Genomic DNA, 72089 nt, shown 5'->3' on the forward strand with positions numbered 1-72089 from the left:
AATTGTTCACCGCTGTTGCTTTGTTCTTTCTGCCTCCCAAAATATCGCAGTAAAGAGCGGCTCACATTTATTCTGCATTGAGTGCTTACACCAGGGATCCAGTGGCGTCCATCTTATTAGACATGCATAAAAGCGTGGTCCGCCACAGTTTTGTGCTCTTCTGAAAAGAAGGAAACCGCTGAAGAGAGATCAGATGGAGTAAAGAGTAAGTCTGCTGCCTCATTACAGTGAGTGCCTCCCTCAGGGGTTTCATCTGAATCACATCACTCGGAGATTTAGATGTAAACCAAGTGCTCAGTATAGAGCGGCAGATAAATGCGATCCGAAATGTTATGTGAAATTTTCCTAACAAAATCTTCAAATCAATTAACAAAAAAAGCAAGTCCCTGCTCAGCTCTGTAGTCTATTAACAGAAATATAGGGGGCTTTCACGTTACTGGTAGTATAAAGGGTTTGGAAAAGAGCTCCTTGTCCCCCAAAATAAATTCAGCAAATTCTGCTCTCCCAATCTGAATGCCCTCTTCCTTTCTGAGCCCCAGTGTGCCTAAATCACATTTAGCATCCACGTTTGGCATTTCTGTAGCAATGACTGTCAGCCTAATTTACAGGTGCATGTCTCCAGAAGCATGGGCTGGGAACTATAACGTACTGGAAGCTACAATGTACTTGTACTAGTGACTACAACATACTGGGCACTAAAATGGCAGTTTGCAATTTTCATTCAGTAACATCCAGACTCAGAAAAACACCCAAGGAGTCAAAATTGTGCACCACACCTATAGATATATTCCCAAAGGGGTGCAATTTCCAAAATGGGGTCAATTGAGGTGGTTCTACTGTTCTAGCACTTAGCAATTGTGTATGGAGACCGCAACTATTCTAGCAAAATCTTCATTCCAGGAGGCAAATGGCACTCCTTCTCTCCCAAGTCTTGCCGTGTGGAAGCAGTACTGTACAGCCACATATGGGGTATTTCCACATTCAACAGAAATTGAGAGACAAATTTTTTTCTTAGTGTGAAAATGTGAAATCTGGGGCTCAAACTAAATTTTGGTGGTAAAAATGCAAATATTTTTTCTTCATTGCCCAGTGGTATAAAATTCAATTACACACATATGGTGTCAATATGATCACTGCACTCATAGATAAAATAATTGAAAGGTGTAGTTTGTAAAATGGGGTCAAATATGTTGTGTTCTGTTGTTCTGGCACCTCATGGGCTCTACCAATATGACATGGCAACCTCAAACCAGTCCAGGAAAATCTGAACTCCAATATGGTGTTTCTTCCCTTCTGAGCTTTGCACTATGCCTCAAAAGTAGTTTTCGACCACATATTGGATAACTATGTACTCAGGACAAATTTCACAACAAATTAGTTGGGGTCCATTGTCCTTTGTTAACCTTGTGAAAATAATAAATTTGGGACTAAAATATGATTTTTGTGGGAAAATGGGATTTTTTATTTTCATGGCTCAACATCATAAACTGTGAAGCACCTGGGGATTCAAGGTGAACACGTGTTCATATGTGGTGAACACATCTAGATAAATTCCTTGAGGGGTCTAGCTTGTAAAATAGGGTCAATTTGTTGGGGTTTCCACTGTTTAGGAACATCAGGGGCTCTCCAAACAGGACATGACGCCTGCAGAAAATTCCATCAAATTGTCACTCCATACTTTCTGAGCCCTCAGTAGAAACTGCACAACAACGTTTGGGGTCCATTTTCTCTTGTTACCCTTGTCAAAATAAAAAAAAGTGGCTAAAAAAAAATTTTTGTGTTTAAAATCAGATTTTTTATTTTAATGAATGTGAAGCACTTGTGACTTCAAGGTGCTCACCACACATCTAGATAAGTTCCCTGATGATTATTATTATTATTACACATTTATATAGCACCATATATTTCATGGCGCTTTACATGTGAAAAGGGGAAATATAGACAAGTACAATAAACGTAAAACACACAAGTACAGAAGGAGAGAGGACCCTGCCCGCGAGGGCTCACAGTCTATAGGGCTGATGGGTCTAGTTTCAAAAATGCTGTCACTTTTGAATGGTTTCCACTGTTTAGATACATCAGGGACTCTCAAAATGCGACATGGCATCCACTTATTATTCCAGCAAATTTTACGTTCAAAAAGTAAAATGGCGCTTCTTCCCTTCCAAGCCCTGCAGTGTGCTAAAACAGTAGTTTTCCCCCACATATGGGGTATCAGTGTACTCAGAAAAAATTGCACAACAAATTTTGGGGTTCATTTTTTCCTGTCACCCCTGCGAAAAGAAAAAAAATGGGGTCTGAACAAAATTTTTGTGAAAAAAAGTTAAATGTTCATTTTTTCCTTTCACATTCCATTAATTCCGGTGAAGCACCTGAAGGGTTAATAAATTTCTTGAGTGTGAGGGATGCGGTTTTTTGAATGGTGACACTTTGGGGTATTTCCTGTCATATACTGTAGGCTCCTCAAAGTGACTTCAAATGTGATGTGGTCCCTAAAATATGGTTTTGTAAATTTTGTTGCAAAAATGAGAAATTGCTGGTCAACTTTGAACCTTTACAACTTCCTAGTAAAATAATAATGTTTCAAAAATTGTGCTGATGTAAAGTAGATCTTTTGGAAATGTTATTTTTTTAACTATTTTGTATGACATAACTCTGACTTAAGGGAATAAAAATAAAAAGTTTGAAAATTGCTAAATTTTCCAAACTTTCTCCAAATTTCTGATATTTTCAAAAATAATAATGAGTATGAGGGGAGCATTATTAAATATTTATAAGTAAAATTCAACCTTTATTGAATCAAAAAACAAAACAAACACACAGAAATCCACAAACAACCGTGTCACCTATATAGGCCCTAAATTGGGACCCTGATAACAGCTACCTACCAGCGGAGGTTGGCACCCTAAACACAATCGAGATTGGTTCCCCCGCTCCACGATGGCTGACCCTGTTACTCCTAGATAACCCTGGACTGGTGCAACACACAATCACCATTTAACCAGGAAAGGAGTGTAAAGGTGTCGCCGGTAAGGGTAGGTTTAGGCAACAATCGAAAAGGTGCAAAAAAAGTGCTGTAAACACGAGACATAAAGTGACAAGTACAAACAAATGAGTACCTGACTATATTGTTCCCTGTGACTGAACACCTTCCTGTCAGCGGAGGTTGGCACCCTACTTGTCAACGGAATGGCGCCTCCGCTCCACGACGGCTATCCCTGAAGTCCCTGATATAACTGATAAATTAAACAAGGATAGCAAAAGCTAGATAGCCAGAAGGTGCATTTAACCCATAAGGCCAATATTGGCCCACAAGAGAGAAAGATACTAATGATAAATAATGAAATCATGTTGATAACAATAAAAGGGTACTCAAAGTTGGTGGTTTTCAAAAATAATAGCAACTCATAATGAACAAATGTGACCACTATTGTTAAGTACAGTATGTCACAAGAAAAGAATCACAGAGTTGGTGGGATCCATTTGTGTTCCAGAGTTATTACTGTGAAGACAAACAGCATTGTATCTTAATTAACCAGACTACTGTTTTTAGCAAACTTAGAATAATAAAATGTTATCTGTATGCTGGCTTTTTAATTTAACCCCTTAGTGACAGAGTCAATTTTGCACTTAATAACCAAGCCAATTTTTACAATTCTAACCACTGTAAGTTTATGAGGTTATAGCTCTGGAACGCTTCAACGGATCCCACTGATTCTGAGATTGTTTTTTGTGACATATTGTACTTCATGTTAGTCGTAAAATTTCTTTCTTGCGTTTATTGATTAAAAAAAATGGAAATTTGTCAAAAATTTTGTACATTATGCAATTTTCAAACTTTTAATTTTTGTGCCCTTAAATCACAGAATCATATTGCCCAAAATAGTTAATAAATAACATTTCCCACATGTCTACTTTACATCAGCACAATTATAAACATAATTTTTTTTATAAGGATTAAAAGTTGACCAGCGATTTCTCATTTTTCCAACAAAATTTACAGCACCATTTTTTTAGGAACCACCTCACATTTGAAATGAGTTTGAGGGGTCAATATGACAGAAAATACCCAAAAGTTACACCATTCTAAAAACTGCACCCCTCAAGGTGCGCACAACCACATTCAAGAAGTTTATTAACCCTTCAGGTGCTTCACGAGAACTAAAGCAATGTGGAAGGAAAAAATGAACATTTTACTTTTTTCACAAAAAAATTACTTTTGAACCAAACTTTTTTTATTTTCACAAGGGTAGCAGGAGAAAATGGACCACAAAATGTGTTGTGTTATTTCTCCTGAGTATGCCGGAAACCCCCCAATTCTAACTCCAACCCTAACACAGCTTGAACCCCAACACACCCCTAACCCTAATCCCAACACTAACCATAACCCTAACCACAACACCACCCTAACACCACAACTCTATCCCCAACCCTAACCCTAGCTCTAACACCAACCCTAATGGAAAAAAAATATTTTTTATTTTATTATTTTTACCTAAGGGAGTGATAAAGGGGGGTTTGATTTACTATTTTTTTCATTGAGATCACTGTGATAGGGCCTATTACAGTGATCAAAATGAACCAATAGATAAAATCTATGTTTACCGGGTGCCGGCCAGCAGATCTCGGCTGGCGCACTGCACATGCGCCCACCATTTTCTTCCTGGAAGAAGACAGGCGTGCACTGCACATGTGCCCGCCATTTTCTTCCTGGAAGAAGACACAGAGGACTGGGGAAACACTGGATGTACTGGGGGGGTTAGAGTACCCCATTTCTCTCTCCTCTGATGTGCTAGATCATATCAGAGGAGAGAGAAATAAATGGGAAACCAGATTTTTTTTTGCAGTTGCTGTTCTGTGAATAACGGCGATCACAACATTGGGGATGGTAAAAACCGAGCTGAATCTTGTTCTCTGGGGTCTCGGACCCCGGAAATTTTCCGATGCTGGGGAGCGCTGAGGAATAAGTACCCTGAAGTGCCGCCGTTAAAAGGCATATCAACGGTCCTTAAGGTGTTATGTGTTGTGAATTTGCTTTCTGGCCTACCTCTGATTACTAGTGAAGGTAGTGGAGCTGGCTATATTGACAGAGGGGTTGCGAGTTCTCTTTCTGGGCTCCCTCTGGTGGTTACTGGAGGTAATGGAGCTGATCTAATTAACAGAGGCCTGCCACCTGATAATGAGGAGAATGATTGGAGATCTGGGGTTTCTGACTGGATATAAGACAGCCGACTCCCTCTATCCCTGCTGGTGATTTTTTCCTGCCTCCTGAGGTCTTAGTTTCCATCTCAGTCCCTGCATGCTCAGCTAAGTCTTCTTTTGCTATTGTTCACATTTGATCTGGTTTTGTCTATTTCAGTTTTGTGTGGTCAGCCAGCCCCGGGTGGGGCTGTGCAGAATCTCCATCCATGTGTTACTGCTTGTGCCAGTTTTTGTCCCTTATTAGATTCGCCTCTTTTTGCTCTGCTTTCAGAATATACCAGAGTGCTGATATAGTGGGCGAAGTCGTGCGACTTCAGTATTTTTTTATCAGACGTGTTGGACATTTTTTGCAGGGTTTTTTGCGTGATTGCAGACAGTGTCTTTCCTTTCCTGTCCTGTCTAGTTGGTGTGGGCCCCATCGTTTGCTTAGTCTATTTTCCTACCTGCGTTTGTGTTTTCATCTTGTCTCACCGACAATATATGTTTGAGGGCTATCTATTCTTTTGGGGTCTGCGCTGGGGAAGTTTAGATTTCCCCTTTCTTGCTTTAGGCTTATTTAGCTCTCCAGCTGTGTTGAGGCGTCTAGGATCATCGTAGGTATGCTCCACGGCTACTGCCAGTTGTGTGGATAGGATCAGGGGTCTGCAATCCGCTTAGTTACCAACCTCTCTGGTTTGCTGTGGCTTAGCTTGGTCTTGCTTTCCTCCTCGGTGACCCAATCGTAACAGTTATGTGTTGATTTTTGGTTGGACAAGAAAACAGACTTTTGTTTGTGTAAGCCGGTAATATTGACTTGTATTGTGCGCTTATCCTTGATCACTAGTAATGTTTGCGGTTATGCTAATTGTGCAGTGAGTTATGGAGCCAGTTTGTTGAAAAACTATGCAAATAGTTTAAATAATCTCATCTCCATTCTTACCCTTTTATGTAAATACTGATTGAGGGACACTTGTTAAGTCTAAAAATAGGTTACATGACTCTGTATAAAGAGACAGAGAGAGAAACAGCCAGAGAGACTCTGCCAAGACATCCATACATCCAAAGTACCAGAGACGAGCCCTGGCTGGAAGAAGTGATGGTGATCTGTGCTGGATGAAGATTAAAAGCGAAGATGAAGGACTACACCTAGAGATGTCACTGGTGAGTCAGTTTGTTACCTGTACACTGACACTAAACACTGTATACTATATACAGCGGTCCTGTGTACAATGTCACCAGTGATCACTGTATTACCTTTACATTATACACTATATACAGAGCCCCTGTGTATAATGTCACTGTGATAACTGTATTACCTGTGCACAGACACTGCATACTAAGTAAAGATCTCCTGTGTATAATGGCACTTATGGTGACATTAGTAATGTGCTTTTTTATTACTGATCAGCATTGTAGTATTGTCACTATGTAGTGTTAATATATTGTAAGGCCATGGTGTGATGGTATTTGTCCTTGTATGTGATATTATTTGGTCACTATGTGGTGGTAATATGTGGTCTGGACATGGTGTGGTGGCATTTGTTCCTTGTATGTGCTATTATTTGGTCACTGTGTGGTCTGGACATGGTGTGGTGGTATTTGTTCCTTGTATGTGGTATTATTCGGTCACTGTGGTGGTAATATGTGGTCTGGACATGAAGTGGTGGTACTTGTTCCTTGTATGTGGTATTATAGGTCACTTTGTGGTGGCAATATGGTTTCTGGTCATGGTGCTGTGGTATTTGTCCCCTGTATGTGATATTTTAAAAATTGAAAATTAAATATAAATTTACCTAAATTGTAATGGATATTTTAACAAATGTTTAATAGTGTAGAGTAGGGCCCAGCCAAAAGAGTCTACCTTAATGTGGTGGTTTTAAAAAAATCTTTTGACTGTAAAGAGTTCAAGGGGTGGAGCCTGGGCGGAGTCTCAAGGGGGCCCCGAAAATTTTGCCAGTATGGGGCCCCGAAATTCCTATTGGCAGCCCTGCAGCCACATATGGGGTATTTTGTCATTCAGCAGAAATTGTGTGACAAATGTGGGTGCCATTTTTACCCATTTCCCAGTGTCAAAATGTAAAACTTGTGGCTAACACATAATCTTGGTGGTAAAAATGTAAAAAAAATTTCTTCAATGCCCAATGGTATAAAAGTCTGTGACACACCTGTGGTGTCAATATAATAACTGCACCCTTAGATTAATTAATTGAGAAGTGTAGTTTGTAAAATGGGGTCACTTATGGGGGGTTCTGCTGTGTTTGCACCTCAGTGCCTCTGCCAATGTAATATGGCACCCTCAAACAAGAGCTGCAAAATCTGCACTGTAATATAGCGCTACTTCCCTTCTGAGCTTTGCACTGTGCATCAAAAGTAGTTTTCGACCACATATGGGGTAAACTCGGAAGAAATTGCACAACAAACTTTGGGGTCCATTTTCTCTTTTTGCCCTTGTGAAAATACAAAATTTGTAGCTAAAAAAGATTTTTGTGGGAAAAATTTGGTTTTTTTTCACTTCTTAATGTTATTAACTTCTGTGAAGCACCTGGAGGTTCAAGGTGCTCAATACACATCTAGATAAGGTACCAAAGGCATCTAGTTTCCAAAATGGTGTCATTTGTTGCGGGTTTCCACTATTTATTCCATCAAATTTTGCATTCAAAAAGTCAAATGGCGCTCCTTTCCTTCCAAGCCCTGGCGTGCACCCAAACAGTTGTTTTCCTCCACATATTGGGTATCTGCGCACTCAGGGGAAACTGCACAACAAACTGTATGGAGCAACTTCTCTTGTTACACTCATGAAAATGCAAAATTTGGAGCTAAAAAAGATGTATTTGGGAGAAATGTGATTTTTTTTTTTTTTTTTTTTTCACAGCTTAACATTATAAACTTCTGTGAAGCACCTGTGGGTTCAAGGTGCTCAATAAAAATCTAGATAGGATCCCTAAGGGGTCTAGTTTCCAAAATGGTGCCACTTGTTGGGGGTTTCAACTGTTTAGGCACATCAGACACTTTCCAAACATGACATGTCCGCTAATTACTCATTCAAAAAGTGAAATGGCGCTCCTTCCATTCAGAGTCCTGCCGTGTTCCCAAACAGTAGAGTTCTCCCACATATGGGGTATCAGTATGCTCAGGAGAAATTGTACAACAAAATGTATGGTCCATTTAATCCTGTTATCCTTGCGAAAATAAAAAAAATCTAAAGGATAATTTTTGTGAACGAAAAGTAAATGTTTATTTTTTCCTTCCACATTCCAAACATTCCTGTGAAGCAACTGAAGGGTTACTAAACTTCTTGAATGTGGTTTTGTGTACCCTGAGGGGTTCAGTTTTTAGAATGTTGTCATTTTTTGGGTATTTTCTGTCATAGTCACTTCAAACGTGAGGTGATCCCTAAAAAATGATTTTGCTAATTTTGTTGTAAAAATGAGAAATCGCTGGTCAACTTTTAACCCGTATAACTTCCTAACAAAAATAAAATCTGTTTCTAAAATTGTGCTGATGTAAAGGAAACATGTGGGAAATGTTATTTATTAACTACTTTGTGTGATGTGTGATATGTGTTAGGGCTCTAGGAGAAACCTGAAAGTGGACCCTCTGGGTCGTGGCTCCAGAGCCCCCGAGGGCGAGTGGACCAGGTGAAGACCACCCCCTATACAGGGAGTGTTAGGGGCAGGCCCAAGGGAGATGGAACCACAATGGCTGAAGCCAAAGGGACGACTTAGGGCAACACAGGAGAGATAAAGAAGAAGACCGAGGTGAGGACGGAGTATAGATATGAGCCAGGAGGTACCAGGAACAGAGGAGTACGGGAGGCAAGACGGACTGGGAGGACCTGGGGCTGGCAGGGGCTTGATTCTGAAAGAGAGGAAGAACAAAATGAGAGTGGGGCAAGGAGATGAAGACACAACTAGGAGAACACGGGGCCAACGGAATATAGGAATGGAAGGACAGCGGCGGACACAGGGCATGCAGGTACGGCAGAGACAGGGCAGGTAGCCAAGGCAGAGATGCCAGGCAGACAGGCAAGGCTGAGACACAGGGGCAGACAAGGCTGAGCAGAGTCACAGGGCAAGCTAGAGAGGCAGAAACACGGAGCTTGAGGACGAGGAAGGACGCCAAGCAAAAGATGCTAGCACCACCACGTTAGATAAACAGGCATCTTACCAGTACAGATGCTGAGCTGAAATACCCGGTGAGCGCCGCCATGATGGGGCGGGGCCACCGGGTCACGACCTCCCAGGGAGCCCAGCAGTGGGGGAAGCACGACCGTGCATGTGCGAACCGCCGACGTGCCGCAACCCCAAGAAGTTAGACGGAGAGCGGTGTGGGACCATGTCGGGGACGTGCCGGGGGGCGGAGATGGACGGGTAAGGGCCTGAGGCCATAATGGTACCCCCTCCCTTACTCCACCTCTTTTTAAGGCTAGATAGGAACCTCCTCATGATATGAGGGGCATTGATGTTCTCCAGGGGCTCCCACGATCTCTCCTCAGGACCAAATCCTTTCCAATCAATCAGGAAAAAGGTCCTCCCCCTGACTGTCTTCCTAGCCAGAATATCTTTTACATCAAAGATATCATCAGAAGTGCTTGGTTGGGGGGAGTGGGAAGGAAACAAGTGAAAGTGATTAAACACCACTGGTTTGAGGAGCGAGACATGGAAAGCATTGGGGATCCGCAGCGAGGCAGGTAATTTCAATTTGTAGGCCACGTCATTGATGCGGCTTAAGATTTCAAAGTGACCAATGTAGCGTGGACCTACTGTACGGAGTCGGATTTCTGCGTTTACTCCGCAGGGATCCAGACCTCACATTCTGCAGTCTCCTGCTGTTTATCTACTGCAGAGGAGATTGCAGAGGAGATTGCCTTGCAGCAAATCTCTCCTGAGGCTAAAGGTACTGTCACACTTAGCGATGCACTAGCGATCCCGACCAGCGATATGACGCGGTCAGGATCGCTGGTGCATCGATAAGTGGTCGCTAGTGAGCTGCCACACAGGCAGATCTCACCAGCGACATAGCAGGGGTCGGGGGTGGCTACTTACCTGTCAGACAAGGCGATCCTGATGTCCTCCCGCCCGCGTCCACGCGTCGCTCGTCGGCACCACAGGAAGCCCAGCAGGCAGCTGACAATGAGAAACGGTCCAGGATGTTCTCGCGCGATCAGCGATAACCAGCGGGGGAGCGGTCGGAGGTAAGTATCAGACATAGCGATATCGCTATAACGTCACAAAAACCTGTGACGTTATAGCGATATTGCCTGCGATATCGCTTAGTGTGACAGGCCCTTAAGTCCTTCTGTCCTCCTGAGCATGCTCATGGGACGATCTCCCATTGGAGATCGGGAGTCATGTGCTCAGGTCCCGCTCCAGATCTCATTGGTCCATCGCGGAGATCTGGAGGCTTGCGGAAGGTCCCGGCTGCTATAAAAGGCGTGCATGGCTGTTCCGCCATGCGCTAGTATAGACTTGCTGCTGTGTGTATGAGGACGGATGTATGATTCTGGTGAATGACTCATTATAAAACCCCTTCCCTCTGATATTACGTATGTGGTTAGGGACTGAGTTAGAATCAGCGCCAGCGCTCCTCTGCTGCAACATCCACAGCTGCTAGCGTCTGACATTGCGCTTGCGTCATAGCTTTGTCGTTTAGCGGCAGTGTCCACGCCGCGCTGCTGTAGCAGCTCTCCTTAGCCTTCGCAGCTGCGACGCCGCACACACGGTAGGTCTAGACGGATGTAGTGCCGCCGCCTTGGGCTACTCCTGTGACCTGATACCGTGTGTGTATTTATACTGAGTACTGTGACCTCAACAGGCTCAGGCTTTGTGTTTGTGTTTTTTGGCATCTCTGTGACTTAACAGAGATTGCTCTGCGCACCTGGGTGACGTTTAACCCTGTGCGCATTACCGCCATATTGCTCCTGACACCACTTAGCAGCGGTTATATCACCTACTGCACGGTGGACCCCGAGCGGCGAAAGCACTTTATTATTTTTATTTAGTGCGTTCCACCATTCCTAACACCTAGCTTATGATAGGGGATCTTAAGTCTGATATAACGTGAGGATAGTCAGACCTTATCACCCGGAAGATACGGAGGGGCATCTAGGCGTCTTTTGTTGGCGTACCTCTTCATCCTGCTGCTAGCTTTCTCTAGAGTCTCTTTAGTCCCCTCCCAAATTTTAGAGCATTCCAAGGACATGGAGTCTGCTGCAGGTCCACCCGAGGTGGGGGAAATGGGAAGAGGGATGCCGGGATGTTGCCCAAAGACAACAAAAAAGGGAGTGTTGTGAGTTCATTTTTCCCTTCACCATTGAGGTCTGATGAACTCCCTCCTCTGGTGAAGGAAGGTAGTGAGGCTGATTACCAAACACATGGGCAGCTAGATGATGACTGGGTGGCTGGAATTGAGGACTGGATATAAGGCTGCTGACGCCCTTCTTCCTGGCTGGTGATTTTCCTGCTGGATTCTTGGAGACCAGTCTGATTCCTGCATCTCAAAGCTAAGTTTTCTGCTCTTCTTTGTACTCTTCAGTTTTGTTTTTGTTTTGCCTTGTTTTTTGGGAGTTCTGCCATCCCTGGCCAGGGGGTGAGCTGAACTCCATTTTTGTCTCTGATCTGTTGATATTTGGCTCTGTCTTCAGAATATACCTGAGTGCTGATATAGTCTTTTGAAGCCTATCGACTTCAGGGCCTGTTTTTCCTATCAGTCGGTTGGCTCATTTTGATAGGGTTTTTGCAGATGGCAGACAGCAGCTTTCCTATCCTGTCCTATGTAGTTAGCTTGGGCCCCATCATTTGCTCAACCTGTCTTTCTATCTGTGTTCGTGTTTTCATCTTGCTTCACCATCATTATATGTTGGGGGCTGCCTATTGCTTTGGGGTCTGCTCTGGGGCAGTTTAGTTTTTCCCCTTTCTGTCTTTAGGCAATATAGTTCTCCGGCTGTGATCGAGGGGTCTAGGTCACTGTAGGAACCCCCCACGGCTACTGCTAGTTGTTGTGGATAGGTTCAGGGGTCTGCAATCCGATAGCTGCCAACCTCTCTGGTTTTTCTGGACTTAGCTGGTATTTTGTTTTTTCCTCCTTCGGTGACTCATCATAACAGAATCACCAGCCATACCGCAGATCCTAGGGTACTCAATAGCAGGAAAGAATTGTAAAAAAGGGAAAAAAAAAGTGTCAGAATTTTTTTTTTTGTGTGCATATTTTTTCCTCTATATCTCTGAGGCCGTAGGGGGAATTTTTCTCTCAATGGAGATGAAGCAATTGTCTGATCGTGTGGAGCAGCTCGCTGCTGAAGTGCGGGGAATTTCCGCCTATCTTGCTCATTCACATGCTGCTGAACCAAAGATTCCTACTCCTGATGTATTTTTGGGGGATCGGTCTAAATTTTTGTGAATTTCAAGAATAATTGTAAATTATTTTTTGCCTTGAAGCCTAACTCATCGGGGAGCTCCGCGCAGCAGGTTAAAATTGTCATCTCCTTGCTGTGTGGCGATCCCCAGGATTGGGCGTTTTCTTTGAAACCTGATGATCCTATTCTGAATAATGTGAATGCATATTTTCAAGCCTTGGGGTTGTTGTATGATGAACCTAATGCTATTGATCAGGCTGTAAAGACCCTGCTGGCATTAAGCCAGGGTCGGGATTCGGCAGAGTTGTACTGTCAAAAATTCCGAAAGTGGGCGGTCCTTACTACCTGGAATGATGGTGCCTTGGCAGCCCTCTTTCGGAAGGGTTTGTCAGAAACTGTAAAAGATACTATGGTGGGATTTCTTGTTCCCTTTGGTCTTGACGATTCTATGTCATTAGCCATTCAGGTGGATCGGCGTTTACGTGAACGCAAAACTACACGAGAGATGTTACCACCTGTTGAACAAATGTCTGAACCTATGCAATGTGATAGAGTTTTGTCTAAGGCGCAACGTCAGGAGTTCAGAAGGCGTAATAAGCTGTGTTTTTTTTGTGGAGATGCCTCGCATATTATTTCTGTCTGACCTAAACGAGAGAAACGTTGTGCACACACGTTTTCTGTGGGTGGTGTTCAACCTAAGTTTCTTCTGGCAATTACTCTGATCTGCTCCCTGTCCACATTTTCCGCCAAGGCTTTTGTGGATTCAGGAGCAGCTCTGAACCTGATGGACTTGGATTTTGCTAAACGTTGTGGATTTCCTATGACACCTCTGCGGACGCCTATCCCTTTGAGGGGTATTGATGCTACTCCTTTGGCGAAGAATAAACCTCAGTTTTGGACCCAGGTGGTAATGCGGGTCGCCCCAGACCATCAAGAAAATTGCAGATTTTTGGTGTTGCATAATTTGCATGATACCATTGTTCTGGGGTTTCCCTGGTTGCAAATCCATAATCCAGTTCTGGATTGGAAATCTTTGTCTGTGGTGAGTTGGGGTTGTCGGTGTGCCCTTAGTGATGCTCCTGTTTTCTCCACCTCTCCCCAGTCGCATGATGTTCCTGACTATTTGGCTGACTTTTATGATGTATTTAGTGAGAATGAGTCTGCGTCTTTGCCTCCTCATAGGAGTTATGACTGTGCAATTGAGCTGAACCCGTGGTGTAAATTCCCCAAGGGTCGGCTTTTTAATTTATCTGTAACCGAGCACGAGGCTATGCGATCCTATATTAAGGAGGCATTGGAGAAGGGTCATATTAGACCATCCTCTTCACCCTTAGGTGCTGGGCTTTTTTTCGTGGCTAAAAAGGATGGTTCATTAAGGCCTTGTATTGACTATCGTGCCCTCAACAAAATTACTGTTAAATATCAGTATCCGTTACCCCTGATTTCTGATCTATTCTCCAAAGTTAAAGGTGCTTGCTGGTTTACCAAGCTTGACCTCAGGGGGGCGTATAATCTTATTCGCATTAAGCATGGGGATGAATGGAAGACGGCGTTTAATACTCCGGAGGGACATTTTGAGTACCTGGTGATGCCTTTTGGGCTCACTAATGCCCCTTCTGTCTTCCAGGGCTTCATGAACGATATATTCCGAGACTTTGTGGATAAATTTTTGATTATCTATCTGGATGATATTTTGATCTTCTCCAAGAATTGGGACTCTCATGTGGAACATGTTCGGACTGTGTTCCGGATTTTGAGGGAGAATTCCCTGTATGTCAAGGGATCGAAATGCCTTTTTGGGGTACAGAGGATTTCATTTTTGGGATTTATTTTGTCTCCGTCAACTATTGAAATGGACCCGGCCAAGGTACAGGCCATTTATGATTGGGTTCAGCCCACTTCTTTGAAGGCCTTCCAGAAGTTTTTGGGTTTTGCTAATTTTTATCGGAAATTTATAGCTAATTTTTCTGGTATTGCCAAGCCATTGACGGATTTGACTAGGAAGGGTGCTGATGTGCTGAATTGGTCTCCGGAGGCTGTTTCTTCCTTTCAGGAGCTGAAGCGAAGATTCACTTCTGCTCCGGTTTTGCGGCAACCTGATGTCTCACTCCCGTTTCTGGTGGAGGTGGACGCTTCTGAGATTGGTGCAGGAGCGGTGTTGTCCCAAAAAGATCCTGTGACATCTAAAATGAATCCTTGTGCTTTCTTTTCCCGAAAGTTCTCCCCATCCGAACGTAACTATGATGTGGGGAATCGGGAACTGTTGGCCATGAAATGGGCATTTGAGGAGTGGAGACATTGGTTGGAGGGAGCCAAACACCAAGTCGTGGTCCTTACTGACCACAAGAATTTGGTTTACCTGGAGTCGGCCAAGCGCTTGAATCCTAGACAGGCTAGGTGGGCCTTGTTTTTCACACGTTTTGATTTTTGTGGTCTCTTTTCTTCCGGGCACTAAGAATGTCAAGGCAGACGCCCTCTCTAGGAGTTTCCTTGCTGATTCTCCTGTTGTGACTAAGCCTGCTACCATCTTAGGCGAGGGGGTAGTTCTTTCTGCCATCTCGCCCGATTTGAGACATGCTCTGGAAGAGTTTCAGGACAAACCTGAGCGTTGTCCCAGTGGAAAGTTGTATGTTCCTGACCAGAGGAGGAAGAGAGTGATGTCTGAAGTTCATTGCTCTGCATTGGCTGGTCATCCAGGTATTTTTGGTACTAGAGATCTGGTGAGTCGGTCTTTTTGGTGGCCCGCCTTGTCTCATGATGTCAGGAATTTTGTGCAGTCCTGTGGGACTTGCTCACGGTCTAAACCTTGTTCTCGCTCTAGTGGCTTGTTGATGCCTTTGCCGGTGCCCAGGAGGCCATGGACCCATATTTCAATGGATTTTATCTCTGATATGCCTGTCTCTCAGAGAATGACTGTTATTTGGGTGATTTGTGATAGATTCTCTAAGATGGTCCATCTTGTACCACTCCCTAAGTTGCCATCTTCCTCTGAGTTGGTGCCCTTGTTTTTGCAACAGGTGGTTCGCTTGACAGAGGAGTTCAGTTTGTGTCTAGATTTTGGAGGACTTTCTGTTCCAAGCTGGGAATTCAGTTGTCCTTCTCCTCTGCGTTTCACCCTCAGACCAATGGGCAGACGGAGAGAACAAACCAGACTTTGGAGTCGTATTTGAGATGTTTTATTTCTGCCGATCAGGATGATTGGGTTTCATTTTTGCCCTTGGCCGAATTTGCTTTAAATAATAGAGCTAGTTCTGCCACTTTGATGTCACCTTTTTTTTGTAACTTTGGTTTTCACCCTCGATTTTCTTCAGGGCAGGTGGAGCCTTCTGCCTGCCCAGGTGTTGACACTGTGGTGGAGAGAATGCACCAGATCTGGGACCAAGTAGTGGATAAGTTGTCTCTCTCCCAGGAAAAGGCCCAGCGGTTTTCCAACCGGCGTAGGACCGTTGGTCCCCAGTTTAAGGTGGGTGATATGGTTTGGTTGTCATCAAAAAATATCGCTATGAAGGTGGCTTCTCCTAAGTTTAAGCCTAGATTTATTGGACCTTACAAGATTTTGGAGATTATTAATCCGGTCTCTTTTCGGTTGGCTCTTCCTGTCACATTTAAAATTCATAATGTGTTTCATAAGTCCTTGTTGAAGAGGTTTGTTGAACCAGTAGTTCCTGTGGTGGCACCTCCTGACCCTATATTGGTTGAACGTAACATGGAATATGAGGTAGAGAAGATACTGGATTCCCGTCTGGCTAGACGGAGACTCCAGTATTTGGTTAAGTGGAAGGGTTATGGTCAGGAGGATAATTCCTGGGTCTCTGCCTCTGATATTCATGCCGAAAGATTGGTGCGTGCCTTTCATCGGGCTCACCCGGATCGCCCCGGTGGCATGGATGAGGGTTCGGTGACCCCTCCTCAAGGGGGAGGTACTGTTGTGACTTCATTTTTCCCTTCACCATTGAGGTCTGATGAACTCCCTCCTCTGGTGAAGGAAGGTAGTGAGGCTGATTACCAAACACATGGGCAGCTAGATGATGACTGGGTGGCTGGAATTGAGGACTGGATATAAGGCTGCCGACGCCCTTCTTCCTGGCTGGTGATTTTCCTGCTGGATTCTTGGAGACCAGTCTGATTCCTGCATCTCAAAGCTAAGTTTTCTGCTCTTCTTTGTACTCTTCAGTTTTGTTTTCGTTTTGCCTTGTTTTTTGGGAGTTCTGCCATCCCCGGCTGGGGGTGAGCTGAACTCCATTTTTGTCTCTGATCTGTTGATATTTTGCTCTGTCTTCAGAATATACCTGAGTGCTGATATAGTCTTTTGAAGCCTATCGACTTCAGGGCCTGTTTTTCCTATCAGTCGGTTGGCTCATTTTGATAGGGTTTTTGCGGATGGCAGACAGCAGCTTTCCTATCCTGTCCTATGTAGTTAGCTTGGGCCCCATCATTTGCTCAACCTATCTTTCTATCTGTGTTGGTGTTTTCATCTTGCTTCACCGTCATTATATGTTGGGGGCTGCCTATTGCTTTGGGGTCTGCTCTGGGGCAGTTTAGTTTTTCCCCTTTCTGTCTTTAGGCTATATAGTTCTCCGGCTGTGATCGAGGGGTCTAGGGCATCGTAGGAACCCCCCATGGCTACTGCTAGTTGTTGTGGATAGGTTCAGGGGTCTGCAATCCGATAGCTGCCAACCTCTCTGGTTTTTCTGGACTTAGCTGGTATTTTGTTTTTTCCTCCTTCGGTGACTCATCATAACAGAATCACCAGCCATACCGCAGATCCTAGGGTACTCAATAGCAGGAAAGAATTGTAAAAAAGGGAAAAAAAAAGTGTCAGAATTTTTTTTTTTGTGTGCATATTTTTTCCTCTATATCTCTGAGGCCGTAGGGGGAATTTTTCTCTCAATGGAGATGAAGCAATTGTCTGATCGTGTGGAGGTATTTTGTTTTTTCCTCCTTCGGTGACTCATCATAACAGGGAGACTTGGAAGAGGATTCACTGGGGTGATTGTTGTAGGCGAACTCTGCCCATGGGAGAAGAGAGACCCAATCATTCTGGTGAGCATTGGAGAAATGCCGAAGGTAGGATGTTAGAGCCTGATTGACTGGCTCCACTTGACCGTTGGACTGCGGATGATAGGCTGAAGAGAAATCCAGGGTTACCTTCATTAGTCCGCAGAGGGCTCTCCAAAAATGGGAGGTGAATTGGACCTCTCGGTCTGACAGGATATGCTGAGGGAAGCCGTGAAGTCAGAAAACATGGTGCAAGAAAATCTTTGCCAACTCGGGCAGAAGGCAGTCCTGGCAATGGAATGAAATGGGCCATCTTGGAAAACCAATCCACGGCCACCAAGATAACGGTACAGTTTGAGGAGAGAGGTAAATCCATGACAAAGTCCATAAGAATATGGCTCCAAGGAACAGAAGGCACAGACAGCGGATACAGGAGTCCAGAAGGTAGCTGCCAGGGGACCTTGTTTCTGGCACAGGATGAGCAGGAGGCAGTGAATTCCAAGACGTCTTGGCGAAGCGATGGCCACCAATAATGGCGGGAGATGAGATAGAGTCTTCTTAGCTCTGGGATGTCCAGCAATCTTGGAGGAATGTCCCCAATGCAAGACTATCACTCTGTCACAGTCCAACACAAAGGTTTTGCCAGGTGGTGGGGTGATTAACGTGTAGAGGAGCCGCTGAGACGATCCTAGCTGGATCGATGATATATGCTGGCCTCTCCTCTACGTCTACTGGCTGGAGCGACCTTGATAGGGCATCAGCTTTGATGTTCTTATTACCAGGTCGAAAGTGGAGTTCGAAGTCAAAACGTCCAAAGAACAAGGACCAACTGGCTTGCCGAGGGTTGAGCCTTTCGCCATGAACGTAGGCCAAATTCTTGTGGTCGGTAAATATGATGAAAGGATGAACGGTCCCTTCAAGAAAGTAACACCACTCCTCTAAAGCCAGTTTTATAGCCAGTAGTTCTCTGTCCCTAATGGAATAATTGCGTTCAGGAGAGAAGGCTTTAGAGAAGAATCCGCATGTGACCAACCGACCAGAGGTGGATTTTTGCAAAAGGACTGCTCCTGCTTCAACAGATGATGCGTCAACCTCGAGGATAAATGGCCTATTGGCGTCCGGACGGTGGAGCACATGGGCTGTAGCAAATTCTTGTTTCAGAGTCTGGAAGACATTCTCAGCCTCCGAGGACCAGAGATTGGGGTTGACCCCCTTGCAAACAAGGGCAGAAATTGGTTTGGTCAAGGAGGAGAAATGAGGGATAAATTGCCTATAATAGTTGGCAAAGCCAAGAAAGCTCTGGATTGCCTTTACTCCATGGGGACATGGCCAGCTGAGGACAGCGGATACTTTCTCGGGATCCATCTTCAGGCCGGACTTCGAGACAATATAACCAAGGAAAGGCAAAGAGGACTGCTCGAAGACGCACTTCTCCAACTTAGTGAAAAGATGATTCTCCCTTAGACGATGTAAAAATAGACGAACGTCTCGTCGGTGGGCGGATAGATCCGAGGAAAAGACGGGGATGTCGTCTAGGTAGACCACGACACTGGAGTAGAGGAGATCTCGTCAAATATCATTTACGAATTCTTGGAATACTGCAGGAGCATTGCAGAGGCCAAATGGTATAACTAAATACTCATAGTGACCATCTCGTGTGTTGAATGCGGTCTTCTACTCATCCCCAGTGCGAATTCGGACCAGATTATAGGCTCCTCGAAGGTCAAGTTTGGTAAATATTCGTGCTCCCCTCAGGTGGTCAAAGAACTCTGGAATAAGTGGCATTGGGTATTTGTTCTTTACCGTAATGCTGTTCTGGCCTCTGTAGTCGATACATGGACGACGGGAGCCATGCTTCTTCTTTAAGCAGGAGAAAATTTCCGAATGAAGCCTCTGGCCAGATTTTCCTGAACATCCTCTGACATGGCTTTAATTTCCACAGGCGAGAGGATAGATCCTTCCTCTAGGAGGAATGGCACCAGGGACGAGGTCAATAGGGCAGTCGTAGGGTCAGTATGGAGGAAGGTTCTCTGCCTCTTTCTTGCCAAAGACATCCGAGAAGGTACTGTAAATGGAGGGCAACCCAGAGGAAATAGAGAGGGAACGGGGAACACCTACAGGATGCACCAGCAGCAGACACCATGCCTGGCAGGACTCCCCCAGCGCAAAATATTACCATTATAGCAGTCCAAGGTGGTCTCGTGAGTCCGCAACCAATGAAGGCCGAGAAGGACCAGATCAGAGATGCCAGCTAAAACATAAAATGCAATTCTCTCCTTGTGCAGGGCCCCCACCTGGAGCTCCACCTCCTGCATAACCTGAGTAATGGTCTCCTGCAAGGTTTTGCTATCCACGGATGTGAGGATCCGAGGATTTTCCCAGGTTCTCACAGGGACTGAAAATTTAATGACCTCCTCGAGCCTAATAAATTTCCCCGCTGCCCCCGAATCTACATAGGCTGCCAATGAAAAACGTTTACCACCGACATGCAGCAAGGGACAGAGTGACCTAGGTGGAGGAGTTTTCCAGACATTCCAGACAGGTTCGGAGCAGATGGGAGGCAGTCCCGCAGTAGAAGCAAAGACCCTGGGTGCGTCTCTCCTTACGACATTGCTCGGATAGTTTAAGCCGATCCACTTGCATCGGCTCAGGCGCAGAGGCTGAAATGGACGTCCCGGGTTGAGGGCTGTGTGGTCTACGAGTGGACGGGGGAGGACGAGGAAGCCTTCTCTCACGGGCACGCTCCTGGAAATGACGGTCAATACGAGTAGCCAGAGAAATTAGATCTTCCAAGGCAGTTAGGGTGTCACGACCTGCTAACTCATCCTTTATTTGCCCCGAAAGACCTCACCAGAAGGCTCCCACCAGTGCCTCATTATTCCAGCCCAAATCAGAAGACAGGGTACGAAACCGGATCGCGTACAGGCATACAGTTAGGGACCCCTGGTGGAGATTAAACAGAGACTTTGTTGTAGAGGCTAGACGACCCGGCTCATCGAATACTCGACGAAAGGTCTCCAGGAAGATTGACAGCTGAGAGACCATGAGGTCGTCACACTCCCAGAAGGGGTTAACCCATGCCAAAGCGTCCCCCTCCAGGTGGGAAACTATGGAGGCCACCTTGGCCCGATCAGTAGGGTATTGCAGAGGCAGGAGCTCAAACTGGAGGCGGCACTGATTCAGGAAACCCCGACACAGTTTGGGGGTCACCATTGTACCGAGGTGGTTTTGCCAAACTGGGAGGAGGGTGGGGAGCCAAAGCTGGGGCAGGAGCCGAGGCAGCCGACTGCAAGGAGAGCAACCAGTCATCCACCGAGGCCATATAACTAAGAATATGGGCCTAGGTGTCTCGCTGCTGGGCCAGCTCCTGTTGCAGGCCAGCCAGCTGAGAGGCGTTCCCTGGATCGGAGGTCTGGAGTGCGGAGAGTCGAGAGTCCATAGATTTCATGAAGGACATAATACATGTCTGATTCTCCCGCAAGTAGACAAGCTCCTTCTGGGTGGGCCGAGGCTCCAATGGGGTCCATGGCCTGTTTATACTGTTAGGGTTCTAGGGAGAAACCCGAAAGTGGACCCTCTGGGTCGTGGCTCCAGATCCCCAGAGGGTGAGCGGACAAGGTGAAGGGAGTGTTAGGGGCAGGCCCAAGGGAGATGGAACCACAACGGCTGTAGCCAAAGGGGCGACTTGGGACAACACAAGAGAGATAAAGAGGAAGACCGAGGTGAGGACGGAGTATAGATATGAGCCAGGAGGTACCAGGAACAGAGGAGTACGGGAGGCAAGACGGACCAGGACCAGGAGGACCTAGGGCTGGCAGGGGCTTGATGCTGAAAGAGAGGAAGCACAAAATGAGTGGTGCAAGGAGATGGCGACATGGCTAGGAGAACAAAGGGGACCAACGGAATATAGGGTCAGAAACAGGGCATGCAGGTACGGCAGAGACACAAGTCAGGTAGCCAAGGCAGAGACACCGGTCAGACAGGCAAGGCTGAGACACAGGGCAGACTGGCAAGGCAGAGTCACAGGGCAGATTGGCAAGGCAGAGATGATGAGCAGACAGGCAAGGCTGAGACACAGGGCAGACAAGGCTGGGCAGAGTCACAGGGCAAGCTACAGAGGCGGAGACATGGGGCCTAGCAAGGAAGGATGCCAAGCAAAAGATCCTAGCACCGCCGCGTTAGATAAACAGATTAATTCTGGAGATTTCTGCTTGGAGTTTTTGTGTGCACATCCTCTCCTATTTGGTTTCTACTTCCTCCACAGTGGAGTGTAGTTTTTAGAATGGTGTCACTTTTGAGTATTTACTGTCATATAGGCCCCTCAAAGTGACTTCAAATGTGAGGTGGTCCCTAAAAAAAATGGTTTTGTAAATTTAGTTGGAAAAATGAGAAATCGCTGGTCAACTTTTAACCCTTAACTACCTAACAAAAACAAATTTTGGTTCCAAAATTGTGCTGATGTAAAGTAGACATGTGGGAGATGTTATTTATTAAGAAATTTGTGTGACATATCTCTGATTTAAGGGCATAAAAATTAAAAGTTTGAAAATTGCAAAATTTAAAAGATTTTTTTTGCCATATTTCCATTTTTTTCTTAAATAAACGCAAGTCATATCGAATAAATTTTACCACTAACATGAAGTACAATATGTCACAAAAACATTCTCAGAATCAGCGGATCCGTTGAAGCGTTCCAGAGTTATAAGCACATAAAGTGACAGTGGTCTGATTTAAAAATTTAGGCCTGGTCTTTAACCTTCAAAATGGCTTGGTCCTTAAGGGGTGAATAATATAATAATGTGTTGTCATGTTCTTCACTGTATATAATGTAATAATGTTTACTATGGCTCATGTACAGTTTAGGGAAAGTGAAGTGCACCCTTCGGACACTAGAGGGGGGCACCTTAGTATTATTATAGTGTTCATAGATAAGGGTAAGTGTAGTTTCTTTGTGGGCCACTAGATGGGGGCATACTAGTGTGCACACTTAGAATAGGTTATAGTTAGTGTATAGAGGGTTAAGTGTAAGAGGGGCTGCTGGGTGGTAAGACAGGAGTTTTTAGGAAATTAGGTTAGACGAGACCAGGGTGCCCGAAGTGTCCACATGGGCTATAGGCCCGGACGGCTCGGCAGCCACACAACGTTAAATAGCTGCAGCCCACGTTATCCACAGCCACTGGGCATCATTGCAGTAGGCCAGTACAGGAGAAGAAAGATGTGGTGACTCATATCCTGGGTGGATGCCTTTAGAGCATGAGTTGGTTGGAGTGAGGTGAAGGAAGTTGGAGCTTCGACGGGAACAGTACAGACAGACCGGATGCTTTACCATAGGCTACCAAACCAGGTGGCTGATGATTTTGAGTCCGGGGTGAAACAGGCAAAAGGAATTTCATCATGGCAAGGTTAGGCCAGGAAGGATCTGGGGAGCAATCTAAGACGGTCCAGCCCGGATGTGTGCCGCACATAAGCGTCAGCGAAGTAGGGAAAGATGAGGAAACAAGTGAATTCCATGTTGTGCCAACTGTGGATGTAACATGTGAAGTATTAAGTAAAGAGAATGTTCAAGTTGTCTTGGACTGTGTCTCCGTTTCTGGGGGTCACCTGGAAGTGGTGCCATTGCCGCCTGGGAAGTGCCCAGGGGGACCTGAAACTGGAGATACGGGTACACTGAGAAGTGAAATACAGTTTTCTGTGAGGGAAGGTCGGGACACAGATGCTTCAGTGACTCTGGCCATGACTACAGTCCTGGCCTCCCCTTACACTCTCACCCTATACCCTGTGACCACATGACGACTAGGTCTTGGGGAGGAAGCACTGTCAGTGCTTCCTAACCTGTATACTCAAAGCTAGTGCAGTGTGGTGTGTACAGAAATGGAGAAGATCAACGTCGTAATCATGCATGTTTATCTTTTCTCTATTTCATATAAAGTGGCAGGAGGATGCGTCTTTTAATTTATAGCCTAACTTGCACTAACCAATCAGATGTCAATTTTTTTTGGCAACCATCAAGCTAAATGGAGTCTATGGCTTTGTCAGACAAATCTAACTGGGAGCATTTACTGATCCATATATCCAGTAGATACTATAAATGCAATGTGAATAGAGTCTAAGTAAACAAAACTACAGCGCGTGCATGTACACCAATCAGCCTGACCTCAGCAGTATTCCAGCAAGTATGACATTTCTTAGTTTAGGTTATGAGTCACTGCTATATACAAGCGTTCTGCTGTTGGGTCAGTACGTTTCTTCATATAATTCCATTGCAGAAACCTGTTGCGCTGTCTCCATCAGTGTAAATGAATAGATGTCACAGTCTATGACATTTATTTCTACGAAGTAATACTCAATTCTCCCACTTGTCATGGAAGGCAAATTAAATATCTTCTCCAATATATTTACCCATGTAAAAGGAAGACTTTTCACTTCCATACAGACCTCAGGATCAATGTTTGGTTATATTTCAACTGCCCCGGCATACGTACTGAGATCCCTCAGTAAATTTGGCCATGAACAATCCGATCTGGTTTGAATTTGTGACCCTTTTTGTGAGACAAAACAGTTCTTTTCCATTTAAACAAGCTCGTGTATATCAATATTGGGTGTAGTTGTAAAGAAACTACCATTCTCTGGTTCTTTAAGAGCTCATGGAAAAATGTACAAATGCACGGCTCTGAGTTACTATGAGAAAGGCAATGTAATAGCTAGACCACTCAATCTTTACATATCAAAAAAAGAAGTTCTTGTGGAGTGCTTCCAGTATACAGTGGTTGGTACTTTCCAAAAGTGGTCAGAAGACCATTATACCAGTGATGAAGTCCTGATAAATATATATCTGCCTGACACAATCCTGACCAAATCTGCAACTTCATCTACTGAAATTCAGCCACAAAACTTGCAAGGACCATCCACCATGCTTTTCTGTTGCCTGTAGACATTTATAATTGTACTGCTCTCTGGCAAACAAACTACCAAATATTTCATATTCTGACTCATCCGTCCAGAAAACCTGCTGCCATTTTCTTCACACTTTTTCTGTTGTTTTCTTACTTGAGTCACCTGGCCTTGGTTCTTGGCTGCAATTCCATGAAGACCACTTCTGGCCTAACTACTAGGTGTAGCTGGGTCCCACTTGTTGTTGCCTGTTCTGAGCTGATGACACTGCTGGACGTCTTCAGATTTCGAAGGTAAGTAAACTTGTGTGTTTCATCTGTCTAACTAATTTTCCTTGGCCGACCACTGTCTACGGTACTCAACGTTGCTTACTTTTTGGGTGTCTTAAATGCAGAGATATACAGGCAGATACTTATCCGTCATGCAATACCATCAGGGAGGCATCTGATTGGCTCCAAATTTATTCTGCAGCAGGACAACGACCCCAAAGATACAGCCAATGTGGTTAAGAACTATCTTCATGTTTTGGAGGCAAAGGGTAGTCACACCAAATATTATTTTGAATTAGATTTCTCATTTGCGCATTCAATTTGCATTTTGTCAAATGATAAAAATAAACTATCAACATTTGTATCTTTATAAAGTATTCTTAGATTGCGGTGTTTTTTCCACTCCTGCCTAAAACTTTTGTAGAGTACTACTGTACATATATAGTATATATTCTCAAAGATCTAGTTGTCATAGCTATTTATGTCACAGATCAGGAACTTTTTGATAAAATTCATTGTGGGAAAGCCAAGAACAACACACACATCCTGCGTCATCTGTGTAATCAAGAAGGACATAATAGCACGTGCAAAATGTTTTCTAAGCAAACATCTCCATGTGCCGGCCATTCAGAGGAAAATAAAACTGCTCATTATTACAGAAGCTTCCACCACATTATTTACTCTGTGAAGACAGGACAGACATGATGTTATCCAGGATTTGGGAGTAGTTCCACGGCCTCGGAGGCCTGAGGCTGCGCTTATGGTGTCTATGATGATGCACCTCATTGTAGTCATGAGTATGACTGCATGCTTCAGGGACATGATGTAACTTTACTGATTTTCTAAAATCCATTTCGTGTCACAACAGGAGCCAAAACGTGAACCTAAAATCCTTCTTACAGATGACTTCATACTTCTTGAGATGGAGTAAACTGATCTTTGTATATTTCCCGGATGCTTACTATACTGTATAAATCATGGGTAATTATACTATTAATAAAATGTTTGCCTTCTATTATAAAAATCTTTCTTAAATCCAATTCATCTTTATGGAAACAATGGTAATAGTTGTGTATAGATGCTGTGTACGTATGGCTACAAAAACCGCCGCACATAGCTGTTTGCGTAACTCCCTTAGAAATTAATGGGATATGCGAAAACTACGCAGCACGTAAATTCTGTCGCTAAAGGGAAGCTATCATCAGAAAACTACTTAGTGTTTAAGTTAAGTTTTTGTATTGAAAGTATTTTTTTATCAATATGGGATTTTTGTTCATATCAAAATCTTTATTTAAAGGAAAAAAAAAAGGGGTAATCTTGCCGGAGTTCACACGGCCCTCTCGAGCGTTTTTAGATTCATACTTCCTGGAAAAGCTTACATCAGGCTCCTTATTATCAGAGCAAACCAAAGGAGGCTAATATATCAAAGCTCATCCACAATAACAATAAATGATACCCAAAATAAAAAATGGAATCAGGAGCAAATCATAAAAATTGTAATTTTATTTTTATCCAAAAGTTGATCAAATACAAATAGATCAATCAAAAGCTATAGTATATAAGGGAGTCAGGGACACTTAGTATCCACATAAAGGTAAGAGAGGGTAAACAGTTGGCAATATGGAGACAATTGCACATATAAATACATAAGTTAGCCTAATTTGATCTATTTGTATTTTATCAACTTTTGGATAAAAATAAAATTACAATTGTTATGAATTGCTCCTGATTCCATTTTACCAGAGGCAGTATTACAATGAAGGGTAATGGCAATTGTGGCTATGTACTTGTGTTGTTTCCTGAAACAACAAAATATATGAGCATAAAAAAGCCTGATGGCCATTGTGAAAATTGCAAGATTTTTATTTTAAATACAGATTGTGATTAGTGTTGAGTGAATGTGCTTGGATAACACCTTAACAAGCAAAGTATCTTCGGCGTGCTCGAATACTATGTTTGAGATGTTGCGGCTAGAACCTAGTATTCGAGCACACCGAAGATACTCTGTTGGCACACGAGCAGGCTCTGATAACACCTTATCCAAGCACATTCGCTCAACACTAATTAAATAAGTTAAAAATTGGCAAAAATAATAATTAGAAAATATATATATTTAACACAAAAATAAATAGAAATATTTTGGCAATCAGCCAACAAATGAGCAAATGCAAGAACATCTGTCACATCTATTATGTGGCCTAAAAGACAGTCGACGTTCCTTATATGAACAGCGGATGTGTGGCTGATGTTATTCAAAGTGTATAAGCACTGGACGTGTGCTTGCCCCCATGTAGTTTCATCAGCCCACGTAAAAAGGGTCCTTAAACAAGCACGGATCAGATTATTATACCATTGATCAGTGCTTGTTACAGTGTATGAGGACGATTCCATTTAGTAGGATGCAAAGAAGACCCGGAGTTTTTTGTAGTTGTAGTCTACAACCATGGAGACACAACGCTCTCTAGACACAAAAAGGAAAGATTATTAATAGTGGTTGTAAAATTGCTTTATTTTTAGTTAAGATAGATTGGTGTAAAAATTATGCATAGCTGGTAAGAAGATCTGGTTTGCAGCCAGTTTATGGCATTTGCTATGGGAAAAATGTTCTTGATATGTTTGGGCCATTAACCAGTATAATTAAAAAAAATGGGTCCCTTTATGTCCAAAACAGCAATTATATTCATGCTATAGGGGAATGTCATTTCTATAGTATCACATTTACTCTTTCACAGTGAATGGAGACAAATCTGCAGTCACATTGTACAGTTCTTTGACAGCAGATGGATGTCGGTGAGAAATGAGAGGCCCGGACAGAGGGGGATTTATGAGAGGGAATCAATATTTCATACTTCGGAGAGAAATTAATTTTCTTACAGGACATAAAATTAGAAGCTGTCTCCAACCTGTAAACTTATCACTTGTGCTGCGCTGCAATGTATACTCCATCCCTGCACCGAGGGTAATTTAAGACTGCAGCCAATAATTGGACCGTTCTCCTAAATTCTGTAAATAGACATTATAAAAAGGTACTTACGGAACATTTCTAATGATGTAATAACAATGTCAATCATACACATTAACAATCTGATTCAGGAAACCAGCACAAAATATCTGTGTACTGTATGTACAGGGACAAAATGTCATATTGGTGATGTACATAGAAAACACAGGGTCCCAGAGCAAAAGTTCTAATGGCTCCTCCTTTCATTGCACATATATACGAGGGGCGATCCAAAAGTAATGATAATCAATGATAAACACAATGAATATAGTCAAAAAAATTTTTTTTTTTTTCTACATAGTCTCCTAACAAGTCTATATATTTAGTCCATCTCTTTTCTAAACTTAGAATTCCCTTCGAAAAAAATTCTTGATCTTGACCCTCAAAAAACTCCCCAACAGCGGTTATCACGTCGCTATTGTCGTCAAATTTCTTGCCCCGGAGGTGTTCCTTGAGCCGAGGAAAGAGAAAGAAGTCACTGGGGGCTAGATCTGGCAAATAGGGGGGGTGTTCCACCAGTTCAAAGCCCGCTTCTTGAATGGTAGCCATGGCAACTGCAGCTTTGTGAGCCGGTGCGTTATCTTGGTGAAACAGCACTCCAGCCCGCAGTTTGCCGCGCCTTTTCTCCTTGATAGCCTCCCGCAATCTTCTTATTTGTTCTGCGTAGTAGGAGCCCGTAATAGTGGCTCCCTTCTCCAAATAGTCCACCATAATAATTCCTTCAGCGTCCCAAAAAACGGACGCCATAACCTTCCCTGCTGAGCTTTACACTTTGAATTTCTTCGGCGTCGGTTCGTCGGCTCGTTTCCATGTCATCGATTAATGTTTAGTTTCGGGATCAAAGTGGTGGATCCAGGTCTCATCCATGGTCAAAAAACGGGACAAAAAATTCTCCTTGTCTGCTTGGAACTTTTCGAGATTTGCTATTGAAATGTCAACTCATTTCTTCTTTTGCTCGTCGGTTAACATTTTTGGCACCCAACGCGCGGAGACCTTTCTCATATGCAATTCTTTTGCAAGGATTCTTTGAATACTGCCATATGAGATCCCTGTGACCTCAGCTACATGCCTGATAGTCACTCTTCGATCTGCCAACACAACTTCTTCAACTTTTTTCACATTTTCTTCATTGTGGGACGTGGATGGGCGTCCTTCGCGATGTTCATCTTCCGTCGATGTTCTTCCCAGCTTAAATTCCTTGGCCCAGCGTGCAACTGTGGAATATGGTGGAGAAGAGTCCCCCAATGTTTCCACCAAGTCGCTGTGTATGTCTTTGGTAGACATTTTTTTCAAGCAGAGGTATTTGATGACAGCTCTGAGCTCGTTTTTTTCCATTTTGATGTTCACTACTTGGCAGTTCATATTCAAATGAATGTAGCTCCTGGGAATCGTGGCCTATTTAAGTGATTTTTTTTCCTGGACTAGTGGGTACCGAACAGAGAAGAAAACATTTTATTTTAATTTCTGTGTGCAATAGAAATAACCGATTATCATTACTTTTGGATCGCCCCTCGTATATAATATCTATATGCAAAATATATCATATAAAGTATTCAGACCCCTTTAAATTTTTCACTCTTTGTTTCATTGCAGCCATTGGGTAAATTCAAAAAAGTTCATTTTTTTTCTCATAAATGTACACTCAGCATCCCATCTTGACTGAAAAAAAACCCAAATGTGGACATTTTTGCAAATTTAATTAAAAAAAACTGAAATATCACATGGTCCTAAGAATTCAGACCCTTTGCTCAGACACTCATATTTAAGTCACATGCTATCCATTTCCTTGTGATCCTCCTTTAGATGGTTCTACTCCCTCATTGGAGTCCAGCTGTGCTTAATTAAACTGATAAGACTTGATTTGTAAAGGCACACACCTGTCTATATAAGACCTCACAGCTCACAGTGCATGTCAGACCAAATGAGAATCATGAGGTCAAAGGAACAGGCCAAGGAGCTTGTCATGATCAGTCCAGAGTTTTTCAGCTGTCTTCTCTCTAGACTTGTCATGCGGGGGTTAATCCCATTTGCCTCGTTTTGGAGCTGGCTGGGCTATTTCAGTCCTCTGCAGCCTGCGGGCCAATGTCAGCTATAGTCCAGGCTTCCAGGCTAGAGACGCTGACTCGTATATCCTAGTGATCCTTCTGCCTCTGACTTAATGTACCTGTGTATGACTCGGCTTGATCTCTGGACTCTGCCTCTTGTTTCCCTTCTCTGATACCACACTCCCCGACTGGCTTTGATTCTGGCTTGTACCCCGGCTACATCTTACTTCTCACATTTTGGATACCTCGTCCTTGGTAGGATCTGACTTCTGGCTTCTCTCAGACTACGTGCATTGCTGTGACCTCTGGTACTTTGTCTTCCTGTTTGTTGCTGACTTCGGCTTGTCTGACCACTCTTTGATTACCTGTGACACCAGTGCTGCTGCTCTGTGTTACTATGCTGTGCATGTTTAACCTCTCTTCCCTCACCAGCACCCCCGGGTGGAGGTTGCACTGTACTGCACTGCAGCAGTACATTACAGAGCTCAGAGAAAGATTTGTAGCAAGGCACACATCTGGCCAAGGTTACAAAAGAATTTCTGCAGTACTCAAGGATGCTAGGAGCACAGTGGCCTCCATAATCCTTAAATGGAAGAAGTTTGGGACCACCAAAATTCTTCCTAGACCTGGCCGTCCAGCCAAACTGAGGATTCGTTGGGAGAAGAGCCGTGGTGAGAGAGGTAAAGAACTCCAAGATCACTGTGGCTGAGCTCCACAGACGCAGTAGGGAGATGAGAGAAAGTTCCACAAAGTCAACTATCACTGCAGCCCTCCACCAGTCGGGCCCTTATGGCAGAGTGGCCCGACAGAAACCTCTCCTCAGTGCTGACATGTGAAAGACCGCATAGAGTTTGCTAAAAAACACATGAAGGACTCCCAGACTATGAGAAATAAGATTCTCTGGTCTGATGAGATGAAGATAAATCTTTTTGGTGATAATTCTGAGCAGTATGCATGGTGAAAACCAGGCTCTGCTCATCACCTGCCCAATACAATCCCAACAGTGAAACATGGTGGTGGCATCATGCTATGGGGGTGTTTTTCAGCTGCAGGGACAGGACTACTGGTTGCAATTGAAGGAAACATGAATGGGGCCAAATGCAGAGATAATACTGGATGAAAACCTCTTCCAGAGTGCTCTGGACCTCAGACTTGGCCGAAGATTCACCTTCCCTCAAGATAATGACCCTAAGCACACAGCTAAAATAACAAAGGAGTGTCTTCAGAACAACTCTGTGACGATTTTTGACTGGCCCAGCGAGATCCCTGACCTAAACCCAATTGAGCATCTCTGGAGAGACCTGAAAATGGCTGTCCACAACGTTCACCATCCAACCTAACGGAACTGGAGAGGATCTGCAAGGAAGAACAGCAGAGGAACCCCAAATCCAGGTGTGAAAAACTTGTTGCATCATTCCCAAGAAGTCTCATGGCTGTACTAGCTCAAAAGGGTGCTTCTACTCAATCTTGAGCAAAGGGTCTGAATATTTATGACCATGTGATATTTCAGTTTTTCTTTTTTAATAATTTTACAAACATTTATAAATTTTAATTTTTTTCAGTTAAGATGGGGTGCAGAGTACAATAATGAGAAAAAAAAGAACTTGTTTGAATTTACCAAATGGCTGCAATGAAACAATATACACCACTCAAAAAATAAAAGGAACACTTAAAAAACAGAATATAACTCCAAGTAAATCAAACTTCTGTGAAATCAAACTGTCCACTTAGGAAGCAACACTGATTGACAATCAATTTCTCATGCTGTTGTGCAAATGGAATAGATAACAGATGGAAATTATTGGCAATTATCAAGACACCCTCAATAAAGGACTGTGTTGTGAATTCTCTCTCTGGCTTCCCTCTGGTGATTACTGAAGATAGTGGAGCTGGTCAGATTGAGAGTTCTCTTTCTGGGCTCCCTCTGGTGGTTACTGGAGGTAGTGGAGCTGATCTGATTGACAGATGCTTGCCACCTGATAATGAGGAAGACGATTGGAGATCTGGGGTTTCTGATTGGGATTTAAGACAGCTGACTCCCTCTATCACTGCTGGTGATTTTCTTCCTGTTCCTGCTGAGGTCTGATGTCTCCTGCTCTTTCCCTGCATGTTCAGCTAAGTGGTTCATTTGCTATTCTGTTTGCATTTGATCTGGTTTTGTCTATCTCTGTTTGGTGCGGGTCAGCCAACTCCGGCTGGGGCTGTGCTGAATCACCGCCCTTATAGTACTGTATGTGCCAGTTTGTTTTGTCCCCTTTTATGTTGGTCTCTTTTTGCTTTGCTTTCAGAATATACCAGAGTGCTGATATAGTGGGGGTCAAAGTCGTGCGACTTCAGTGTTTTTGTGCATCAGACATGTTGGACTTTTTTGCTGGGTTTTTTACGTGATTGCCAGACAGTGTCTTTCCTGTCCTGTCTAGTCAGTGTGGGCCCCATCGTTTGCTCAGTCTATTTTTCTGCCTGCGTTTGTGTTTTCATCTTGTCTCACTGACAATATATGTTTGGGTGCTATCTATTCCTTTGGGGTCTGCTCCGGGGCAGTTTAGATTTCCCCTTTCTTGCTTTAGGCTTAGTTAGCTCTCCGGCTGTGCCGAGGCGTCTAGGATCATCGTAGGTACGCTCCACGGCTACTGCTAGTTGTGTGGACAGGATCAGGGGTCTGCAATCCACTTAGTTACCAACCTCTCTGGTTTTCTGTGGCTTAGCCTGGGCCTGCTATCCTCGGTGACCCATTCATAACAGGAGTGGTTCTGCAGGTGACCACAGACCACTTTTCAGTACCAATGCTTTCTGGCTGATGTTTTGGTCACTTTTGAATGTTGGTTGTGCTTTCGCACTCATGGTAGCATGAGCTGGACTCTACACCCCACACAAGTGGCTCAGATAGTGCAGCTCATCCAGGATGGCACATGAACGCGAGCTGTGGCAAGAAGGTTTGTAGTGTCTGTCAGCGTAGTGTCCAGAGGCTGTAGGTGCTACCAGGAGACAGGCCAGTACACCAGGAAATGTGAAGGTGGCTGTAGGAGGGCAACAACCCAGCAGCAGGACAGCTACCTCCGCCTTTGTGCAAGGAGGAACAGGAGGAGCACTGCCAGAGCCATGCAAAATGACCTCCAGCAAACTGTTAGAAACCGACTCCATGAGGATGGTCTGAGTGCCCGACATCCACAGATGGGGGTTGTGCTCACAGACCAACACCGTTCAGGGCGCATGGCATTTGCCACAGAACACCAGGGTTGGAAAATTCACCACTGGCGCCCTGTTCACAGATGAAAGCAGGTTCACACTGAGCACATGTGACAGATGTGACAGTCTGGAGGCGCCATGGAGAGCGATCTGCTGCCTGCAACATCCTTCAGCATGACCGGTTTGGCAGTGGGTCAGTAATGGTGTGAGGTGGCATTTCTTTGGAGTGCCACACAGCCCTCCATGTGCTCACAAGAGGTAGCCTGACTGCCATTAGGTACCAAGATGAGATCCTCAGACCCCTTGTGAGACCATATGCTGGTGTGGTGCGGTTGGCCCTGGGTTCCTCCTAATGCAGGACAATGGCAGACCTCATGTGACTGGAGTGTGTCAGCAGTTCCTGCAAGATGAAGGCATTGAAACTATGGACTGGCCCGCCCGTTCCCCAGAACTGAATCCGATTGAGCACATCTGGGACATGTCTCGCTCCATCCACCAACGTCATGTTGCACCACAGACTTCCAGGAGTTGGCGGATGCTTTAGTCCAGGTCTGGGAGGAGATCCCTCAGGAGACCATCCGCCACCTCATCAGGAGCATGTCCAGGTGTTGTACAGTAGGGAGGTCATACAGGCACCTGGAGGCCACACACAATACTGAGCATCTTTTCCTTGTCATGAGGCATTTCCACTGAAGTTGGATCAGCCTGTAATTTGATTTTCCACTTTGATTTTGAGTATCATTCCAAATCCAGACCTCCATGGGATATTAATTTTGATTTACATTGATAATTGTTATGTTTTATTGTTCAGAACACATTCCACTATGCAATGAATAAAAATTTGCAACTGGAATATTTCATTCAGAGATATCTAGGATGTGGTATTTTAGTGTTTCCTTTATTTTTTTGAGCAGTGTATATACAGTGGGGAAAATAATTATTTGATCCCTTGCTGATTTTGTAAGTTTGCCCAAATGACAAAGATATGAACGGTCTATAATTTTAAGGGTAGGTTAATTTTAACATTGAGAGATAGAATATCAAAAATAAAATCCAGAAAATCACATTGTATATATTATATAAATGTATTTGCATTTTGCAATGAGAAATAAGTATTTGATCCTTCTGTTAAACAAGACTTAATACTTGATGGCAAACCCTTGTTGGTAAGCATAGCAGTCGGACGTTTTTTGTAGTTGAGGTTTGCGCATATGTCAGGAGGAATTTTGGTCCACTCCTCTTTGCAGATCATCTCTAATTAATTAAGATTTTGAGTCTGTCACTTGGCTACTTGGAGCTTCAACTCTCCATGAGTTTTCTATGGGACTAAGGTCTGGATTTTATTTTTAATTAGCTGAAGAGCCCGGCATTGCCCAGGCATAGTAACTAACTGTGGTTAGTTATAACAAATTATAATGATTATATTGCACATAAAAACATTTCACATCATATATTAACCCCTTAGTGACAGAGCCATTTTGCAGCTTAATGACCAGGCCAATTTTTACAATTCTGACCACTGACACTTTATGAGGTTATAACTCTGGAACATTTTAATGGATCCTGCTGATTCTGAGATTATTTTTTAGTGACATATTGTACTTCGTGTTAGTGGTAAAATTTCTTCGATAAGTCTTGTGTTTATTTATGAAAAAAACGGAAATATGGTGAAAATTTTGCAATTTTAAAACTTGAAATTTTTATGTCCTTAAATCAGAGAGATGTGTCACACAAATTTCTTAACAAATAACATTTCCCACATGTCTACTTTACATCAGCACAATTTTGGAAGCAAATTTTTTTTTGTTAGGAAGTTATAAGGGTTAAAAGTTGACCAGCAATTTCTCATTTTTACAACAAAATTTACAAAACCATTTTTTTTAGGGACCACATCACATTTAAAGTCATTTTGAGGGGTGTACATGACAGAAAATACCCAAAACTGGCACCATTCTAAAAACTAGACCCCTCAAGGTGCTCAAAACCACATTCAAGAAGTTTATTAACCCTTTACGTGCTTCACAGGAACTAAAGCAATGTGAAAGGAAAAAATTAACATTTAACTTTTTTTTGCAAAAAATTTACTTCAGAACCAATTTTTTTTATTTTCGCAAGTGTTAAAAGAGAAAATCAACCACAAAATTTGTTGTACAATTTCTCCTGAATACGCCGATACCCCATATGTGGGGGTAAACCACTTTTTCAGCACACGGCAGAGCTCGCAAAGGATGGAGCGCCGTTTGACTTTTTCAATGCAGAATTGGCTGGAATTGAGATAGGATGCCATGTTGCGTTCGGAGAGCCTTTAATGTGCCTAAACAGTGGAAACCTCCAACAAGTGACCCCATTTTGGAAACTAGACCCCTTAAGGAACTTACCTAGATGTGTGGTGAGCACTTTGAACCTTCAAGTGCTTCACAGAAGTTTATAACGTAGAGCCGTGAAAATAAAAAATCATTTTTTTTCCACAAAAATGATCTTTTCGCCTCCAAATTTTTATTTTTACAAGGGTAACAGGAGAAATCATACCTGCACAGTTGTTGTGCGATTTGTCCTGAGTACGCTGATACCCCATATGTGAGGGGGAACCACTGTTTGGGCGCATGGGAGAGCTTGGAAGAGAAGGAGTGCCATTTTGGAATGCAGACTTTGATGGAATGGTCTGCGGGCATCATGTTGCATTTGCAGAGCCCCTGATGGGCCTAAACAGTGGAAACCCCCAACAAGTGACCCCATTTTGGAAACTAGACCCATTAAGGAACTTATCTAGATTTGTGGTGAGCACTTTGAACCTTCAAGTGCTTCACAGAAGTTTATAAACGCAGAGCCGTGAAAAAAGTCTTTTTTATTTCCACAAAAGTGATTTTTTTAGACCCCAATTTTTAGACCCCCAAAGTTGGTAAATAGTGGAAACCCCTCAATTCTTGCTCCAACCCTAACCCCAACACACCCCTAACCCTAATCCCAGCCCTAATACCTAATCATAATTCTAATCCTAGTTTGCCCTAACCCTAATTCTAACCCTAGCCCTAACCCTAGCTCTAACCTTGGCCCTAACCCTAGCTCTAACCCTAACCCTAATTGAAAACTGAAAAAAATATATTTTCTTTTTCGTTATGTTGGCCTAACTAAGGGGGTGATAAGCGGGGGGGTTATGTACTATTTTTTTTATTTTGATCACTATGATAGTTTATCATAGTGATCAAAATGAATGAATAGAATCTGCCAGCCGGAGCCAGCAGATTCCCGGCGGGCGCACTGCGCATGCGCCCGCCATTTTCTTCCGGATCCAAGATGGCGGCGCCCACCGGAGGACGCCGGCGGGACCACCGGGAGGAGACCCTGGACCATGGAGAGGTACCGGGGGGATCAGTGACCCTTTTTCTCTCTCCTCTGATGTGCGATCACATCAGAGGAAAGAGAAATTTAATGCAAAATCGCAGCTTTTTTTTGCGGTCGCCGTTATAGGGTTAATAACGGCGATTGCAAAAGCGGGTTCGGTAAAAACTGACCGATTTATGTTCTCTGGGGTCTCGGCTACCGCCGGCTGCTGAGACCCCGAAGAAAATCCGACACTGGGGGGCGCTATTCACTTTCTCCACAGCGCCGTGAATTAACGGCGCTGTGGTTTTAATACACTTAGTTACCGCTGTTAAAAGGCATATCGACGGTCGCTAAGGGGTTAAACACTATAGATTTACAACACAAATTAACTAAATGACTACCTAACTATTGATAGTATTTTATTTTCAACTCATTGAAGAGCCTTTTGATAAACAACATTTTTGGTTTTTCCTTTCAGTGCAAAGATGAACAGATTTTTGGCAGTTCCAACTGTTGAACAGGCCACGTAAAGTTGACCATGAGAAAAGCATGGAGATTGCAAATCAATCCCTACTACTTTCAAGGACTGTCCCTGAGCCTTGTTAATGGACATTGCAAATGCCAGTGAAACTGGAGGCGTTTAAAATCAAAAGGCAAATCTGATGGAATGAGTGTAATTCTTGGAATGAAAATGTCCTCTCATTTGGTACACCTTGTTGCTGAGCTGTGTATCTAATCTTATCCTGTGACACTGTCTGCTGAACCGTGTATCTAATCCTTTCCTGTGTGATAGTCTGCTGAGCGTTATAGCTAATCCTATCCTGTGTGATAGTCTGCTGAGCTGTGTATCTAATCCTATCCTGTGTGATACTGTCTGCTGAGCCGTGTATCTAATCCTATCCTGTGTGATACTGTCTGCTGATCCATGTATCTAATCCTCTCCTGTGTGATACTGTCTGCTGAGCTGTGTATCTAATCCTTTCCTTGTGTGATACCGTCAGCTGAGCCGTGTATCTAATCCTCTCCTGTGTGATAGTCTGCTGAACTGTGTATCTAATCCTGTCCTGTGTGATACTGTCAACTGAGCCGTGTATCTAATCCTATCCCGTGTGATACAGTCTGCTGAGCCGTGTATCTAATCCTATCCTGTGTGATACTGTCTGCTGAGCCGTATATCTAATCCTATCCTGTGTGATAATGGGCTGTGTATCTAATCCTATCCTGTGTGGTAGTCTGCTGAGCCGTGTATCTAATCCTATCCTGTGTGATACTGGGCTCCCCCTGCAGTCTGTGTCAGAGGGTGGTCTGTGTTGGCACGGTAATAAATTGTGTTATTTCCAGCTTTACAGAAGGACGATAACACCATAGAAATGATAAGAATAATAGACCTCAGTTACCACAACTGTCTACAAGGAAAACTGTTGCTCATAGCAACCAATCACAGCTCAGCTTCTTTTAAACATCTCTGGTGAAATGAAAGATGCTTAGTTGCTATGTGGAGTGGGCGTGGCTGATACACACACACACACACATACACATTTTTATATATATAGATATTCTATCGCTCAATGTTAAAATTAACCTACTCTTAAAATTATAGACTGTTCATGTCTTTGTCAGTGGGCAAACGTACAAAATGAACAAGGGATCAAATAATTATTTCCCCCACTGTATATATTCAGCAGTCATATCCCCCAACTTTTATAAACCAGGAGGAGATGTATTGTGCACATTCACAGTAATTATGTCAGTATTGTAGCCCCTTAGTGTTCTCACCAACGATACCCCTTTTTTTGTCCATTATAGAATATGATGCTTCCAAAAATGCCCCCAACCCCATATACACTGAGTACGGTATCCCCACAGTGAATTGCCTCCACTAATTTCACCCCACATGTTCAGTAGGATGACCATGCAGTGCCTCCAGCAAATTATATCCATACAGTGCCATGAGCACAGTATTATACCCCCAGAGCATAGTATGATATCCCCATAGTCTCCACATATATACAGTATATACTGCTCAAAAAATAAAGCGAACACTATTCCAGTTGCAACAGGCTGTGTGTGTTCCCTTTATTTCTTTGAGCAGTGTATATATATATACCCAATTTCTGTAGTTACATGCACAGTGACCAACCTGATCCATGTGCGTAGAGGCGAATAGTCGCAGTTTTACATTGCACCTTGCAGGACACATCTGCCGGTGGTCAGCAGGTGGCAGCAGTTTGTCATCATCAGATGCCAGAATGACTGTGGCTGCAGAAGAAACTTACAGCCGGGTCGATCACAGATTCTGCTAGATTTATAGAGGGAGCAGATGTTGCTTCAATTTATGCACATAAATAGGATTGTGCCTCTGTAAATCTTGATTTTAATGCAGGGATAGTAAATGTGCATAATCATTATGACGGTGTGATATACCGCCGGGTCATAAATTTCAAAGTTTCTGTGAATTCAAGTGTTAAAATTGAGCATTTCTGTAAGTTTCTATTATGCAAGGAGAATTTCTCAAATATAATTGTAACTCACTGGATTTTTTTCCTTTGGTAAAATATGAATGTCTGTTAGTTGAGGCAAACCTTGAATCTCCGGGCCCTCCACCTACCGGGTGTCACCAGTAATACTGGTGAGATAAAGCATCACAGCGTCTACGATCGTCTCCTTCATTTTATTTCCCCACCATCAGTATACGGAGCATAAAAAGAAAGAGTCATAAATCTGCACAGGAGGCAAAGCTCACATGGAATTTTCATGTAATAAGCATGAAAAACAATTTTTTCAGTGTTTTTTTTTCCACTTTCTCTTTTCTATCTATGGATGATAAAAACACTGAAAGAATTGACATTGGGTTTTGAACACAGCATTTTTACTGCCAAGAAAGAATTTTTCGCCTGGAGAAAAATATTGTGTGGGCTTGGAAGCATGATCTTATTCTACTACACCATTACTTTATCCTGATCATGTATTTTCTATTAGTTTGTCATCCATTTCATAGCATAGTTGTTTTTTTTCAATGCACGTTTTTTTCTACATACTTGAATTTATTTTAAAAAAAACTTTGCTTCCATGGCATATTCGTCTGACGTATTGTAATGTCTTATGATTGTATATTTGCAACTCAGCTGTACCTTTTAACGTCTGTCTACTTTTATTCTTTGTGTGCTTTGTCATCATTTAAAAGAACAGCAACATATAAATAGTATTAAGAAAAAGCTGAAGGACTCAAATAATGCAGTAGAGCATTTGGTTATTAGTAGGCAGTAGTGCTGAGTGAACATGCTCGGATAAGGCGTTATCTGAGAATGCTTGGGGCCTAACAGATGTGCTCAGATACTATGCTTGAAGCTACCTGTCTCACGGCAGTTTGACAGCTGCAACAAATGCAGGATATCCCAGCATTTGTTTTATGTGTTGAACAGCCATGAGACATACAGCCGCGGGGACTCAAACATATTTTTCGAGCATGCCGAGGACACTCTGTTAGTACCCAAGAATGCTCAGATAACACATTATCCGAGCCCATTCGCTCATCACTAGTATGGACTAAAAGATGACCTATCTGTAGGATAAATCATCAGTACCACAGCACTGGGAAGTGAACACAAAACAATGTGCGAAGCGGTGGTGTTCCGCTTTGTACATTGGATGTCAGATGATCGGTGAGTGCTGGGTGTCAGATCCCCACCGGTGTCATATTAACTGGGACTAAACGATGGATAGGTCAATGATTGTTTAATCCCAGACAACCCTTAAAAGGGTCTTCTTGGAGTTGAAAGTTATCACTTATCCAAAGGATAGAGGATAATTTTCCAATGACTGAGGGTCAAACCACCGTGGCCCCCACCAATCCCAAGAACCTTGGTTGAATGTAGCGGAGGCCGATCTTGGGCATTACTGCTCGATCCAGTCAGACCCCCAGTAATCAGAAAGTTATCCCCTCTCCACTGGTGGACACAGAAAAAGTTCCCTAGGCAAAAATGGTTCCTTTGTAGCCCAATAGCTTATAAGGTGCAGTTATCCCTGCTTTGGAGGTTGTATTGGCCCCTTACTTCTTAGGCCCCTCTGCAGCTGCACAGGTTTCACCAATGGTATGTCCACTCCTTGGAGGTTGTATTGGCCCTTTACCTCTTAGGCCCCTGTGCAGCTGCACAGGTTTCACCAATGGTATGTCCACCCCTTGGAGGTTGTATTGGCCCCTTACCTCTTAGGCACCTGTTCGGCAGCACAGGTTTCACCAATGGTATGTCCACCCCAAGTACATTTCCAGATTGGGGATAACTTTTAAAATTGAGAATACACCTTTAAGACTGTGGTCTCCGATCTGTTGCTACTCAGGTGTTAAAATATTAGGAGGAAGTTTTCTTTCTGCAACAGATAAAAAGCAACGAGTTGAAGACTATTGGCCTAGAGCTAATATTATATGTGGACTATAATAGGATTCCTATTGAAATACTTCATGAAAAAGGACAGTTAGCTGATGTTATCTCATAGCCTACATATCCCTTTGGTGGGATATTACTCTAATATTGGACATTGCTAAATAGACACTGTGGCGTCACAGTCAGCACCACTTTTTACATTAACCAATGTGTCATATACGGTATGTTTTATAATAGTCTGTTAGGGGCAGTGACCCTGCCCTCCTTCCTTCTCCTAGCCAGTGCTACATTGAGAACTTCTTAAGCCCCCGTTACACACTGCGTTTATCGCTAGCAATATCACTGTAAAGTCACCGATTTTGTGACGTTGCAGCGATATTGCTAGCGATATCGCTGCATGTGATACTTACCTCCGACCGGCTCCCCCGCTGGTTATCGCTGATCGCGCGAGAAGCTCCTGGATCATTTCTCGTTGGGCGCTTCCTGCTGTGACGACGAGCGACGCGTGGAGCCGGGCGGGAGGACGCAGGATCGCCGCGTCTGACAGGTAAGTAGCGATCCCCGTCCCCAGCAATGTCGCTGGTGAGATCTTCCTGTGTGGCAGCTCACTAGCGACCACCTAACGATGCACCAGCGATCCTGACCGCGTCATATCGCTGGTCGGGATCCCTGGTACATCGCTAGGTGTAACAGTACCCTTAGCCATGTTAGGAGGACTTTTTCCTTACTTATCTCCCAATAGGCTGGGCTTTCACTCTACTGCATGCAGTTAATCTCATCCCAACATACAGTGGACAATAACTGCATGATTTTATTATTATTATTATTTATATAGCACCATTGATTCCATGGTGCTGTACATGAGAAGGGGTTACATACAAATTACAGATATCACTTACAGTAAACAAACTAACAATGACAGACTGATACAGAGTGGAGAGAGGACCCTGCCCTTTCGGGCTTACATGCTATTTTAAAGATAATGCCTCCATTTAACCACAGAATTGTGCAGCCTTTGTCCACCACATGCTTGGATGTGGTTTCAACAGTAAAACCCATTCTTAAAGAGGACCTAATGCTTAGGAGAAAAACATAAAAAGTAGCAGTAAATGAATATATAAGAGTAAGACATTTCTCAAATATATGTCGTTATCAAGTTAAATGATTTTCCTCAGTATATCAGGAACACACAGTTGGTTTACATTTTACCTGTATAAGCGCCAACGCTGATGAGATTATCTAACCTGGGATGTATCACCTATGTGGGGGAGCAAATTTTATTTAGCATCTCCATGGCAAGTGAAAAACTGCTTTGTGCGTATATCTGTCAGGATATGGCCTATTCATTGTTTTATTGATTCTCTTGGCAATTGAATACAATGAGAACATTTATTCACCTACTTTTTCTCCTAAATTCACTAAAAAAAATCTCAAAATTGTTCAATTAGTTCATCAAAGCCTCCAAATGGACAGTGAATCTGCAAAACACAAATAAATCGAGGGACAATTTTCTTCATCTCCAATAGGTGCTTAAACTTTAATTCCCACTCATTATTGGTAATTATCAATTATGCGTTAAGATGTTCTTGAGATTAATGTAGCCTAGAAAAAGGAGGATACAGCTGCTTCTAAAGTTTGGAGTATCTGCCAGAAGAGGACATAGCTGCTTGTAAAGGAATATTGTGCAAAGTAAGGCTTCAGTTGCCTTTTAAAGGGTTACGGGGCAGACAAACTGTCGTACTTCTCGTGCGAGGATCGCATTGCAATCCTTGGACTGATTGTTGGCTCTCCTGACCTGAGCGTGACCCCGTAACGTATAGAAATACATTACGCTGGCCAGTCCATGCACTGGAATCCGATCCACGAAAAGTACTGCACCCTTATTTTGAGTTCTGCACTACATACTGCACACAGATGGCCACAGCACACTGAGGAGAAGAAGACTGTGCCAGTATTGACCACACATGCTGCTTCTAGCCTCCTTCTACTCGAATCTGTCTTACATCTCTAATTACGGTATATAACTAAAACCAACATGAAGTAAGACAACAGACCTTCCCTGTGTTTCTATGATGCACATTTTCAATCTACCCACAAAAAGTGTCATCTCCCAGCTCAGAAGCAGTAAGTCTCATACAGCTGTCAAAATAGTGAGACAGTGGAGAGCCACTTCACAGACTTCAGGTTGCCTTTCTGAAAAGGGCAGAGTTTCATCAGTAAAGCTGATGGACATTTTTTAAATTTCCTAATATATTCATAAAGGTTTATAATATGAAGGTTTTATAATTTGGTCTCTATTTACTTCTTTAGGTTTTTCAGGAACTGATAATTCCTCATTAAGATCACTTTCAACACTAATCTATTACTGGTTTCCATTGTGAATGAATAGGAAACGTTCCCCAGTGGCAGCTGATGGCTTCTAGCATGTACAGTTAATATAGGATGAGCTGGGTCTACTTCGCTCCAAATCTAGAGAAACAAGAGTTTCTGGACAAGAGTGGTTCTCTTTATAAAACAGGATCTGCTTTTATTTTTAATCTACTTTATTGCGATTGGAGAAACTGATTAATATCATTCTTGGAAGAAAACAAAATATAAACTTCTTATAAACTGCATTACAAGTTTACAAGAAAGTGTCTTTTTCACAAACAGATTTTCTCTAGTTCATGGACTGTCTGGCATTTTATCTTCGTTCCATTTATCAAAGTGGAACAAATGAAGATATAAAAAAGCCAGATCCCCAAGTCAAGTGTGGTGCTGTGCATGGAAAAAAAGCTAACCCCTCTTTTCCTATCCTATGTTTCCCTTTTAACGTAGCTGAGGGAAGTAGCCATTGGACATCTTTAGAAAATACAAGACGTTTGTAAACTACTAAAAGTATTAAATAAAGTGTGAAGTCATTCATTAATGAGGAAGTTCGGGTGGAGGTATTCTAGGTAACATTTCATAATACACTTGACCAGGAAAGAACAAGATAAACATTTACCCTGAACGGGATATGAAAAGGCTGAGAAATCCTATTGCACAATGAGACGTTTTCTACAGGAGGGAGAGGTGATTGCACACAAGACTGCTTCTTTCTTCAGAAATAACCAGATCAATTCTATGTGGCAGATGAAAGGAATGGTGATATGGCTTTCATCAAACAAATGCATCGTACAACATCTTCAATTGTAGAGACAAGGATGGTGACATATTGTGTTGGTGTTTCCTGGGAAATGATAGGCGAGTGTATAAAGATGGAAGTCCAGATAATGTGCTGAACACCGGAACCATCAATAATCCGTCTGTTATTTGCAACATTTGCCATCTGATTGGATCCAGGATACAAGTTCAGAAGTTTTATGTCACAGATCCCTAGCATTGACCCAGGATCAATTTCCATCATTTCCTGCTTTTTAAATAATTAACAATTTCAAATACAACTTTACGTTCCCATGATGAGCATTTAATGTTGTAGATTTTCTACACCTATTAAGTAGAATAGGTTACTTGCATTTTTTTTCCGAAAATATGTGCCACCAAAAAAACACTCAACTTGGGGAACGTAGTCTAAGGAGCCTTATTCCTCAGCACAGCCTTTCTCCAGCACTGAGGAATAAGTTAAAAGCACCTGATGGGCATAAATGTAGTGAGTGTTACTTATATTCTACAGCTGCTTCGTCAGTCACAATTGGTGTAAGCACCCATCATGTCCATTTAATGCCCCTAGGTCATGACAGTGGCATCTAGATAGTTAACAGAGAGAAGGGGCACCCTTGTAACACCATAGGCACCCAGCGGGGTCCAGATGCCCTTTAGTCTCAGAGAGTGATCGCCCATTAGGCCCTTCCATAATCAAGGTGTAACAAGCCAAATGTCAGTGTAAAATCTTTAGGACTCATACACAAAAATACAGAAGTATTGCAGCGAATGAGAGAAATGATCAGACCATTGAAAGTTCCATGGCGGTATTTAATAATAATAATAAAAAAAAATATTTGTAAAAATGTACAAAGAAATCATGGAAAACTGTTTTGCCGCAAAAAATCTAGCTTTTACTTAAAAATCAATTTAAAATATGTAATTTGTATTGCCGTATCCGAAACAACCTGAACGATAAAACTTTATCCTGTTTTGTGAACATAAAAAAAACCCACACGCCATAAATATAACATGTTCATCACACTGACACCAAAAAAATGGAATATAAAGCAATAAAAAAGTCATATGTAAAAATGTATGGTATCATCTGAAATATCAAGGCATCACACAAAAACTCAAGCCATCAAAAAAAAATTTTTTTGAAGTTATAGCAATCAAAATATGGCAAAGAAATTTTTTTTATATGAAAAATCTTTTTATTGCGCAAAAGAAGCAAAACATTAAAAAAAAAAAACGAATTCTTCTGTAATTGTGCTGACGTGAAAAAATAAAGTTGTCTCCTCAATTAAAACTGTTGTTTATTTGACAGTCTGATTTTTGGGAAGCAGAATTAAGGATCGATTCACAATGATCCCTTGCTCGGTGCTATATGCTGAGCGCTTATATTAGTTTTCATCTAAATCAAATCCAGTGGGTTTTTTTGCGCCGGTAGACGACGGTACGGCGTACCAGAAATCTGTAGGTGCTTCAGCGGGGGAGGGGGAGCGGTGGCAGGAGCCGGTGGCTGAGAAGTCATACTCACCCCTCCCGTGCCTCCCTGAACATCCCCTGCATCCTCCTTGTCCCAGCGCTGACAGCTTCTTCCTGCCTTCAGCGGTCACATGGTACCGCTCATTAAGCTCATAAATATGGACGCCCATGGGCGTGGAAGCATATTCATGAGCTTAATGAACCATACCATGTGACCGCTGAAGGCAGGAAGAAGCTGTCAGCGCTGGGATAAGGAGGATGCAGGGGACGTTCAGCGACGGCACAGCAGGGTGTGTATAAAGGAGGATGACTAGGGGTGCACAGAGGAGGTCGGGGGCTGCACAGAGGAGGACGGGGGCTGCACAGAGGTCGGGGGCAAATATTGCGTACCGGCAAATTTTTTTTTTTACAAAAGAAAGCCCTGATCAAATCAATTCAGATGAATCCCCAACAGAACAATTCAATGTAATGAATAGTGGTGGGCGAGCACTAAAATGTTCGGGTCGATCAAACTGGAATACTTGGGTACTCGGACAGAACAATGAGCCCAATGTAAGTCTATGGGAGTCCCAAGCATTTTTACCGCGATCCCCCCGAGGTCCTTTTAAGGTCTAAAAACGTCTGAAAATGATGGAAACACTGCTCAAATGAAACGAGGACATCATGGGGATCGCCCCTGGAAGCATTCCTGACTAAGAGGTCACAGCTGTAAGCAATGCTGACAGCGTTTCATGCCATTTTTACCGGTGCACCAAAAAACATACTAAAATGAAATTATAACGGCTTTTGCTGGGCAATATGTTAAGGTACATCCAGTGGTGTAACTACAAAGTATGGGTCCCGATGCAAACTTTCAAATGGGGCCCTCGCATGCCAAAATACACCACATCTCAGCTCCGTACACCTCGCACACAAGCGGCTCCGCTCGGTACACCTCGTACACACGTGGCTCCGCTCCGTACACCTCGTACACACACGGCTCCATTCACCTCGTACACACATGGCTCTGCTCCATACACCCCGTACACACATGGCTCTGCTCCGTAAACCCCGTACACACCCGGCTCCACTACATCCACCCTGTAAACCCCTCCTGACCCCACACAAAAACTTTACCTCATCCAGCACCATGACAACCAGCACAGCAGAGTCCTGCAGACACTGAGGCCCCTGATCATGTGACCCCTGACTCCTCCCCTCCTGTGACCTCATCACAGGTCCTGTGCGCACAGAAAAGAATAGCCTAGGATGTCATTGCAGGCTGTGGGGGGCTGCGGTGGGTATATCTGGGAGGGCGAGGATGGGGTGCATGGGGGGGCATAGCAGCTCAGTGCAGTGCAGGAAGAATAGACTCCCGGACGGGACGCCGGGGGGGGTCAAAAACGGGACTGTCCCGCGAGAATCAGGACGGTTGGGAGATATCATGGTCTGACCTGCCAGGCCCCTGACTCCCCCCGGGCCCAGTGGCGACTGCTGCGACCGTGGTAGTTACTCCCCTGGGTACATCCTTTCCAGGTTAATGACTTGTATATAAGGCAAAATAACCCTAGACCTAAATGTTCCTCCACCACTTGGGCTATGTTCAGACGCAGCGTTTTTGAAGTGTTTTTCTACTTTAACATTGCTTTCAACCAAAACAAATGCATTCACTGGGAAATGTCATTGTAACATTTACCAACCCTAGCTGGCCATGTGGTGTGTGGCACATAAGCAGACACATCTTGTTTCATTTATGAAGGAGGGACTTTTAAAGTCACAGAGCCTATTTTTACAGGGGCATAAGGCGGCATTAATCTGCTTAAGGGGCCATTATTAAACAGTGGGTCTCCTAAACTGGTATAGCCTATGCAGTGAGTGGATGGGCTGCCAAGAATTACGACGCACCCCAATACCCCTTTCACAAGATGTCCAGGAGGACTTTCCTAAAAAATGTTGCTTTGAATGCAAGGTCTGCCCTGCTACCAAGTCATATGCACCCCAATAAGCCTTTGAACCCACATACTGGATGGGCCCAGGAAAATCCACTTCACATTATTCATTTTGTACTCCAATTCTATTTTCTTATGCATTGACTGCAAGGCCTGCCCTGCTACCAAGTCATATGCACCCCAATAAGCCTTTGAACCCACATACTGGTTGGCCCCAGGAAAATTCACTTCACATTATTAATTTTGTACTCTCATTCTGTTTTCTTATGCATTGATTGCAAGGCCTGCCTTGTTACTAAGTCATATGCACCCCATTAACCCCAATCCCCCCTTGGAAGAAACATGGAGGAGGGCCTCTTAACAAAAAATGTCCCATTAAAAAGGAGTGGGTCTCCTAGACTTGTAATGCCCATACCCTAAGTGTGTTGGCTGGCAACCATTTTCCCCTGTGGGGTACACCCCAACCTTTTCCATAACAAGTATCTTTGGCCCATCAAAACTACCCACCCTTGTTCGGAATTCAGCACTGGCTGTAGCAGCATGGAACACGTTAACGCTGGTGATCTAGTCACGGCGGATGATGAGACGTGGAGGAAGGCCTGATTAAAAAATAGGCCCAATTTCTAGGAGTGGGACTCCTAGACTTGGAATGCCCATACACTTTGTGTATGGGATGGCAAACATTTCCCCTGTGGGGTACACCTCAACCTTTTTCAGAACAAGACTTTTACGCACAGCCTAACCACCCACCCTTGTTAATAATGCGACACTGGCTGTAGCTGCACGGAACACATGAACCCTTTAGATCTAGTGGTGGTGGATGATGAGACGTGGAGGAAAGCCTGATTAAGAAATAGGCCCAATTTCTAGGAGCGGGACTCCTAGACTTGGAATGCCCATACACTTTGGGTGTACATATTTTTTGTATTTTGGTGACGGGCATCATAACCTTGCCAAAACATAGTGTTCGGAGAATGACTGAATACGTTCACCCTGGTATTGAAGTGGATGGTGAGGATGAGGAGAATAAGGAGGAGGACACCAAATAGCCAAAATCAGGAAGCATATATGCATGTTTGGTTGTGAAGACGTGCATGGGAATACAGCTCCCAAAAAAACAATAAATTGGAGTTTATGCTTCGCTGTCATCATTTGGTGGTGTCGAGAAGTCAGGCCCAATCCATCTCTTTTTCATTTTTATAAGAGTCAGCCTGTCTGCATTTTCCATAGAAAGGCGAATGCGCTTATCTGTGATAATGCCACCACCAGCACTAAAAACCCGCTCGAACAAAACGCTAGCGGCAGGGCATTCCAGAACCTCCAAGGCGTAAAGAGCCAGCTCATGCCATGTGTCCAGCTTGGATACCCAATAATTTAAAGGCACAGAGGAATCACGGAGGATATTGGTACGGTCATCAAGGTACTCCCTCAGCATCTTAGAGAAGATTGCATTCCTTGTGAGATTACCCAGCGCCTCAATGCAGGGCGATGGGAGGGTCTTAGAAAACTGTACCAGAACTTTGCCAGTGTTCCTCTGCCTCTGCTGGAGTGGACTTGTGTCTGTCTCGCGTATCCTGATTGGTTGGCCAACGAACTGTTATCTCTGCTGCCAGTGTTTTGAGATGGGAATTTTTTTAATAATTCAGCAACAATGGCCCTATGGTACTGCACCATTTTGGTACCCCTGTCTGCCTCTGGAACAAGAGATTGAAAGTTATCCTTGTACCGTGGGTCTAAAAGTGTCACTAGCCAGTAATGACTGGTACCCAATATTTTAACAATACGAGGGTTACGAGAAAAGGCAGCGCAACATAAAGTCAGCCATGCGTGCCAGACTGGTAACAGGCAAGCCTTCCGGGGCCTCACCATCAGGCCGACTGACCAAGGTGTCCTCCTCCTCTTCCTCTTCTTCCCTGTCCTCAGGTCATCTACACTGAACAGACGGCATGATAGTTGTGGTTGTAGTCCCGTCTATAGTGCATGAAAGTAGCTTCTGTTCGTCCTCCACCTCCTCTTCCTCATTGTCAACCAATCCACGTTGTGATGACACGAGGCTTGGCTGTGTGTAATCACCCCGTTCCTTGATCCATGTCCCCATGAGCGGGATGGTGACGCTAATTATGGCGTCATCGCCGCTCACCATCTTGGTGGACTCTTCAAAGTTTTCAAGGATGCTACATATGTGTGACATCCATGTCCACTCCTGAGGTCTTATCTGTGGAGTCAAACCTGAAAGCGACGGCTTTGTTGATGCTGGTATTCAACAACTGCCCACTTCTGCTAACAAATTCTTTCTAATGTATGCAGTGTAGAGTTCCAACGCATGGGGACATCACACACCAGTCTGTGAGCCGGAATCTGCAATCTACTTTCCCAGTAACTGCATTGTTGAGGGCATGGGTAATGTTGTGGACACGTGCTTGTGTAATGATGGGACAGCACAGCAGGAGAAATAGTGGCGGCTGGAGACAAAGTACCTTGGGAAGGCCGCTGCCATCAGGTTGCAGAAAGCTTCCGTCTCCACGAGCCTAAAAGGCAACATTTTGACCTCAAGCAGACGAGAAATATGAGAACTGAGTACTGTGGCCTGTTGGGCGTTGGCTGTGTATTTCCGCTTACGTTCCAATGACTGGGGTATAAACAACAGAAGGCTTCTCTGGGACAAGGACATTGACGTGCTTGATGATGGTGCTATTTGACTGTGGGCAACGGCTGGTGCAGGGCAGGAGGCATCTTCGCATGCACCGTGGACAGGGGATTGGCTTGTATGCACTACAGTGGAAGAAGCAGTGGTGTCACCCGCAGACACTGTTCTTGGAGCCTGGGGTTGGGCCCACAAATTCGGGTGCTTTGCTGCCATGTGCATGATCATGTTGGTGGTGGTAAGGCTAGTAGTTTTGCTACCCCTGCTGATGGCCTGTTTGTGGTTATCGGTGGAGTTTTTAAAAAATAACCACTCGGGAAGACGTAACAGTTGGACTGGTGTTACGGGGAACGGTTGCACGCCTTCTGTCTGCAGCCACCACACTGCTTCTTCCTGTCTGAAGTGGTGTGTCACCTACCTCCCCCTGTGTGCTGCCGTCCTCGCTCTGCATGTCCTCCTGCCAGGTTGGGTCTGTTACTACATCATCCACCACCTCATCTTCCACTTCCCCACCCTGCTCCTCCTCCTGACTTTCCGGCAATTGTGTCTCTTCATTGTCCACCTCCTGTGACCGTGGCTGCTTAAAGATTTGTGCATCGGTACTGGAATATCATCTTGCCCCGCTTCAAGTGGACTGGGCGAGAGGCACGAATCTCCAAATGGAAAACTGAAGAGTTCTTCGGAGTGTCCGAGTGTGGGATCAGTTGTCTCAGGGCACTCAGCATGGTGGGAGGAAGGAGGATCAGGGTAAGGAATATGCGGTCCAGATTCACAGTTACTGTGACTTGACTGTGTTGCAGACAGGGTGCTGGTGGTGGTGGATAAGTAACTGAAAGTATTATCCGCTATCCAACCAAGAACCTTTTCACACTGTCTTGCCGCGGTCCCCTAGGACTTTGGATACTAAGGTCCAACGAGATGTGGGTATTTTCGGTGGGCCAATTTCAGCTTGCCCATGGCCTCGGCCTGCACCATCACTATCACCTCCACTTCCCCGTCCCTTGCCACGCGCCTTGCCCATTGTAAATAGACTAGAATATTATAAATGTTCACTTCAAAAGGGTGATTTAGGAGACAACTTGTATGTGATATGTGTCCTTGAAAAGTACACTTTTACCTATCTGGACTTTAGGTAAAAATGTTTCATCAGATTTAATAATTACGTTATCAGACTGCAAAAAAATACAATGTTTTGGCCTAAACTGGCCAAACTTTGAACACAGATATCAGCTGGCATGGTGATACCACGACGACAAATGTGTGCCCTGTTTTTTTGGGGGGGCTAACTAGTGCTGTATATCAGTACTGTGACATGTGACACCCAGGACAAAAAAAAAATAAAAACCGGACTAATATGATCTGCCATGGAGATACCACTATGACAAATGTGTTTTTTGTTTTGCTAAATAGTGGTGTATATAAGTACAGTTTCACCAAGGACCCAAAAAGAAAATAGGCCTAAACTGGCCAAACTTTGGGCACACACAGATATGGGCTGCCACGGAGATACCACTATGACAAATGTGTGGGCTGAATTTTTTTTTATTGTTTTTTGGCTAAATACTGCTGTATGAAAGTACAGTGACATCCAGGACAAAAAAAGAAAACCGCCGTAAACTGTCCAAATTTTGAGCACATACAGATATGAGCTGTCACGGAGATACCACTACAACAAATTTTGTTTTGTTTTTTTGTTTGTTTTTTTTAGCTAAATAGTGCTGTATATAAGTACAGTTTCACCCAGGACAAAAAAAAGAAAACCGCCGTAAACTGGCCAAACTTTGAGCACACACAGATATGAGCTACCACGGAGATTCACAACTAAAAAATGTGTGGGCTGTATTTTTTTTTGCTAAATACTGCTGTATTTAAGTACAGTGACAGCCAGGACAAAAAAAGAAGGCCATAAACTGGCCAAACTTTAAGCACACACAGATGTGAGCCGCCACGAAGATACCACACCAAAAAATGTGTGGACTGTATTTTTTTTTATTTTTTTGCTAAATAGTGGTGGATACAAGTATAACTTCACCCAGGACCAAAAAAGAAAACCACCGTAAACTGGCCAAACTTTGAGCACGCACAGATATGAGCTGGCATGGAGATACCACACCAAAAAATGTGTTGCCTGTATTCCAATTACACCTAGGGCTAGCTATATATGGCCAATATATCCTACAGGTAGCAGCAGCAGCACCAGAACACAGGAAGGGAATGGACCCTCTTGATGTATGCAATGATCTAAATATACACATACAGTGCCTGCAGGCCTTGCACTGATTTGTATAGAGTGACATACACTACCCTGCCAACCTAACACTGGAACCTATATACTCTGGAATTAGTCCTTAGAGGACTGTTGGTTTAGCTGGATTTGAGTAGTTTAGGATGGTAGACCCCACAATGACTAATAAATCCCCAATTCTGACCCTATCTCAGCAGCAGCTCTAGCTACACTATCTCAATCCGGAGCTGAATGCGCCAAGCAGGGTGGCGTCCGGTCTCTTATACCCCTGATGATGCTGTGCGGTCAGCCAATCACTGTGGTGTCCATTTTTAGGCCTCTTTTTACAGCACAAAAGTGTGGTCTACCACTATTGTGTGCTGTCTTTTAAGGCAGGACACTTCCTGAACAGAGGCCAAAGATAAAGGTTACTCCATCTGCCTCATTATAGTGAATGCTTCCATCTGGATTTCATCTGAATCATGTTTTTGGTGATTTAGACAGACAGAATCCAGAGAAATCTGCTTACTCCCCTGCCTTCTGAGCCCCTCATTGTGCCTAAACTGCAGTGAGCATCCACATGTATGGCAATGGTGTTATAGGAAAGATCCACCTAATCTCTAGGGTGCGCGTCACCAGAAGCATATTTGCCATTTTTACTCTATAGCATCAACACTTGTGAGGCCAAAATAGTCTCTGGGGCCAGCGGATGAATTCAGCGAGGGGTGTCATTCCCAAAGTAGGATCACTTTTGGGGTTTTTTACTGCTTCGGTATCCTGAGGACTTTCCTCTTCAGCAATGAGTCCCGCTTTTGTGTAGGACACAATGACAGACGGAGATTGGTCTGGATACTATGTGGGCAACGCCAAGAGGAGGCCTTCATGTGGGAACGTTACACCAGCACTGGACAAAAGAAGAGGGCTTTCTAAGAAGGAATTAAAAGCACCTCAGAGGCCACAATAACTATAAATAGTATATAACAAGAATTTGTTTGAATGATTTTAGTTGTAAATTGGGCGGGACAGTGGCTCAGCGGTTAGCATTGCAGCGCTGGAGTCCTGGGTTCAAATCCCACCAAGGACAAAATCTGCAAGGAGTTTGTATGTTCTCCCCGTGTTTACGGGGGTTTCCTCCGGGTTCTCCGCTTTCCTCCCACACTCCAAAGACATACGGATAGGGAATTTAAATTGTGAGCCCAATGGGGACAGTGATGGTGATGTCTGTGTAATTAATGGCACTATGTAAGTGAGCAAAATAAATAAATTTATGTACTGTATACCAGTATTTTTTTTAGCATTTGTTACCTATCAGTAGAATATGATAGCCAGTGGTGTAACTTGAAGTCCCCAACTTTAATAGTAAAAATGTTTTCCCTATGAGGCAAAAAAAACTTTTGCGACTCCAAGTCTTCAGGACCCTGGTGCGATTGCAAACCCTGCACCTATTCTAGTTACTCCCCTAATAATAGCTCACCATCTCTTACCCATCATTGTCTTTTGCCGTTTCCAGCACCTCTCCGATTCCTCTCCTACATTATATGACCACAGGTCTTTCTTGGATGCGTACCAATAATTCTTTATAATGCACATTGAGAAAGTTATGTCCAGTTCACACAGAAAGTCTGTATTTGGCCTCTTTCACACATCATGTTTTCGCCGTCAGGCGCGATCCGGTGCTTTTGACAGAAACCGGATCCGGCGAAATGCAATGCCGGATCCGGTTTCCCCCCCATTGACTTGCATTTGCGCCGGATGGCCATGCGTTTCATCCGGTTTTCGCCGGATCCGGCAATGTGTCGCGATCCGGCGTCTGAAAAAAACGGCTACTGTAACGTTTTTTGTCTCCGGCGAAAAAGCCGGACACGCCGGATCCGGCGCGTCCGGCTTTTTCACACAATGAAAGCCTATGAGCGCCGCAATGCGCCGGATCCGGCGGCCGGATCCGGTTTTTTGGTCTGAGCATGCTCAGTAGCTCTGCCCACAGGAGATATATAAAAGCAAGACAATGGGACCCTCAGCCACACCCAACATGCCACCCAAGCCAAGAACCAGGAGCAGGAGAAGGCAGCAGACATCTGCAGCAGCAGCACCATCAGCACCACCCCAAATGGAGCAGCAAATGGAACATGCTGAGGAGGGGAGTCCAGCAGCAGATGAGAGACGGTAATTATCAAATCCCCCATTCCTCCAAACTAGGGCCATGGAATATCAAGATATTCATTGGCCCTTTGTTTCTCTTTATTCAACAGCCGCCAAAGAGATGCAGCAGCAGCAGCAGCAGAAATGGCATCACTGGCAGCAGCAACAGCAGCAGCAATACCCACAGCCATGGAGTCTGGCCATCAACAGGACAGCACATCTTCTTCTGGGAGCCCTCCCTCGCATCGTCAGCGTTTGACGGTAAGTTTTTATTTCCAAAATCCATCATCTCTGTAATATATGTCTATTCATTGCCTTTTATTTCAAAACAGGAATCACAAGATGAAGAGGAGCTCCCAGAAGAAGAAGGAAGGGGTGGACAGACACCTGGAGTGGGCTCACAATTGGTAAGTTTTTTGCATCAAACGCAGAAACACAACATCACACTACACACAACACATAGAAAACAATGTTCTGCAGACCACACACAGAAAACAAATGCCTACATCCAAAGACATAACATTTTTTGTTTTCTTCTCTAGTCTTCCCAATCTGGTGCTCGGCCAAGAGGTCCTCGCAGTGCCTCCCAGGGTCGTCGGCGACAGCAACGCGGCGGTCACCAGCGTGTAAGTATAAATATTTTTGCTTTGTTTTTTTGCACTTTTTATTTCATTTCTTTTGTGGAGGCTAATGTTATTTTTGTCTTTTTCTTTAACAGCCTTCACAGCGTGCTCCCGACTCTGACGGTGAGGATGGAGGACTCGATGTGGACCACCTCATCGATCTCGTCAGACAAAGGGAGCCGCTCTGGAATATGGCTGACCGCCGCCACGCTGACCTGATCGTTACCCGACGACTCTGGGAGGAAATCTGTTCGCTCCTTGTGGGCCGCTGGGAGGACCTCGATGTTCGGGCCCAGATTAAAGAGCGTAAGTATATACAGTACCGGTTGCTTGATGTAAACCAGTGTTTCCCGAACTCCAGTCCTCGTGGTCCCCACGGATCATGTGTTCAGGATTTCTATTTACTATGGAAATCCTGAAAACATGACCCCTGGGGACCATGAGGACTGGAGTTTGTGAAACACTGATGTTGTATACTAACCACTCCTTTCTCGTTTCAGGGAACAGAATTGTGAATCGGTGGCGGTCTGTGAGGGATGGTTTCAAGAAGGAGTTCAATAAAGAGATGCGGGCCCCGAGTGGATCTGGAGGACGCAGGAGCAAGTACAAGTACGAAAAAAGCCCTGTCGTTCCTCCGGGAAACAATGCTCACCAGAAGGTAAATATTACACACCACATGTGAAAAAAAATGTTAGATGTAACTTTTTTTTTTCAGCCAGGGCCATACCATGTCAGTATTTTAATTGTTTTTTTTTCTCTTTATTCCACAGCACGGTGAGCAGCACTCGGGAGCCTGCACGATTGGACCCTTCTGAGGCGATCCCTGAGGAGACCGGCACCGAGGGACACTTCGACCGCCCCGGTACATCTGCACCTTCCCAGCCTTCCCACACATTCGACCCATCTGTCCCATCCACCAGCACAGGAGCATCGTGGCCGCCTACATTACATGAAGCTGCTGGTGAGGAGATCGCTTTCCCTTTACCCCACCCTTCTGCCCCTGCCACCTCTAGTACACCTGCGGGTACTGGGCGGCAGCGGCAGAGGGGTCAGGAAAAGAGTTATGCGCAAGAGTTCTTGCATCTGAATGCATCTTTCCAGAACTGTCTAAAAGTCTTGTCAGAGCAAATCTCCGCAGGCTTTCAGCAGATCAACTCCAGCATTCTGGAGGTGAAGACACTTCTGCAAACCATGCATTCAGAAGCAAGATCTTCGCCAAACCACACCTTTTTCAGGTCTGTTGTGGAGCGCATGGCAACACTATCTCCTACCCGGCAGATGCATGTAATGCATTCGTGCCACGGTGCTCTACAGCAGGTTACCTCCCAACCTCCACCTCCCACCACTGTAGTTCCTCCACCTGCACCCCCTCCAGCCACTTTCCATCCTCCCCCTCCTATTACATCTGCACCCCCTCCAGCCACTTTCCATCCTCCCCCTCCTATTACATCTGCACCCCCTCCAGCCACTTTCCATCCTCCCCCTCCTATTACATCTGCACCCCCTCCAGCCACTTTCCATCCTCCCCCTCCTATTACATACCAGCAACCTCACCAGTACCAGCAACCTCCCCAGTACCAGACATCTCCCCACTTCCAGCAACCTGCCCCGTACCAAACTCCTTCCCCGTACCAAACGCCTTCCCCGTACCAAACTCCTTCCCCATACAACTTTCCATCAACATCATCTGCTCCTACAGTCCCTGCCCAACCCTCCACTCCACCACCCACCACCTCTTCTGCCTCCAACATGTCCACCCATTCTGTAGCTTTTTCCACACCTTCACCTCTAACTGTTCCTTCCCCACCACGATCCCAGTCCTCTCTCCACACACCCAGTGTCGAAGTGTCCCGCAGCCCCTCCAGCAGTATTTCCACCCCACACTACACAGATTTGTAATGTGTGTTTTGTAATAAAAATGCCCATTGGGTTTAAAACCTTTATTAAAAAAGTTTTTTGCACTTTAAAAACATTTTACAAAAAAAAAAAAAATTTTAAATAAAAGTTAAATTATCGTTTCACAATGGTTGTCTGTCTTTTCTTTCTGCGGCGAACTATGTTTAAAAAAAAGGTTAAATACAGGGTATTTCAAAGGTAAAAAGTTATTCAAAACCAGGTATATAACTGTGGGTAAATTTTAGCTTTTTGCCACAGTTGTGTTCCTGGTTGTGTTTGAAGCAAAGTATTTCACCTAAAAAGTTGTGTTTATTGTTGGTGATTTCCTAACAATGTACACAACTTTTGTTTAAAGGTGAAATACTTTGCATAAAACACAACCAGGTACACACCTGTGGCCTAAAGCTTAAAATAGTAGACCATGACAAGATAGCCAACTTTGGTTGGCAAAGGTATATACTGTTGGTCCAGAAGGTACACAAGTTTGGTTAGGGCACAAATCTTTCACACTCTGTCATCCTGCCAGTGTACTCTGCCTTGAGGGGCCACAAGGGTCAATTTTAAAAACCGGATCCGGCGTAATCCGTCGAAAAACGGATAGTAAAACGGATGAACCGGATGAGACAGATCCGGTTTTGTCTGTCAAGAACAAGACGGATCCGGCAGAAAACCGGATCCGGCACATCAGGTTTTACAAAACATTTGCCGGATCCGGCATTCCGGCACGACGCCGGATCGCGCCTGACGCCGAAAACCTGATGTGTGAAAGTAGCCTAAGCCACATTGTCACAGCTGCAGTCACATGATCCAGGAGTGGACCTGAGCGGAGCTGAAAATGGCAGAAGACAACAATGGGTAAGTATCATATACTGAACATACTTTACTGCTATGTAGCAGGTGGTCAAAAATAAAAAAGAAGGAATTTAAATGTCAAAGTCTGCTGCAATGCAAACCTCAGCTCTACTCCAGCTGCTCCTTCTGAAATAAAATATAGGTTTCTTAGTACTGATGGAAGGGTCTACAGCTGGAGCTGCATTTAAAGTGACCAGAAATAAATGTTTACAAGTGGATTTGTCATTTCCTTGTTCTTGATTCCCAGAGGTGTTGCGTGCTGTGGCCGCCCTCTCCGGGCCCCATTGTCTTACTGTGACACTGTAGACGCGTGCACTTGTTGCTGTTAGTCTGAGATTGCTTCAGTCGATGTATGAGTAGAGTTCTGTGTAGATTGGGCGGCACCTTGGCAATGTGATTATTGCTGTTCCCATGTTGTGCTGGATCCAGGGATTTGATTGTGACCAGGGCATGATCTGCTCTTGATGTTTTTCCTGAGTTCACATTGGTTTCCTTCTGGAGCTTTGGGTTTTCCCCATGGTTCAGAAGAATGCTGGCACGTTACTTCACTTCCCATGAAATTCTGCTTGCACGTGTGGTACTCGCAGGTGCGCAGGATGCAGTGACGAGTCGCGAGGCAAGTAGGTGATTTCTGTATTAACGTTTATAGGGCCAAAAGGAACTTTCCTCAGTCCCGGCCTGATCACCAACAACTGGGGTAACAAGGGTTCCCCTCGCAGGGGCTCTGTACAGGCACACACAAAACTGTAGAACATGACTACTTCCGGCAATAGCCGGTCACTATAGGGCTGCGGTATGGCCGACTATGGGTCCTTAATTATAAAGTCAACTTAGCCGTCCAGATATCTCTCGCCATTCGGGTTGGTGGTCTTTTGGCGTAGTAGTTGCTGGGCCCAGTTGCTGAGACGATGATGAAGTCTTCGAGCACCCCGGCCGCACTGATGACACTGGAGCCCCACAGGCTCCGGCGGGGTCCTTGGACGGTTGGGCCACAGCCCCTTGCCTGGGGCAAGCGGCAGCGATGTGTGGTGGCGAAGGGCAGGCCACCTGCGCAGCTAACGGCTGCGACGGGGGGGTCCGCGGTCAGCGGAGGCCCGGCCTCTGCTGCGGACTGGAGCGGGACAGGGATGGCCGCCGGCGGTGCTGTACTTGCCGCGGCCACTTGTGAGAACAGGGCGGCTTGTTATGAATGAGTCACCGAGGAGGAAAAAACAAAAAGCAAGTTAAGCCCAGAAAACCGGAGAGGTTAGTAACTAGCGGATTGCAGACCCCTGATCCTATCCACAATTAGCAGTAGCCGTGGAGCGTGCCTACGGTGGACCTAGACGCCTCGTCACGGCCGGAGAACTAAATAAGCCTAAAGAAAGAAAGGGAAAATCTAAACTGCCCCAGAGCAGACCCCAAAGCAATAGACAGCCCCCAACATGTATTGTCGGTGAAACAAGATGAAAACACAGACACAGGTAGAAAGATAGGCTGAGCAAACGATGGGGCCCTCGCTAACTAGAAAAGACAGGAAAGAAAAGCTGCTGTCTGCAATCACGAAAAAAACCCTGCCAAAAAGAATGTCCAACACGTCTGATAGAAAAAGGCCCTGAAGTCGCTAGACTTCAAATCACTATATCAGCACTCAGGTATATTCTGAAGACAGAGCAAAAGAGATCAACTGATCAGAGACAAAATGGGGATTCAGCCCAGTCCCAGCCAGGGCTGGCTGAACACAAAAACTAAGTAAACCAGACAAAAACTCATATGAACAATAGCAGAGAAAACTTAGCTTTAGGAAGGCAGGAACCAAACTGAAACCAGGAGCCACAGTCAGGAAAAATCACCAGCAAGAAATTAGGGAGTCGGCTGCCTTAAATCCAATCAGAAACTCCAGATGTCCAATCGCAGTCCTCTTCCTCAGGTGGCCGGTCTCTGCCATTTAGATCAGCTTCATTACCTCCCTTCACCAACAGAGGGAGTCCAGATAGAGAACTCACTACTCCTCTGTCAGCACAGCCAGCTCCATAACCCTCACCAGAAGCCAGAGGCAAACCCGAAAATGAGCTCACAACAGCGGCTGCTAGTGGCGGGAAACAGGCAGCAGCCGTGAGCTCGGGCGGGACAGCAGCAGCCACGGGTGACCGCGAGCAGGTCGCAGTCGTGGGCTGAGGGGAAGCAGCAGCGGCCGTGGGTTGAACTAGGGCCGCAGTGGGCGCGGGCTGGAGCGGGGCAACAAGTCCCGGATAGTCGCCTGGGTACCGTCCTTCTGGAGTCCTCGGTGAGCGTCCTCCCTGGCACTGGTGAGTCGCTCTCCCTTGCAGCCGCTCCCACTGCCTCCTGCTCTCTGTCGGTCTGCTGACTCATCGCCCCAGGAATTCCCTGCGTTCTTTATATTGGTCCCTCCCCCAGCCCATCTGTCTGTCACAGTGGTCTTTCCCTGAATCCTGTCCCCCGGGGACAGTTTCCCCTGGAACCTAGATGACGGCTCCCATGGTTCCGACCCGGGCACTCGACGGGGGCCGTTCCTCCCACTCACGTGACAGGGAAGTTCTAAAAACTCCATCCTTTAAATGAAAGATTAATGTATAGTAAATATACAAATATGTAATTGGTTACCAAGTATTTATTTCCTGTCTTAGGCTAGCTTCACACATGCGTTGTGTAGCGCTGCGAATGGCAGCCTACTTCTTTCTTCCCCGTTGAGTCCCACCCACTGCAGCACCTTTTCCTTCAGCTCCGCCGACGTCTGCATGCATCCTGCGTACCTATTTTTAACATTGGGTACGTAGGCCATGCGGATGTATGCTGATGCATCCGCATGCATCGTTTTGACGCTCCGCCGTGCTGCGCCTAACGCAACATGTTGCATTTTGTTGCGGTCGTTGGGTGCGTCAAAACGACGCATGTGGCTTTGCAGCTTTAATATAAGGTGCAGCCACAAGATGACAACAGCCCAATGCTAAGACTGACGGAGACCCCTGGAGCCACAAGATCCACTGCAGCCCAGTGCTAAGACTGGCAGAGACGCCCGGAGCCACAAGACCACTGCAGCCCAGTGCTAAGACTGATGGAGACCCCCGCAGCCACAAGATCACTGCAGTCCAGTGCTAATACTGGCAGAAACCCTGGAGCCACAAGACCACTGCAGCCCAGTGCTGAGACTGGCAGAGACCCCTAGAGCGCCAAGATCACTGTAGCCCAGTACTGAGACTGGCAGAGACCCCCAGAGCCACTATACCCCTGCAGCCCAGTGCTGAGACTGGCAGAGACCCCCAGAGCCACAAGATCACTGCAGCCCAGTCTTGAGACTGGCAGAGACCCCCAGAGCCACCATACCCCTGCAGCCCAGTGCTGAGACAGGCAGAGACCCATGGAGCATCAGTGCTGGAGCCGCAGGGGATTTATTAGTTAATGCTAAATTATTTTTACATTCTCAGAAAACCCCTGTAGTGTCTGTTCACACACACCATTTTTGCTGTGAATTGATCTACAGTTTTGGCAGGAAATATTCTGCGTTTTTGCCACCTTTTCACTTGCATTTTTGTGTCCCATTCATCTGAATAGGGAAAAAAAACGTTGCAGAAATGCTGAAAGACGACAGCAACACATTTATAAAAAAAAAGTCTCCTGGCCGGTGTCTGTGTCTGTCTGCTGTACTGGGACAGTGTGGAATAGTATAGTAGACGGCACTATTCCTTACAATAGGAAATTAAGCCGTGTTCACACTGCGCTTCTGCAGTGCATCCGGGTGATCTGCCTGAATCCCCCTAAAATAGGATTCACGTACAGTGGGGCAAAAAAGTATTTAGTCAGTCAGCAATAGTGCAAGTTCCACCACTTAAAAAGATGAGAGGCGTCTGTAATTTACATCATAGGTAGACCTCAACTATGGGAGACAAACTGAGAAAAAAAAATCCAGAAAATCACATTGTCTGTTTTTTTTTTCATTTTATTTGCATATTATGGTGGAAAATAAGTATTTGGTCAGAAACAAAATTTCATCTCAATACTTTGTGATACTGTATATCCTTTGTTGGCAATGACAGAGGTCAAACGTTTTCTGTAAGTCTTCACAAGGTTGCCACACACTGTTGTTGGTATGTTGGCCCATTCCTCCATGCAGATCTCCTCTAGAGCAGTGATGTTTTTGGCTTTTTGCTTGGCAACACGGACTTTCAACTCCCTCCAAAGGTTTTCTATAGGGTTGAGATCTGGAGACTGGCTAGGCCACTCCAGGACCTTGAAATGCTTCTTACGAAGCCACTCCTTCGTTGCCCTGGCGGTGTGCTTTGGATCATTGTCATGTTGAAAGACCCAGCCACGTTTCATCTTCAATGCCCTTGCTGATGGAAGGAGGTTTGCACTCAAAATCTCACGATACATGGCCCCATTCATTCTTTCATGTACCCGGATCAGTCGTCCTGGCCCCTTTGCAGAGAAACAGCCCCAAAGCATGATGTTTCCACCACCATGCTTTACAGTAGGTATGGTGTTTGATGGATGCAACTCAGTAATCTTTTTCCTCCAAACACGACAAGTTGTGTTTCTACCAAACAGTTCCAGTTTGGTTTCATCAGACCATAGGACATTCTCCCAAAACTCCGCTGGATCATCCAAATGCTCTCTAGCAAACTTCAGACGGGCCCGGACATGTACAGGCTTAAGCAGTGGGACACGTCTGGCACTGCAGGATCTGAGTCCATGGTGGCGTAGTGTGTTACTTATGGTAGGCCTTGTTACATTGGTCCCAGCTCTCTGCAGTTCATTCACTAGGTCCCCCCGCGTGGTTCTGGGATTTTTGCTCACCGTTCTTGTGATCATTCTGACCCCACGGGGTGGGATTTTGCGTGGAGCACCAGATCGAGGGAGATTATCAGTGGTCTTGTATGTCTTCCATTTTCTAATTATTGCTCCCACAGTTGATTTCTTCACTCCAAGCTGGTTGGCTATTGCAGATTCAGTCTTCCCAGCCTGGTGCAGGGCTACAATTTTGTTTCTGGTGTCCTTTGACAGCTCTTTGGTCTTCACCATAGTGGAGTTTGGAGTCAGACTGTTTGAGGGTGTGCACAGGTGTCTTTTTATACTGATAACAAGTTTAAACAGGTGCCATTACTACAGGTAATGAGTGGAGGAAAGAGGAGACTCTTAAAGAAGAAGTTACAGGTCTGTGAGAGCCAGAAATCTTGATTGCTTGTTTCTGACCAAATACTTATTTTCCACCATAATATGCAAATAAAATGAAAAAAAAACAGACAATGTGATTTTCTGGATTTTTTTTTCTCAGTTTGTCTCCCATAGTTGAGGTCTACCTATGATGTAAATTACAGACGCCTCTCATCTTTTTAAGTGGTGGAACTTGCACTATTGCTGACTGACTAAATACTTTTTTGCCCCACTGTAAATCCCCGACGGGGCCACAGACTGCACTGACACAAGCAGAGGTCAAATCAATTTTTTTTTTTTTTTCTTCAGAAATTGACTGATTTATTTTCTTAGGCCAGGTGCACATGATCAGGAATTGGCAGCGCTTTGGGCACATATACACTGCCGGATATTGAACGCAGGTGACTCCACATGTGACCACTGAACCGTGCGGATTTACTGCTCCCAATACATTGTATGGGTGAGATTTATCGCGTCTCTGCAAGATAGACATGTTGCGATCTGGAATGTCCGTCTCTGCAGGTGAGTCGCGGGCGTCTGTAGATGCATAGTGGGCATGGGAATTCTTGAAATCACATCCACTTTGCCGTAACATCTGGATGCTGCACAAGTTCACAGCATCCGACCGGCAGCGATTACTGATCGTGTGCACCTACCCTCCGAGTCTGTTTCTGTTTTTTCATCTAAAAGTGTCCACTTTTCTGTGGGTGTTGGAACACACGGACACGTTCAGAAAAAAAAACATCACTTGTGGGATTCATGTGAACTCCATTCATGTCATTGCAATCTATGGCTCTATAGGGAATTCAGGCAGTAAAGAAACAGAGTGTGAACAGGCCCTAATGTAAGACACAGGCATCAGACATACAGTAAACTGCTGATCCCTATTATGGCGACATTACAGTTACAGAACTATATATGCAGCACATATACACAGATATACACTATACATGAACACACATCATATATACTTTATAAATATAGAAACATACACTATATAAAGTATATACAGTGCGCTATAAAAAATGAATAATATACAGACGCATACATTGTTCACAAGCACATATATAAAGTATATACACACAAACATTCAGTTTATATACAGTATATACAGTATGCTCACATACATAGTTTATAAATATTTACACAATATACTGCACACATGCAGTATACAAATATAACATACATACACATACTATATGTACATGTATACATATTATATATATCGTTACCGCGGACGGTCAGTTGAGGAAAATCTCCAGGAGTGGACCCTCTGGATCGTGGCACCGAGGGGACCCCAGGCGAGCCGCCAGGTGGAGCCGACCCCTATACAGGGATCGTTAGGAACAGGCCCAGGGGTTTGGGTACCACGGTAGCCGGTACCGAGAGAGGCGGCTCAGAACAGACTGGAATAGGACCACGGGACTGTAGAAGACAGGACCAGAGTAGGATTGTAGGACGTAGGACTGGAGCACAGATGGCAGGTCGGAGCAGGGACACCGGAGTAGGACTGCAGGAGTAGAGCACAGACAGCAGGATGGAGCATGAACACCGAAGGCAGGACTGGAGTAGGACTGCAGGCCTGGAGTACAGATAGTAGGACGGGACAGGAACACCGGAGTAGGACTGCGGGACAGGAGTACAGACAGCAGGAAGGAGCAGGCACATGGAAGGCAGGGCTGGAGTAGGACTGCAGGACACAAGCGAGTGTACGATGGAACAGGGGCCCAGTGTGCTAACAAACACAAAGATCAGGCGCCTCCATCAAAGGAGGGCAGCATGATACACCCCTGCCTGGTCTGCCATTGGTCCGGCGGAGCTTCCGGGTCAGGGCACCGCCAGAAAACGAGTGACAGGAGGGAGGCACGGCCGTGGCCTACGGCGCATGCGCATTGCATGCAGAGATGCCGTCGGCCACGGACCTGTCAGAAGGGGCTGCCGCTCGGGAGCGGAGGCTGGGTGAGTATACAGCGGCGGCATGACCGTACCCCCTCCCTTAAGCCACCCTCCCCTGAGATTAGTAAAAAAATCTCTTGAGAATGCAGGGATCATTGATATTCTCCTGGGGTTCCCAGGACCTCTCCTCAGGACCAAAGCCCTTCCAGTCAATAAGAAAAAAAGGTCCTACCTCTAACCTTTTTCATGGCGATGATATCCTCCACCTCAAAGGTATTATCGGTACCAACCGGCTGAGAAACAGGATCAGATTCGGGGTGAAAATGATTCAGTACCACAGGTTTCAGGAGAGAGACATGGAAGGTGTTTGGGATCCGGAGCGAAGCAGGCAACCTCAATTTGTAGGTGACTTCATTGACACGTCCAAGTATTTCAAACGGGCCGATGTAAGAGGGCAGTTTCAACCGGATAAATTTGGACGAGAGCCAGACTTTGTCCCCAATACGATACGGTGGAGGATCCAATTTCTTCTTGTCAGCATAATCTTTCATCCGGTCAGCGGACTTCTTGAGTGACGTGTTGGTCTCGGCCCAGATTTTGGAAAATTCTAAGGACAAGGCGTTGGCCGCGGGTACTTAGGAGGCAGGAGTTTACCGGAAGGGGTACACCAGGATGTTTGCCAAACACAATGAAAAACGAAGACTTGACCGAGGATTCGCCAGTATGGTTGTTGTAGGCGAACTCTGCCTAAGTAAGTAGGTAAACCCAGTCGTTTTGGTGGGCATTGGAGAAATGACGTAGGTACCCATTCAACATCGGGTTGGTACGCTTCACCTACCCGTTGGACTTCGGATGGTAAGCAGAGGAGAAGTCGAGGGAAACATTCATGAGCTTGCAAAGTGCCCGCCAGAACTTGGAGGTGAACTGAACCCCCCGGTCGAAGCCGTACCTGCTACAGCGATACTCGTGGGGCCGCCGTTCGAGTTCCCAGGACGAGTCCTGCCGTTCCTTGTGCATGTATGATTTTGGTCTGGTAATCCTTTTGCCTTTTATGCTCTCACCATGAATCATTTATTGTGGCTACTGCTCCCAGGTCTTTTGTGACCGGTGCTCTGTGGCTATACTTAGCCCACATGCTATGGTTTGGAATGCATTCATCTCTATATGCTCATTTGTGGGATTGACCACACTATTATTGTGTACCTTTTTTTATAGCGGTCTTTATTATTATATATATGACTTGCAATCTTCTGGTTCCTACTCCTGAAGCAGCCTGGCAGTTCAGCAGCTAGTACCATTATATATTATGTTACTCTGATGGATTTTTCGCATTAGCCTTAGCTTAAGCAAGCATTGTTCTTTGCATTGTATATTTTCTCATTGGGTCGCCAGCATGATTTTTTGTATTATATTATGCGACGGTTCTGGGTCCTTGTTTTTAATTGTGTTTTATTATGCACTTTTCTATTGTGTGTACCAATAAAGCTTTGTTTTCACTACATTGTTTATTATTTGGTGTAGTGTGCATGTTATGGTAGTGCTTTCTTTTCTCTTTTTAGCTGAACCCCCGGTCAGACACAATACGTTGAGGTAATCCATGGAGTCTGAAGATCTGATGGATAAAAACTCTGGCCAACTCAGGAGCCGAGGGAAGACTGGACAGAGGGATGAAGTGGGCCATTTTGGGCCATTTTGGAGACACGGTCCACCACCACCAGGGTTACTGTACAACCGGAAGAATGGGGTAAGTCGGTGATGAAATCCATGGCAATGTGTTCCCAAGGAACAGCAGGGACTGGCAACGGGAGCAATAAGCTGGAAGGAAGTCATCGCTGCTAGTGTTGAGCATTCCGATACCGCAAGTATCGGGTATCGGCCGATATTCACTGTATCGGAATTCCGATACTGAGTTCCGATACTTTTAGCATATCGAATACCGGAATCGGAAGTTCCCATAATGCTATGAGCCAGTTTGAATTGATCCAGCCAATGACAATCCTCAGAAGTGTGAGCACATCCTGTTAGGCATGTAGGCATGTTAACTAATGGCATGGCTGTGATTGGCTGCTGAAATGATGTCATGATGCACTATAAAAGCCGCCGCAGCCGCCATTTCTGGTTCACTCTGCTGTGAATTCAGTTAGGGACAGGCTGCTGTTCAAGACTGTGAGGGACAGTTAGAGATAGCGATTTTCACAATCGTAGTGTACTTTACCCAGGCTACATAATCCACCACTGTAGCTTTCTTTTGCCTTGCAGCAGTGTTCACAGCTGTCTGCAAGGTCTGTGTGAGTGCAGCTCACGCTGAGTAGTGTGTACTGCAGCCACGTCTGGTTGTAGGACGCTCAGCGTGTCACTGCCTCATACATATTTTTCTTTTTTTTGCTGCTCATTTTTCATTCTCCTATTAGTGTGCACTGTGCATCCATCCGTATCTATATACGTTGGTTGCAAACACTATAGGAGTAGACAGCGGAGCCTCTCTGCAGCCTTTCAGTGCTAGTGCCCAGTTTGCTGCACTGTTCACGGCTGTCTGAGAGGTCTCTGTGTGTGAGTGCAGCTCACGCTGAGTAGTGTCTCGGCAATGTCTCCTGCTCTGTCCACATTCCCATTACTAGTAGTGGGAATGTGGACAGAGCAGGAGACCTTGCCGGACACACATCAGGGGATCAACTGACGCGACTGAGCCCCTGTAACCCAGGAACAAGTGTGGATTGTGCAGATGCCACTTCAGAGCAGCGGGGTTGGGGGCCAGGGGAAATACTAGAGACAGTAGAGCCAGAGGCCTAAGTGGAGCACGGTTACAATCAGTAGTAGTGTACAACCGATATAAAACTTGCTTCAAGTAGGCCTCAGCCTGCTCCATGATTGATCCTGGGCTTCAACACAGCCAGTTGTTGCTTGGAAGTGCCATCTGCACAGAGAAAAACACATGCTCCGGTGTTAGTGGGGTTCAGTAACGCCAGCTGCTCCCCTGCTGTGTGGACGACAAAGTCTCCTGCTGCCTCCAAAATCACACTACATCTTATTTACTACTTGCTCCAAGTAGGCCTCAGCCTGCTGCATGATTGACCCTGGGCTCCAACATCGCCAGTTGCTGCTCAGAAGTGTGTTTGGCACGGGTACTCCCTCCTTCCCAGCCTGGTTCCAGCACGCTTGCTGTTTCCGGGTAATGTCAACGTCACTTTGCCACCAAAACGTTGTCCAGTCGTGTTGCGGTTGGGTTAGCCGAGTCTACGGTGCCAGCAGTTTAGGTGCTTCCTATGTGGGCTGCGGGTTCTGGTAATAAAGGCTGGTTCCGTAGTGCCAATAGGACAAGCACCCCCTGTAGGACTGTGTGTTTTGGTAACTGCGGACGGCTCGCGGCCTTGCAACGTTGTTTTTCAGGGGTAGCTTCTGCTACCCATCCGGGTTCCAGTACCATCAGCAGGTTCTCGGCAGTGCCTTTGGTCTAGGTGCCTCCTTCTCAGTATCCGAGTTCCAGCAACGTCTGCTGGTCCTTGGTAGTGCTTTGTAGCACAGGTACCTCCTGCTTAGTAACCGTGTTCCAGCACCGTCAGCTGGTCCACGGTTGTGCCATTGGCTCTTGTTCCTTCTGCTGCCACTCTGGGTACCAGCACCATCAGCTGGTTCTCGGTAGTTCCATTGACTCTTGAAGCTTCTGCTACCCATCTGGGTTCCAGCACCGTCAGCTGGTTCTCGGCAGTGCCTTTGGCCTAGGTGCCTCCTTCTCGGTATCCGAGTTCCAGCAACGTCTGCTGGTCCTTGGTAGTGCTTTGTAGCACAGGTACCTCCTGCTTAGTAAGCGTGTTCCGGCACCGTCAGCTGGTCTACGGTTGTGCCATTGGCTCTTGTTCCTTCTGCTGCCCCTCCGGGTTCCAGCACCGTCAGCTGGTCCTCGCTAGTTCCATTTGCTCTTGTTCCTTCTGCTACCCATCCGGGTTCCAGTACCGTCAGCTGGTTCTCGGCAGTGCCTTTGGTCTAGGTGCCTCCTTCTCGGTATCCGAGTTCCAGCAACGTCTGCTGGTCCTTGGTAGTGCTTTATAGCACAGGTACCTCCTGCTTAGTAACCGGGTTCCAGCACCGTCAGCTGGTCCACGGTTGTGCCATTGGCTCTTGTTCCTTCTGCTGCCCATCTGGTTTCCAGTACCATCAGCTGGTTCTCGGCACTTCCTCAGTCTTCTTGTACCTTCTTGTGGAAATGGTTTTTGGTTCTCACTCTGGAACTCCCTGACGACGACCCTGAAGACGACGACCCTGAAGACCACACCGAAGAAGACCAAAAAGATGACCCTGAAGAAGATAACCAAGAGGACAAAGAACATGAAGACAACCACCAAGATGCAGAACAACAAGAGACAGAAGACCAAGAAGCAGAAGAACAAGAAGCAGAGGGACCAAAAGCAGAAAAACACTGAGCATAAGACTAAAAATCAGAGCAAAAGATATTATCTAATTTCTAAGCAGAAGAAGACTAAGCAGTGTATGGGGGTGAGTCCGTTCCTCCTCGTGGTGCCCCTGGAAAATGCCTGCTGCTGCAGGCCAAACTGAACGCGGACAAATCCTGTTGTAAATCTTTTGTGACAGGCAGAACGGAAGGTGTAATCTTCAAACTTTTATAGATAACAACTACAGGAATTCCTGTCACAAATAAGAATATGATGATGAAGAAGAATAGGAAGAAGATGAAGTAGAATATGAAGAAGAATAATAGTTGAATAAGAAGAATATGAAGAATGTAAAAGAAAAGAATAATAGGAAGAAGGTGAAGAAGAAGAAGATGAATAAGGTGAAGAATAAGTTGATGAAAAAGATGCTGCTGCTGAGGATGATGAAGGAGAAAGTGTTGGAGAAGTAAAAAAGAAGGTGAAGAGCATGGAAGTAGTGAAACATACATATCTAACAAAATATACAAAAGTTAACATAGTCAATATCTTTGTAACTCCGAACATTTAAAAAAAAAAAAAATGTATTCCTGCTATTCCTTTTGATTGGGCTAAACCTCTATGCCTTTAATGTCTCCTCCACCTCCCCCAATACATTCTACATTATTCTTAGTTGTATTTCTGTTCCATTGACTTGAATGGGACTTCCGGGATCGGAATCGGCGATACCCGATACTTTTTTGATATCGGCCGATCCAATCCGATATTTTTCAATATCGGGTGGTATCGCTCAACACTAGTCGCTGCACTTTGTTCTTAGCACAGAAGTGACAAGAGGCCACGAAATCAAGCACATCTTGGCGAAGCATAAGCCACCAGTAGTGATGCGCGATAAGGGCAAGCGTCTTCTTGGTTCTGGAATGGCCGGCCAGTCTGGAGGAGTGACTGCACAGAAGGACCTTCCTCTTGAGATTCTCTGGCACAAGGGTCTTGCCTGGGGGTTCACTGGAGCCACAGTGATGATTCTATTGGGCTCAATAATATGCGAAGGTACTTCCACTGTCTCGATTGGCTGGAAGACCCTGGATAGGGCGTCGGCTTTGGTGTTCTTGTTGCCGGGGTGAAAACGGAGCTCGAAATCAAATCGGGCAAAAAATCTGGCCTGACGAGGATTAAGTCTCTGGGCAGACTGGAGATAGGCCAAGTTTTTGTGGTCGGAGAAGATTACAAAGGGATGGACAGCCCCCTCCAGGAGATGACGCCATTCTTCCAGGGCCAATTTTATGGCCAACAGTTCACGGTCGCCGCATGAGTAGTTGCACTCGGATTGAGAGAAAGACTTCGAAAAGAAGCCACAAGGACGCAGACGACCGGAAGCGGATCTCTGGGACAGTACTGCCCCGGCACCCATTGAGGAAGCATCCACCTCAAGCACAAAGGGTTGGTTGCTTTCGGGTTGGTGCAACACCGGTGCCGTGGAGAAAGCCCATTTTAGAGTCTGAAAGGCCTCCTCCGCTTCCGTAATCCAAGAATTGGAAGTTGTCCCCTTTCGGGTGAGAGTGAAGATAGGTTTGGTTATTGCGGAAAAATTAGGAATAAATTGCCTGTAATAATTGGCAAATCCGAGAAACCGTTGTATCACTTTTACTCCAATGGGACTAGGCCACTTGAGGACGGCAGTCAGTTTCTTGGGATCCATCCTTAATCCAGCGTCGGAGATAATGTAACCCAAAAACGGCAGAGAGGTTTGTTCAAAGAGATATTTCTCTATCTTAGCATACAGGCAATTCTCCCGAAGATGCTGTAACACCAGGCGAACACTCTTCCTGTGGGATGAGAGATTCGGTGAGAAGACGAGGATGTCATCCAAGTACACGACCACACAGGAGTACAAGAGGTCCCGGAAGATCTCGTTGATGACCTCTTGAAACACCGCAGGAGCATTGCAGAGACCAAAGGGCATGACCAGGTACTCGTAATGGCTGTCTCGAGTGTTGAAGGCGGGCTTCCGCTCGTCACCTGCGCGGATACGGATCAGATTATAGGCTCCCTAAGGTCTAACTTGGAGAAGACCCAGACCCCTCTGAGACGGTCAAACAATTCCGGAATGAGTGGAAGAGGATACCTGTTCTTGATGGTAATCTCATTCAAGCCCCTATAGCCAATGCACAGCCGTAGAGATCCGTCCTTTTTCTTGATGAAGAAAAACCCGGCTCCCGCGGGCGAAGAGGATTTCCGTATAAAGCCTTTGGCGAGGTTCTCCTGGACGTACTCTGACATGGCTGAGGTCTCCGCGGGAGACAGAGGGTAGATTCTGTCCCTAGGGGGGATAATCTCAATTGGGCAGGCAAAAGGCCGGTGTGGAGGAAGAACATCCGCTTCCCTTTTATCAAAGATGTCTGCGTAGGAGCTGTAGGCTGAAGGAAGGCCCACCAGGTCAGGGGGTGGCCGGAGAGCGGCAGCAAGACGGACAGGAGTCAGGCAGTGAGCTTGGCACGGGTGCCCCTAGCAAAGTACCTCCCCGAAGACCAGTCGAGGACAGGCTGATGAGTCCTTTTCCAGGGAAGACCGAGTAGAATCGCATGGGAGAGTTTTGGCAAAACGTAAAAAGCTATCGTCTCTCGACGTAAGACTCCGACTTGCAACTCCACCTCCTCAGTGACCAAGGTGACGGTCTCCTGTAGAGGTCTGCCATCCACTGCAGCAATCAGGCAAGGATTACATAGGGTGACCAAGGGAATTTGGTACTTGTCCACCTCTTCACGCCGGATGAAGTTACCTGCCAAGCCTGAATCCACGTAGGCCACCTTGGACCCACGTCTCTGCCCTGAAACCAGAACAGAAATAGTAAGAGGTTGAGAAGAATCATTCGCACCTAGGGAGGCCTCTCTTACCTGACCTAGGTGGAGGAGTTTCCCGGTCTCTCAGGAAAGGTGCGGACAAAATGCGACGAACCTCCACAATAGAGGCATAGGCCTTGCGCCCATCTCTCCCTCCGACGCAACTCAGCCAACTTGAGGCGATCCACCTGCATGGGTCCAACAGAGGAGGGAGAAGGGGACTGGTGGGAAAGGGAGGCCGGTCTAGTGGGCTTCCTGTCTCTCTC

The sequence above is a fragment of the Dendrobates tinctorius genome, unplaced genomic scaffold, assembly GCF_039654945.1.
Source record: "Dendrobates tinctorius isolate UK_male_01 unplaced genomic scaffold, ASM3965494v1 ptg000039l, whole genome shotgun sequence".
Classification (NCBI taxonomy): Eukaryota; Metazoa; Chordata; class Amphibia; order Anura; family Dendrobatidae; genus Dendrobates; species Dendrobates tinctorius.